Source organism: Puntigrus tetrazona, chromosome 14 (genome assembly GCF_018831695.1).
Source record: "Puntigrus tetrazona isolate hp1 chromosome 14, ASM1883169v1, whole genome shotgun sequence".
In the NCBI taxonomy this organism is placed as follows: Eukaryota; Metazoa; Chordata; class Actinopteri; order Cypriniformes; family Cyprinidae; genus Puntigrus; species Puntigrus tetrazona.
Genome location: NC_056712.1, coordinates 8,020,134 through 8,081,081, shown reverse-complemented (window position 1 = coordinate 8,081,081; position 60,948 = coordinate 8,020,134). Strand labels below are relative to the sequence as shown.

At 40.3% G+C, this 60,948-nt stretch overlaps 6 protein-coding genes, 1 long non-coding RNA gene and 3 pseudogenes across 7 annotated transcripts; all 10 read left to right on the top strand.

Annotated features, from left to right (window-relative positions):
• Positions 1–6,880: 6,880 nt before the first annotated feature.
• On the top strand, positions 6,881–7,843 carry LOC122357287. Its single transcript, XR_006252446.1, has 3 exons — positions 6,881–7,176; positions 7,260–7,345; positions 7,680–7,843. It is a non-coding gene; the product is annotated as an uncharacterized LOC122357287 (long non-coding RNA).
• A 1,519-nt stretch (positions 7,844–9,362) lies between these two features.
• Positions 9,363–11,956, top strand: LOC122357229 (protocadherin gamma-A11-like). Its single transcript, XM_043256528.1, is given in 4 exon segments — positions 9,363–9,908; positions 9,911–10,945; positions 10,948–11,237; positions 11,239–11,956. Coding segments are annotated over 4 exon segments (2,394 nt in total). The 5' UTR covers positions 9,363–9,542; the 3' UTR covers positions 11,942–11,956.
• Positions 11,957–13,592: 1,636 nt separating this feature from the next.
• LOC122358198 lies at positions 13,593–18,302 on the top strand (annotated as a pseudogene).
• LOC122358197 (protocadherin gamma-A11-like) lies at positions 18,272–19,986 on the top strand. The gene has a single exon (XM_043257988.1). The coding sequence runs from the start codon at positions 18,319–18,321 to the stop codon at positions 19,984–19,986; it is 1,668 nt and encodes a 555-aa protein (XP_043113923.1). The 5' UTR covers positions 18,272–18,318.
• Positions 19,987–22,209: 2,223 nt separating this feature from the next.
• LOC122358194 (protocadherin gamma-A11-like) lies at positions 22,210–24,789 on the top strand. Its single transcript, XM_043257986.1, is given in 4 exon segments — positions 22,210–23,428; positions 23,430–23,736; positions 23,738–24,569; positions 24,572–24,789. Coding segments are annotated over 4 exon segments (2,397 nt in total). The 5' UTR covers positions 22,210–22,388.
• A 3,275-nt stretch (positions 24,790–28,064) lies between these two features.
• Positions 28,065–32,663, top strand: LOC122357226 (annotated as a pseudogene).
• Positions 32,664–33,435: 772 nt separating this feature from the next.
• On the top strand, positions 33,436–35,308 carry LOC122357245 (protocadherin gamma-A11-like). The gene is given in 3 exon segments (XM_043256540.1): positions 33,436–33,584; positions 33,586–33,685; positions 33,688–35,308. Coding segments are annotated over 3 exon segments (1,704 nt in total). The 5' UTR covers positions 33,436–33,461; the 3' UTR covers positions 35,169–35,308.
• Positions 35,309–37,722: 2,414 nt separating this feature from the next.
• On the top strand, positions 37,723–40,271 carry LOC122357243 (annotated as a pseudogene).
• Positions 40,272–51,906: 11,635 nt separating this feature from the next.
• LOC122357244 (protocadherin gamma-A11-like) lies at positions 51,907–54,245 on the top strand. Its single transcript, XM_043256539.1, is given in 4 exon segments — positions 51,907–52,373; positions 52,376–53,557; positions 53,560–53,820; positions 53,823–54,245. Coding segments are annotated over 4 exon segments (1,968 nt in total). The 5' UTR covers positions 51,907–52,138; the 3' UTR covers positions 54,113–54,245.
• Positions 54,246–55,819: 1,574 nt separating this feature from the next.
• On the top strand, positions 55,820–58,598 carry LOC122358193 (protocadherin gamma-A11-like). Its single transcript, XM_043257985.1, is given in 4 exon segments — positions 55,820–57,658; positions 57,661–58,142; positions 58,145–58,321; positions 58,563–58,598. Coding segments are annotated over 4 exon segments (2,409 nt in total). The 5' UTR covers positions 55,820–55,944.
• Positions 58,599–60,948: the final 2,350 nt, after the last annotated feature.

The window sequence follows — 60,948 nt, the reverse complement described above, 5'->3', positions numbered from 1 at the left end:
GGAGCCTTCAGGAGCTCTGTTGTTTATAGGGATGGCTGAGAGAATGTTATGCATTATGAACAGTATTACTGTTGATTCACCAAACCTTAAACACCTTTAAACCCAAAAACTATCCTTAAATACCCTCTCTAGAAAAGGCATGGGAGTTATGCCATGATTATTTTTTTCCGTGGCATCGCCTCATACCTGTACTTTCCCTGCTGTCCTTGACCCTGTCATCCCAACCCTAATTTTGTGCCTGCTTTCTCAGCCCAGTATGTCATACACAAAACCTAATCGCCTCCCTTCTGCTTGCTGTCCGGAGGGCCAACACATCACAAGAGCAAAGAACACATCATATTAGCCGGGGGCTTTTCAAAATCGAAGGGCAGGGTTTTTTTGTGCGCCGTTTTTATAAGCTTTAAGTGAACTTTATGGCTACTGTACAGAGCTTCTTCTGTCCGTCTGTCTCTTTCTTGATCTCTCTGCTGGGTAGGCTAGCTCTAGACATTGTGGTGTACTCATGTAGTATGGAGAAATGCAGACGACGCCTGTCAAATCCCACCCCCGCAGAGGACGAAAGCCCCTCCCACGGCACCGTCATATATTAATGATCCGGCGCCGTCCAGTCGATCTCGCCTCTGTCTCTGCACGAGACTTTGTGTATTTTCTGCTGGTCTCTCGTCGGTTCGTTCTCAGGCAGAGGAGGGATTGGGAGAAGACAGATGTGCAGCTTAGGCTAGGGGTGGAGATTCGTGGAGGAGAACTTCGGGGTGAAAATGGTGGCTTGCCAGTTTGAACTGATGTCGAGGGCGAAGTGTGTAATTTCTGTGCCATCAGCAGCACCAAAAAGAATTTCGCCCCGTCTGCCTTTAATAGACCCGGCCGTTGTTTTTGAGCTGTGTCGGGCTGATTGGGTCGCTCAGACAAACAGAGCAAGGTTTTCAAAGACGCATCCAGTGTTTACACGAGTACCTAAACCTCAAAAATGACACAAATCATCTGTACAGTTACGAAAACAATCATTTAAGATAATTGCATCGATAATACGCTACAAAGATCAGACTGTTGTCTCCACCCCATGCCTTCTAGTGTCTGATTACAGCGGCGGTCTGTGTTCTGATGCTATTGGTTCCCTCACTTGCCTGCCTACCTTTTTGCCACACACCCAAAAACATCTCAAACCGGTGTCACAATTACTCAAACGTGACTGCTGCATGACCTTACCAGAAAGAAAACACTTACTATATAGAGATATATATGAATATAGATATAGATGGCTATGATTTTACTATTTTTGTTTATAGTTTTTATTCATTACTCACACAAGAGATTTGTGTACGTACCGTCTCTGAGCCTTTTGCATACTGACACCTCTGCACCGACTTACAGTGGACAGTTATGACGTTACTAAACCTTGGTATTTGTAAATGCTCTATAGTGTGATGCCCTGAAGCTCTCGTTTTTATCCCGTTCTTTTCACTTTTTGTTTATGAGAACAAAAAATAAAGACAAAAAAAAAAAAAACTTTTGTGTTTGGCTTTGACATACCGATCAAACTAGCACTGTATATTGTAGCTAAATTATGTATGATGATTCTATCCCTACTCTTTCACTTCTTTGACAAAGAAATCAAAAGAAAAACAGGAAAAAGCGTCCTGATGTAAAATACAATATATGTAGTGTATGCTTGTATCTAGTGAGCGTTCATGCTGTCATTCTTTCTTATTGTCTGGTGGTGATCAGTAGGTGGCGCTGTGCCGTCCAACTGAATGGCGCTCATCTGTTGTAAAACCCTCTTCTTTTGTACACCTGCTCATCGATATGTGATGGTGAATTAGTGACCTTCATTCCTTTCTTTTTTTTCTCTTTGTTTTCAGTTCTGTTCGTTTTTCGTTTTTTCATTATGATGGAAAAGTGGTAATGTGTTTTGTTTATAAATCACGAAATAAACTTTTCTTTCTTAAGAATGTGAAATATTGTCAGTGTTTCTGTGTCTGTGAGCCAGTTGTCGAAATTATGCTGATGATATGCTATAATAATTTTTTTTGTGATATTTTGTTTATTGTCTGTCAGCAGCCAAAAATAAATGGTTTGGTGTATGAACTAAAACCAAACTGCAAGGAAGAGGTCTGGAGAAGCGAGAGAGAGAAAGAGAAACCCTACTTGCTCTTACTTGGATCATTTTTATTTATTTTTTTTCCTCAATATTTTTTGAGTACCCCCTTATTTCGGTTAGCTTGGAAGTGCTATTATGTCCCTTAAAGATCCAGATGAAGACATTTAGTTGCCTGTCATTGAAATTTTGATGCAAAATGGTACAATTGTTGCCTGTCAGCTAACACATCTTGCCCGTAACATTGACAAACTCACTTTTGTAGTATAAAAATGCAGTTAATAATTAATATTGGCAACTAGCAGATAGATTAAGCCGATAAAATATATTAACTGTAATCCATACTGAAATTTAGTGAGAAGGCATATTGTTTTTACATTTTTTCCTGATGTTAAATATGTAAGACACCACAGACACACATTTAATATATATTCAATATATCTATGAGCAGCCGGAGCCAACAGTCTAGTCAAGTGTGAAGGCTCAGATTCACCACACATCAGCCCCTCGGTGTTCCTCTCTGACAGTAATCATGATTAGAATTCACTCAGAGGTTTCCTAATGGAGACATCGCGCTCTGTGAGGTTAACGGAAGGTCACGCTGAAGGTGCGCGTAACACACATGCATCGCTCGTCATCTTTTGCTTGATGCTACTTCCAGCCATTTAACATGTGGCATCTCAGAAAGAGTCGGGATGTCTGTTCTGTTCCTTATATTCAAAGTCTGCTTTAATCTAACATCAGAGAGAGTGAGTGAGTGAGCATGTGTCTGTGGTGATGCATGAGGGAGGTTCAAGAGTTCAGCTTGTAATTTTGTCAGAAAAAAAAAAATATATATATATATGTACCCTCTCTTTTATGTAATCTTGGAGGCTGTTTCTATGGTTACTACAATGATGGGATGAATTTCCATGGCAACAATTCAATTCAGAGTGTCTGAACAGACATAAAGGTGACAATAAGAAGCATTATTGCTGACAGTTCTAGAGACTCCACCCATTTAACCTCATAAACTCGACTTGAGTTGTTCTCATGGGAGCTACACCCAGAAGCAGTTATTTATGGGTCGTGACCAGTTTTTGTTTTAAATATCTTCTAATTTCTGCTGCTTGTGCTGAGAAACAAACAAACAACATTAGAGATGGCCAAAGGCAGTGGGACTGCATTACGGCACAGCAGGTCACAAATGCAGCAGTAATGAATAGATATTAAACTAATACTTGAACTAAACAAAATAGACGTTTAACTGAAATTCACGGAAAGAATATGTTAACATACAGATAAAAAATTACATTAAATCTGAATGAATTGCATATGTGTATAAATATGTACATAAACACACATGTATTGGTATTGGGTCACCCCCTTTCAGTGAACGGGTTCAACTACTTTAGTAATATTCATGAGTGCAAATCTTAATGTTAAAGCGTGAATGGTATCCTGGGGAATTGCACGCTTCTAATTTTACAGCAACAGTTTGGATTGGACCCTTTTCTATTCCAACATGCATAACCTCATAACCTTGCACAAGGCAAGGTTAAAAAAAAAGAAAAGACGACTGCGTCTATGGCAGCAAAAAATAATTCATGTATTTAAAAATTCATTTCCATCTCTGTTGCAACAGTTTTGGAAGTGTCTAAAATGACTGCACCCATATGTGCAAGCCGTGTGTGTTCAGTGAAGAGTTTTTGGCTCAAGAACTGCATTTAAAGTCACACCAGTCAAGTTCTTCCACACTGACCCACCTTAGACACAGAGACATTGTCATGTTAGAATAGAAAAGGGTCCTGTCCAAACTATTTCTATGAAATCAGAAGCACACAAAATCATTATAGGCTTTAACATTAAGATCTGTACCCATGGATGTTACTAAAGTAATCAAACCTGTTCAGCAGAAGGGGGTGACCCGAGTTTCCTTGATTGTACGCTTCGTGTTTTCAGCGGTACGCACATCCCGTGTGGTAACATCTAATCCTACGGGACGTCTGTCTTTAACAGATCATCTGGGGTCTTCTGTCAGAGAGTGAGGTGAGTGTTTTTGTGTTTTTCTGTTCGGCTCTTTTAAGCTTGAGTGACTCAGCATGCATATCCTGCTGAGACTACGCACTTGCAAATCAAAGACACAGTGACGGCTAAATGAAAGGTTGCCATAAATCAGAGATGAAACTCTTGCGTAAACTGCCATCCACAACAGAGAGTAGAATACAAGTGCAGGTTAGAACCTTGATGCGCGCTCAGTGACAACAGGAGGGCTGTGTCAGTGTATTATGTGTGTACAGTTGTGAGAGTTCCTCATCTGAAGAGTAAGAAATAGGGTGTAAAATTTAAGAGAGCAAATGAAAACATGAAAAAAAACATAGTGGTTCTTTTTTTTAAAACTGCATTCTTCTACTCAGATTAAAGCTAATTTCTCTAAGAACAACTAGCTTAAAGTGTCAGTGTATGAAGTCTGTAGAAAACATATGGATAAACAAATGGAGCTGAACTTTGTCAAAATGTGAAAATTAAATGTAACAAAAGCTTACAGTTATTAAGTTTTTAAGCGTAATTAAGTTTTAATGCAATGACAAGGACAATCTTGTCTTATCAGGTTTCTGGGCAAAACGTACTTTGATACTCCTATAAAATGGGAATAAAACCCAGTTTTTATTGTTTTAAAAAAATATTTTTAACTGAAGGTTGTAACAGCTTTCATGAGACGCTTTTTATTCTTGTCAACAGACGTAGATAACAAGCATTCAAACTACAGGCATCCATGGGTTGAAGTTTAAATGTCACACCGAAATTATGAAATTATTTGACAGATATAAATAATACACTTGCATTTTTTTCATTACTAAATAATGAGATTTAAAAAAAAAATACAAAATTTTTTATAAATGTAACAATAAACAATGCAATTTACATTCATAAAGGAAATTATAGCAACTACTTTTCAAAAATGTGTTGAAAATCAGTTTTAATATACAACTTCACCTGCCCAGATGGACACGGGTGTCAATAAAAAGGTGCTGTAAGATGTTCAGAAACACCACCATCAATAAATGACATAATCTCAGCCTTCAGTGATGCCTGTCTTTATCAGTGTTTTTCATAAATAATTAATATTTCGTTTCTTTTCAACCCAATATCTATCAATGAGCCTGAAACACACACACACACACACACACACACACACACACACACACACACACACACACACTGAGATGCTGCTTAAATTTAACTGAACGACTAAACAGCGCCACTTGCCTGTAAGCTTTTCACGATCTGTGTTTGAGATGGTCTCAGAATAAGGAAATAAATAGTTATTAACTTCACCCTTTCCTTTATCGACTGTTTTATATCTTTATTATTAACTGTGAAATTTAAAGACAAAAATAATTCATACATCTGTCGTATACTCAAATGGCAACGCAAAATGAAATAATTAAATGGGAAAGATTACGGCGGGTATCTGTGAACTTTAATTTATAAAAAGTTATCATGCAAATATGTGTTGATTTATGATATACATTTTTTCCAATTTTTAGCTCTTTTTTTATTTTGCAAATGATGATTTCCTCATTTCCTAACATTTTTATGATCTGGTTTTTAATGTTGTAAAAAGACAACATTAAAGTATATATTTTTTTAGTTTCAACTTTGCATTTTAATAAATAAATGTATAAACGTCTGTTCAGTAGTTACAATTTAATATGTGGTGTTGCATATTATGCAAAATAAACATGCTCATCAACCCATCCTTAGGGGTAATTGGCCTAATATTAATTATCATTAGCATAAAAATAATACTTATTGGTATTATTCGTATTAAATTGTATGGCTTTTATGCATGATAGAATTTAAAGTTATTGTTGTTGTTTGTGTAATGCAGAATTTCACAGCATGGTGTCATCTAAATGTCATCCCAAAATAGACACAGATTCTTCAGACTTTTTTTTTTTAAGAACAGGTTGTATAATACCTTTATTGCTTATGAAATATAAGAATAACACGTTAAGCTTCAGCCTTGCTCTACATCGGCTCAGGAAATGAAGGTGTAGTTCCAGCCTGACTCACCGCGCGCCGCTGCTCTTCTTCGTCTGCTCTCCCCTCCTCTATTCAAATGTGGACCAGCGAAGACGTACGGTCAGTGGGGAAATACAGCTAACTCATTTTAACAGCATACAACAAACTATGGTGACACGGCGGGCCCTTTGAGTTAAAACAGCAGTAAACCTGAAAGGATCATTTCATCCTATTCTATCGTGTCGTATCCTGTCTATTAGATGCGCTCTCTTTCCGCCTTTCCTCAGGACCTGACTCAGTAAGCAGATTTGTTTCAGGTAAACTTTTATGTGCGTTTTCCGATTTATGGTAACACTTTTGATGGTCCCTTAAGCGCACCTACATGTCAACTAACTATCATTAGAGTTTAAGTAGACTGTGTGATTATTATCTTCTAACTCTTTATTGTGAAGATCTACCAACAGACATTCCACTGACTAGTAGCTTTTGAAGACCATGTCATTCTAACCCTACCAGTCTACTAATACTCTACTAACACTATAAAGAAAGTTAGTTCGCGTGTAGGCGTAAAGTTACTTGTTGTCAACGGACTGTTCATAAGGGACCATCAAAATAAAGTGAAGCCATATTCGTTGTGCCGCGTTTCATGTAACTGTGACGGGAGTAGTGATTGACATCGGTCTCCACCTATCAGGAGCTAGTACAGTTAATTTAAGGGTGGATCGGTTGTCACTCGGTTTGCGTCACGTCCGATCCCCTTGTCTGTTCGGACTAGCTGCAGGTAAGCACGCGCTTTTTTTTAACAGGTAGATACCTTAAGACCCGTTGAGTTTTTAAAGCGTTTCTCTCGATTGTAGTGCATCATTTACATCGTTGTGCCGGTGCGTCGTTAGTGGGATGTACCTGAAGGTAATTCTTCCGAGCCGTTGTGTTCAATCCGTTAATAAACGTGTGGAGTTAATGTTGTTACGCGCCGAACAGGCCTGGTTTCCTGTGCCCCACTGCGTGGTCGGAGGGCGCGGTTGACCAACCTGTGCCCATAGGCATTTATTTTTTGCCGTGATATTCTCACGGTAAGTGCTACAAATAATATATTAGTAGAATTGAGAATTCGGGGAACCACGTGAAGAGTAACGTTTTTTGTCTTTTTGCGTAGGATCCTCCCTTTTGTCTCGTCCATATAGGAACCGCGTGCTTCGGCCATTCTCTTTATCCTGGTTACAAGGCTGGGCGGATGCTGCAGTCAGTAACTATTAAAAGCTCGTGTCTGGTTCGGATGTGGTTTTAACTCTTTATGTATTCCTTATTTCTGGGAGTAACTTTAAAGATTGCCTCCCTTACTTCTATTGGTTAAATCCGTTTCTTTTGGTTGTATTTAACTCCATGCGAGTCTAGTTGATTTTCTTTTTCCTTATTGATTGGTTTGTTTCGTAAATTGCCTTGCTGGATGTAACCTGAGATTTTTTTTTCCTATTCGTACCCCTGTTGGTGTTTGGCTGGCTTTAATGGTTTATATTCTATTTAGTTGTGGTCGATGTTTTAATTTGTATTTATTTTTTTGTTTGATTCATTGCAGGAGCTGGGGTCCCACGGGTGGCTGGATTTCTCTCCTGGTGGTGGTTCTTCTTGGTGTGCTGTGTAACACTGAGTGTTTAGTTGTGTGATCTGTGTGCGTGGAAGTGTGCCATCGTAAAACTGAACTCCTCAGCCCTGCTGGATGCATGTGATTATTGTAGGGACCCGACATTGAATTATTTATTTTTGTATTTTGTTTTGAAGCGGTGTTTGTTGTGAGCATTTTAAAATTTGTGTATTAATAAATTTGTACTTTTATACCTTACCCAAGTCTCTGCTTAACTTTTATATGAGGGATCCGAACATGTCCAATCATAAGTTTGGTCCCTGGGGATAATTCCTAGGGTGGCGTAGTCTATTTCCTTTGTGAAAGTTTAGTGTTGGTTTTAAAAACTATACCGTTCCGCCACATAACCAATATGATGTTATTATATTGGCTAACTGGCGAGCTGTCTATTAGTATTTGCTTGTTGCGTGCAGCGATTAGGGTTTTGATGGGAATGAAGGGAGGTGTGTGTTTGGGTAGTAATTTCAAATATCAAGTGGTTCTTAAAATGATCGAATAATTAGTCTTATAAAATAAATGACAATGATAAAATATAATTTTATTATTTTACTGCTCTGTAAATTGTCAGTAAACTTTGCTTTGCCAGTTTAATTGCATTTTAACTGATTTTAAAGAGAATAGGGTATCGTTGATTTTTTTTTGCACGGTTTTGTATTTTCGTCCGTGTTATTAATGTATTTAAAAAACCTCTACAGACGATAACACAATATAAAAAAATATTTTTTTAAATAGAGTAGCGCTGGCGCATGTCGCTGTCCATGGTCCTGTACGCCTGTGTCCAAAGAGTCTTTATTATAATTTATAATGCAGCTGTATGCCATCGTGGCAATTTTGAAACATTCCCAGCGTGTATCTCCCTCTGAGTTGTGAAGTTAGTCTGTTGTGGGGGACCTAAAATGTACTGATGAGAAAAGGAGTGATTTGTTCCAGTAAGGTTAATGATATTTATTTATTTATAACATTTAGTGCAATGGTCTAAATTAAAATGTGCATTTTTCTATAAGAAAATGCATTAATTGCCGTAATGTAGATATGTATGAATACTTCGGGATGTATGTTAGTTCTGTACGCTCTTAAAATAAAGGTCATTTATTGCCACCAATGCTTCTGTGCAGAACGTTAAACATACGTGGAACCTTTCAAAGGGTTCTAAATCAAGAGTACACCGTGTGCGCCTTGTTGGGTGTGTGTGTGGGGGGTGGAGTTTGCATTTATACCAGTTTTTATTTAGAAAATACATATTTTCGTTTTCCTTTTCATTTTGTTTTTAAAGTTGTTCTCAAAATCCAATTACAGGCCTAAATCCTATAGCAAAATTTATGCGCATTTAACAGTTTTGTATCCCTCTCCTTAAAGATTTCATTGAATAACTTTGGGATTTTTAATTCTCGCGTTAGTAGCTTTTACTACAGGACAGGTCTACAAAAAAAAAATGTATTTTTATGGAAATCTCTGATTAGTTGAGTTGTACATTTTTTGTTGGTTTGTATCTATATCATGTAATCCAAGTTGTGAATGTTATGCAGTTTTTCAGTTAAACTCACAGTGGCGCTGTTCACCAGTAAAACTCATTTTATTTGACGTTGTAGTTTACTCCACCCTGTTCCTGATGTCATATTTAAGGCTTGTAGCTCACATCGTAGCAAAAACGTAGATATTGAGGTCTCCAATCTTCTTTACGTTTATTTTATAAGCATTTTAAGAATATTTTATATTCTTTATATTTTTTCTCCCTGATATGGATATTAGAGGCATCAGTGTTGCTGCTGAGATGTTGGTCTTTTGTTCTTCGTGCTGATGGCGCACACTGCTTATGGAGACGTGAGCTATTCTTTTCCGGAGGAGATGAAACGAGGATCTGTGATTGGAAATATAGCAAAGGATCTCGGGCTCGATGTGAACAGACTGTCATCTCGTAAGGTTCGAATTGATACTGAAGGTAACAGAAAACGATACTGTGATATTAATCTGAATACTGGAGAACTGACCGTAGCGGAGAGAATCGACAGAGAGGGGCTTTGCAATGAAAGAATTTCCTGTGCTCTCGATTTCGAATTAGTTCTAGAGCACCCATTGGCAATGCATCGTGTGATTATACAAATAGAAGATATTAATGACAACACGCCAGCATTTCCTAAAGATACAATAAAGCTTGAGATAAGTGAGAATCAGCAGACAAAGGATCTCGATATTTATTAGATGAGGCCCATGATGCCGACATTGGTCGGAATTCAGTGCAATCATACACACTTCAAAATAATGAACATTTTATTCTTAATGTACAAAGGCGGATGGGGAAGAAAAATAATGAGTTAGTGTTAGAAAAAGAGCTGGATCGCGAGCAGCAGAAAGAGATCTCATTAATAGTGACCGCGGTAGACGGCGGGACTCCACCGAGATCAGGTACTGTAGTCATACACGTCACTGTGCTGGATGCTAATGATAATGCTCCAGTCTTTAGTCAGGACGTCTATAAAGTCAGTCTGCCTGAAAATTCTCCTCTAGATACTGTAGTGGTGACAGTGAGCGCTACTGATGCTGACGAGGGACAAAACGGAGAAGTCACGTATGCGTTTAGTCATTTATCCGAAATTGTTCGGCAGCTATTTTTTCTTGATACGATGTCTGGGGAAATTAAACTAAAGGGATTGATGGATTTTGAGGAGGAGAGTTCAATCGAACTGTTGATTCAAGCTAAAGATGGTCAAGGGCTTGCCAGTCATTGCACAGTAATAATAGATGTTATTGATATCAATGATAACGCCCCTACAATAATAATAAATTCCCTAAACACTCCAGTTCCCGAGAACGCGTTCCCCGGTACAGAGGTCGGCATCATTAATGTTCAGGACAGAGACTCGGAGAATAACGGACAGGTGCGCTGCTCCATTCAGCAAAACGTTCCGTTTAAACTCGTTCCTTCGATCAAGAATTACTATTCTCTGGTGACCACAGGTGAATTAGACCGAGAGCTGCTCTCTGATTATAATATTACAATTACTGCTACTGATGAGGGCTCTCCGCCTTTATCTTCCTCTAAGAATATTCACCTGACTGTAGCTGACGTGAATGATAATCCACCTGTATTTCAGGAGCAGAGTTACAGAGCTCACGTACAAGAAAATAATAAAGCGGGCTCCTCTATTTGTTCAGTATCAGCTACAGACCCGGACTGGAGACAGAATGGCACTGTAGTTTATTCTCTCTGTTGTCTTCTGATGTTAACGGCGCGCCGGTGTCCTCCTTTCTGTCCGTTAACGGAGACACCGGGGTCGTTCACGCCGTGAGGTCGTTTGATTACGAACAGATGAAAAGTTTGAAAGTGCTGGTGTTAGCCAGAGACAACGGCTCTCCTCCTCTGAGCAGTAACGTGACCGTGAGCGTCTTCATAACGGATGAGAACGACAACTCTCCTCAGATATTATACCCCTCTCCGGAAGGAAACTCCTTCATGACCGAGATGGTGCCCAAAGCTGCTCAGGCGCGCTCCTGGTCTCAAGGTGATCGCCGTGGACGCGGATTCCGGTCAGAACGCGTGGCTCTCGTATCACATTATTAAAGCCACAGATCCGGGACTTTTCACTATCGGTGTCCACAGCGGAGAGATCAGGACGCAGCGGGACATTTCTGAATCTGACAGCATGAAACAGAACCTGATTGTGTCCGTGAGAGATAACGGACAGCCCTCTCTCTCAGCCACGTGCTCGTTGTATTTACTGATATCAGATAACTTGGCTGAAGTCCCGGAACTGAAAGACATGTCTCGAGACGAGAGCGGCTCCAAGCTGACGTTTTATTTGATCGTCGCGCTGGTGTCCGTTTCCACTTTTTTCCTGACCTTCCTCATCATCATCCTCGCCGTGAGGTTTTGTCGCAGGAGAAAGCCCAGACTGTTGTTTGATGGAGCTGTAGCCATTCCCAGCGCGTATCTTCCTCCAAATTACGCAGAGGTGGAGGGCGCGGGAACTCTCCGCAGCGCGTACAATTATGACGCGTACCTGACCACGGGCTCGCGCACCAGTGACTTCAAGTTCATCAGATCTTATAATGAAGAAACACTGACCTCTGACCTGACTCTGAGAAAGACTCAGTCTGCTGTGGATGATCTTGAAGGACTTGATGCGGAAGTTAACGACTCGTTTCAGGTAGGAGTAAAAAAATCGCTTCTTGAAATGCTGTTTGTGTTAACAGATTAAATGTTTTCATGTACTTAATTGACTTCAATGGCAAGAGACTCTGTTCTTGTAAAACGTCATGACACATTTAAGATCTTTTATTTCAGAAAAGAAATGCTGTTTTATTAACAAGGATAATGAGTGAGATAGTGACTTCTCACTTAGTATCAATTTCTCATCCCATGCTTGGGAGCTCTTTGGGTAGGAGCTATATTCTGGTATCTTTTTTCAAGGGACAATTTGGAATATGAATGTTCTTTTATCTTATCACTTATTTCAGATGATCATCCGCTATAAGTCAAGCTATTTTTCACAAATTGTTGTTTGGTGAGCTTACATAGTGATCCAAGTCTGTCCTGTTAGGGGCATTTTATCTAACATCCGTTTTTGTGTCTCTCTAGTTTTTGTCGTTTGTAATTGAATTATGTTTTGCCTTTCTCTCATCAACGCTTCAGTTATGTGAAGTTAACTAAGTGAGTTCAATTTAGATACCAGTGGTATTTTGGCCAATGAAATCTTTTAATACTCCATTTCAGTCAGATTAGAAAAAGCAGCATATGTTTCTTCTGTTGCTGTCCATAGTGCTGAACTGGTGTCGACTGTTCTGTGGGTTGTTGCTGCTACATAAGTAATCTATATCATATTTCTTATGTACGCTATGAATATACGGTTTATGTAGTAAGAAGAAAAAGTGAAGTTAGGACCTATGTATTTTATAGTTTTTATTTTTCCTCAGTTAAGTCCTTTGTAACTGCTGTCCTTTCATTAGTCGATTGCGTTTTTGAATTGATTAAATATGTGCATTTTTCATAACTGTCTATTTTTCTTCTATGGTGTGCTTAAAGATCAGCGGAACTTGTGCTTCGTTGTTGAGCTGTGTTGGATATTTGCGGTTTAGCACAAACTACGCATTCGTGGTGTATGGCATGCATTGATTTTTGTGATCTTTTTAGTTTTGCAGTAGCTTTAAAACGTTTCAAGTGTGTGAAGTTTGTATATTTCCTCAGTCAATGATCTCTTACTAGTTACTTAAGTATACAATACATATTTGGTTAATTCTTAGTTTTGAACCATGTTTAGACCTCTAACCAGAAGCTATTTGTGTCTCTGTAGTAGCTGTGTCATGCTACACAGGCTGGGAGTAGATTTTAAAAGGATACTGAATTAAGAGAAAGGCTTGTACTCAAAAAAAAAAAAAACCCTCACATTTACTCATTGTTTATAATATTGTTCAAAAAATATAGGCGCTCTGTTTAACTGTGCAAAGGATCTCATAAGGTCTTGCAAACTGGATTTCGTAATTTTTAGATTTTAAGATATCATACCCAGACTACAACTGGTTGTGCACGAAGGTAGGATTTGTTGCATTTTAACTTACTTTCTGTGGTGTATAATAACGTTTTTCGTGCCATTGGCAAACTACGAAGTATCTTGCAGGCATGATGTTTAGCTTCTGCTCTTTTCATATCCTACAAGTACGTTTGAAACGACAAGCATGCCGTTTTATGTGCATTGCGAGTGTTATAGTCAAGATTTATGTGTGTCAGAGGGACATGAGAGGTTCTGCCGTTTCATAATTGACCTCTTAGTGTCGCTGTTCACCAGTGCAAGCTTCTAAGTTCATATTGTTTCTCTCCTTCCTGCTCATGATGTCACACATTGAGAAGTGATCTCTCAGCTCGCTGCAAATCTTCGACGCTGAGCGGTGCCTCCGTCTATTGTCCTCTTATATAGCCCATAAACTAAATTCAGTAACTTCATCTGGCTTTACATGCTCATAACGTTTAAATATTTTGTTCATTTTCTTATAGATAGATAAAAACCTTACTCGTTGCTGCTGAGATGTTGGGTCTTTTGTTCTTCGTGCTGATGGCGCACACCGCTTATGGAGACGTGAGCTATTCTTTTCCGGAGGAGATGAAACGAGGATCTGTGATTGGAAATATAGCTAAGGATCTCGGGCTCGATTTAAAGAGCCTCTCAAGTCGTGATGCACGGATTGTCAATGAAGGTAACGGAAAACGGTACTGTGACATTAATATGAATACCGGAGAACTGATTGTGGAGGATAAAATTGACAGAGAGGAGATTTGTGGAAAGAAAGCGTCATGCGTTATTAAACAGGAGCTCGTGCTGGAAAATCCATTGGAGCTTCATCGATTTATTCTTAATATTCAGGACATCAATGATAATTTACCACAGTTCAAGCAAAATATAATCAAATTCGAAATAAAGGAATCAGCAGACAAAGGATCCCGTTATTTATTAGATGAGGCTCACGACGCGGATATTGGTGTGAATTCAGTGCAATCATATACATTAGAAAACAACGAACATTTTATTCTTAATATTCTTACGGGGTTAAATGGAGGAAAATACGGAGAAATGGTTATTAATAAGGAGTTGGATCGTGAACAACAGAAAGAGATCTCATTAATAGTGACCGCGGTAGACGGCGGGACTCCACCGAGATCAGGTACTGTAGTCATACACGTCACTGTGCTGGATGCTAATGATAATGCTCCAGTCTTTAGTCAGGACGTCTATAAAGTCAGTCTGCCTGAAAATTCTCCTCTAGATACTGTAGTGGTGACAGTGAGCGCTACTGATGCTGACGAGGGACAAAACGGAGAAGTCACCTATGAGTTTGGACATCTATCGGAAAGTCTTTTGGAAATATTTGATCTCGATGTAGTGTCTGGTGAAATTAAACTAACAGGTTTCGTAGATTATGAGAAAGAAGGAATAATTGAACTGCCGATTCAGGCTAAAGATAGTCAAGGTCTAGCAGGTCGATGTACTGTGTTAATAAATGTTATTGATGTCAATGATAACGCCCCTACCATAATGACTAAATCTGTTAAAATTTCTATTCCCGAGAACGCGTTCCCCGGTACAGAGGTCGGCATCATTAATGTTCAGGACAGAGACTCGGAGAATAACGGACAGGTGCGCTGCTCCATTCAGCAAAACGTTCCGTTTAAACTCGTTCCTTCGATCAAGAATTACTATTCTCTGGTGACCACAGGTGAATTAGACCGAGAGCTGCTCTCTGATTATAATATTACAATCACTGCTACTGATGAGGGCTCTCCGCCTTTATCTTCCTCTAAGAATATTCACCTGACTGTAGCTGACGTGAATGATAATCCACCTGTATTTCAGGAGCAGAGTTACAGAGCTCACGTACAAGAAAATAATAAAGCGGGCTCCTCTATTTGTTCAGTATCAGCTACAGACCCGGACTGGAGACAGAATGGCACTGTAGTTTATTCTCTGTTGTCTTCTGATGTTAATGGCGCGCCGGTGTCCTCCTTCCTGTCCGTTAACGGAGACACCGGGGTCGTTCACGCCGTGAGGTCGTTTGATTACGAACAGATGAAAAGTTTGAAAGTGCTGGTGTTAGCCAGAGACAACGGCTCTCCTCCTCTGAGCAGTAACGTGACCGTGAGCGTCTTCATAACGGATGAGAACGACAACTCTCCTCAGATATTATACCCCTCTCCGGAAGGAAACTCCTTCATGACCGAGATGGTGCCCAAAGCTGCTCAGGCGCGCTCCTGGTCTCCAAGGTGATCGCCGTGGACGCGGATTCCGGTCAGAACGCGTGGCTCTCGTATCACATTATTAAAGCCACAGATCCGGGACTTTTCACTATCGGTGTCCACAGCGGAGAGATCAGGACGCAGCAGGACATTTCTGAATCTGACAGCATGAAACAGAACCTGATTGTGTCCGTGAGAGATAACGGACAGCTCTCTCTCAGCCACGTGCTCGTTGTATTTACTGATATCAGATAACTTGGCTGAAGTCCCGGAACTGAAAGACATGTCTCGAGACGAGAGCGGCTCCAAGCTGACGTTTTATTTGATCGTCGCGCTGGTGTCCGTTTCCACTTTTTCCTGACCTTCCTCATCATCATCCTCGCCGTGAGGTTTTGTCGCAGGAGAAAGCCCAGACTGTTGTTTGATGGAGCTGTAGCCATTCCCAGCGCGTATCTTCCTCCAAATTACGCAGAGGTGGAGGGCGCGGGAACTCTCCGCAGCGCGTACAATTATGACGCGCGTACCTGACCACGGGCTCGCGCACCAGTGACTTCAAGTTCATCAGATCTTATAATGAAGAAACACTGACCTCTGACCTGACTCTGAGAAAGACTCAGTCTGCTGTGGATGATCTTGAAGGACTTGATGCGGAAGTTAACGACTCGTTTCAGGTAGGAGTAAAAATCGCTTCTTGAAATGCTGTTTGTGTTAACAGATTAAATGTTTTCATGTACTTAATTGACTTCAATGGCAAGAGACTCTGTTCTTGTAAAACGTCATGACACATTTAAGATCTTTTATTTCAGAAAAGAAATGCTGTTTTATTAACAAGGATAATGAGTGAGATAGTGACTTCTCACTTAGTATCAATTTCTCATCCCATGCTTGGGAGCTCTTTGGGTAGGAGCTATATTCTGGTATCTTTTTTCAAGGGACAATTTGGAATATGAATGTTCTTTTATCTTATCACTTATTTCAGATGATCATCCGCTATAAGTCAAGCTATTTTTCACAAATTGTTGTTTGGTGAGCTTACATAGTGATCCAAGTCTGTCCTGTTAGGGCATTTTATCTAACATCCGTTTTTGTGTCTCTCTAGTTTTTGTCGTTTGTAATTGAATTATGTTTTGCCTTTCTCTCATCAACGCTTCAGTTATGTGAAGTCAACTAAGTGAGTTCAATTTAGATACCAGTGGTATTTTGGCCAATGAAATCTTTTAATACTCCATTTCAGTCAGATTAGAAAAAGCAGCATATGTTTCTTCTGTTGCTGTCCATAGTGCTGAACTGGTGTCGACTGTTCTGTGGGTTGTTGCTGCTACATAAGTAATCTATATCATATTTCTTATGTACGAAATGCTATAAATATACGGTTTGTTTATGTAGTAAGAAGAAAAAGTGAAGTTAGGACCTATGTATTTTATAGTTTTTATTTTTCCTCAGTTAAGTCCTTTGTAACCGCTGTCCTTTCATTAGTCGATTGCGTTTTTTGAATTGACTAAACAATATGTGCATTTTTCATAATTGTCTATTTTTCTTCTATGGTGTGCTTAAAGATCGACGGAACTTGTGCTTCGTTGTTGAGCTGTGTTGGATATTTGCGGTTTAGCACAAACTACGCATTCGTGGTGTATGGCATGCATTGATTTTTGTGATATTTTTAGTTTGCGCAGTAGCTTTAAAACGTTTCAAGTGTGTGACGTTTGTGTATTTCCTCAGACAATGATCTCTTACTACTTAAGTATACAATACATATTTGGTCAATTACTAGTTAGTTTTTGCACAATGTTAGACCTCTAACCAGAAGCTATTTGTGTCTCTGTAGTAGCTGTGTCATGCTACACAGGCTGGGAGTAGATTTTAAAAGAATACTGAATTAAGAGAAAGGCTTGTAAAAAAAACAACTCGCATTTACTCATATATTGTTTATAATATTGATAGATAGAAACACTGACCTCTGACCTGACTCTGAAAAAGACTCAGTCTGCTGTGGATGATTTTGAAGGACTTGATGCAGACATGGGTGCTTCTTTTCTACTAGAATTAACTTTTTCTTCTTTTTTTAAATGCTACAATCTTGCGATTAAATTAGCTTTTTGTTTAAATAGACTGAACCTTTAAAGACAAAGTAACTCCTATTTATAATTTTTGATTTTTCTAATCATGTTTGAGCCATTTTAAGTTGTGAATCCTGTTTCACGACTTTGATTTGATTTGATTCAAAAATGTTATCTTGGAAAATCCCAATATAACTTGTCTAGAACTGATTGGCCATTTTTCTGTTTACAGATTGTAAGTAAAGACGGTTAAGTTTGTAACTTGATAAATGCCAAATATACTACAACGTCGTCACTAGCTATTTTTAATAGATTCGAAAAGTTTAAAGAAATGTAGTGATCTTTTTAAAAAAGGAATCTATGTATCACCCTGTTGTCTAGCTGTTCTTTAAAACTCAGTATGTCCCTCTATACAGTTTACAAATGAATCTGACGCAAAACGTTTGTCTTTTTTCATCTGTGTCTTCATGTGAACTGGCTTATGAAAGCAGTTTCGAATTCCTGTTTCTGATCATGTTTCTGATCACTATTGTTATTTGTGCAATGCTATGCATGTTGTGGTCGTGTTTATGTAGCCCACACACAATCCCTTCAGAGATATGAACATTAATGCAGTTCCTTGTTTTAACTCACAGTGTCGCTGTTCACCTGAAAAACAATGTGTCTTCAGCACACGTCTCTCCACCCTGCTTGTGATGTCATACACAGGGGTTTTATCCCATCTCTTTATAGAAAATCATCGACAGCGACGGACTGCCTGATGTGATCTACGTCTGGTAGTTTGCATTAGATTATTATGTTTGTTTTCTTGTACTGGACTCTATTTCTGCCTGTATCTAAATCATCCCAAAGGTTCTGTTTTTCTGCTGAGATGTCTGGTCTTTTGTTCTTCGTGCTGATGGCGCACACCGCTTATGGAGACGTGAGCTATTCTTTTCCGGAGGAGATGAAACGAGGATCTGTGATTGGAAATATAGCAAAGGATCTCGGGCTCGATGTGAACAGACTGTCATCTCGTAAGGTTCGCATTCATACTGAAGGTAACAGAAAACGATACTGTGATATTAATCTGAATACTGGAGAACTGACCGTAGCGGAGAGAATCGACAGAGAGGGGCTTTGCGGAAAAAAAGATTCGTGCGTTATTAAACAAGAACTCGTGCTGGAAAATCCTTTACAGGTGCACCACTTTCTTCTTAATATTGAAGACATAAATGATAATTCACCGCAGTTCAAACAAAGTGTAATTAAATTTGAAATACAGGAATCAGCAGACAAAGGATCTCGTTATTTATTAGATGAGGCTCACGATGCGGATATTGGTATGAATTCAGTGCAATCATATGCACTTCAAAACAATGAGCATTTTGTTCTTAATGTACTAACTCGTGCAAATGGAAGAAAAAATGGTGAACTCCTTCTTAATAAAGAGCTAAATCGTGAACAACAAAAAGAGATCTCATTAATAGTGACCGCGGTAGACGGCGGGACTCCACCGAGATCAGGTACTGTAGTCATACACGTCACTGTGCTGGATGCTAATGATAATGCTCCAGTCTTTAGTCAGGACGTCTATAAAGTCAGTCTGCCTGAAAATTCTCCTCTAGATACTGTAGTGGTGACAGTGAGCGCTACTGATGCTGACGAGGGACAAAACGGAGAAGTCACGTTTGAGTTTGGCCATTTATCGGAAATACTTCTAGAAATATTTTCTCTAGATTCAGTATCTGGTGTGATTAAACTAACAGGAGCGATTGATTATGAAGAGGAAAGTTCAATCGAACTTCCCATTCAGGCTAAAGATGGTCAGGGGTTAGCCAGTTATTCCACAATATTAATAGACATTGTTGATGTCAATGATAACGCGCCTGTGATAGGAATTAATTCTCTAAACACTCCAGTTCCCGAGAACGCGTTCCCCGGTACAGAGGTCGGCATCATTAATGTTCAGGACAGAGACTCGGAGAATAACGGACAGGTGCGCTGCTCCATTCAGCAAAACGTTCCGTTTAAACTCGTTCCTTCGATCAAGAATTACTATTCTCTGGTGACCACAGGTGAATTAGACCGAGAGCTGCTCTCTGATTATAATATTACAATTACTGCTACTGATGAGGGCTCTCCGCCTTTATCTTCCTCTAAGAATATTCACCTGACTGTAGCTGACGTGAATGATAATCCACCTGTATTTCAGGAGCAGAGTTACAGAGCTCACGTACAAGAAAATAATAAAGCGGGCTCCTCTATTTGTTCAGTATCAGCTACAGACCCGGACTGGAGACAGAATGGCACTGTAGTTTATTCTCTCTTGTCTTCTGATGTTAACGGCGCGCCGGTGTCCTCCTTTCTGTCCGTTAACGGAGACACCGGGGTCGTTCACGCCGTGAGGTCGTTTGATTACGAGCAGATGAAAAGTTTGAAAGTGCTGGTGTTAGCCAGAGACAACGGCTCTCTCCTCCTCTGAGCAGTAACGTGACCGTGAGCGTCTTCATAACGGATGAGAACGACAACTCTCCTCAGATATTATACCCCTCTCCGGAAGAAACTCCTTCATGACCGAGATGGTGCCCAAAGCTGCTCAGGCGCGCTCCTGGTCTCCAAGGTGATCGCCGTGGACGCGGATTCGGTCAGAACGCGTGGCTCTCGTATCACATTATTAAAGCCACAGATCCGGGACTTTTCACTATCGGTGTCCACAGCGGAGAGATCAGGACGCAGCAGGACATTTCTGAATCTGACAGCATGAAACAGAACCTGATTGTGTCCGTGAGAGATAACGGACAGCCCTCTCTCTCAGCCACGTGCTCGTTGTATTTACTGATATCAGATAACTTGGCTGAAGTCCCGGAACTGAAAGACATGTCTCGAGACGAGAGCGGCTCCAAACTGACGTTTTATTTGATCGTCGCGCTGGTGTCCGTTTCCACTTTCTTCCTGACCTTCCTCATCATCATCCTCGCCGTGAGGTTTTGTCGCAGGAGAAAGCCCAGACTGTTGTTTGATGGAGCTGTAGCCATTCCCAGCGCGTATCTTCCTCCAAATTACGCAGAGGTGGAGGGCGCGGGAACTCTCCGCAGCGCGTACAATTATGACGCGTACCTGACCACGGGCTCGCGCACCAGTGACTTCAAGTTCATCAGATCTTATAATGAGGAAACACTGACCTCTGACCTGACTCTGAGAAAGACTCAGTCCGCTGTGGATGATCTTGAAGGACTTGATGCAGAGTTGAACGATTCCTTTCAGGTAGGAAGTCTTTAAAAATATTTGTAATATTTTGGTTCAGACATGTCTGTTTTTGACAACATGCTTTCTGTTCGGCTGGTGGTTCTAAGCTTCTTGGATGCCTGTTGCTGACTTTTATTTGTAATAGGTCTTTTCATATAAGTCCCAGTCAATTGCAGTTTAGAAAGATAATATTTGTTAGATTTCCGTGGTTCGTGTGTGTTGCTTTTGAAATTTTGATCACAACCTTCATAGTAAGGTTTCATTTTCAACAAAGGTAGTTATGTTCATGTTTTGACATTTAAAAAGCCCTGTTATGGATTTTTGAAAATTACCTTTTATGCAGTGTGTAACGTAGCCAGTGAATGAAGACATTCTCCAAAGTTTTAGCCGTGTATACATTTACTGTTTCAACCATTCAGTGTCTACTATTTCTTTTGAAACGAGTTTAGTTTTAAGTCTGAGTAGTTGTTGTATTTATATTTAAGCGATTCTAAGCATCTTTCTAAGGAGGATTTTAAGCAGTCGTTTATGTATTTAATTGTTTGGTAACAATTTACAATTAGGTTCATTAGTTAACTTCATTAGTTAACATAAATTAAGATTGAACAATACTTCTGTAACATTTTTACTATTGTTTACTTATGGGTTATTAAAATAGCAAGTCGTGTTTGTAAACATTCATTAATGCACTGTGAGCTAACATGAACAAACGATGGGCTGAATTTTTATGAACTTGCAAAGATTAATAAATAGTTTAATGTATGGTTGTTTCATGTTAGTCAGTGCATTAATAATAACAAATGACACCTTATTGTAATGTTACCGATTTTCTCATCACTAGCTAAATGATTATTTTATAAAAAAATATCATAAGCTTATGATAAATTTAAACAACTTTGTCGCATCTTATAATGATGGTTCAATGTCTGCATTCTGACTCTGACAAACATCCAGTCAGCAGAGAATGATCTTGAAAGGACTGATGAGGACTGGAACCATTTCTTGGACATTTTTATTTTTAAATCCTGTTGGTGGCTATTAGTCTTCATCGATTATGTGGTTGTGTGAAATTGACTTATCAAATTTGTTTTGTAAACTTTAAGCGTTCTGTTAGTTTGATCACCCGTGTCATAGAACATGTTTTCCTGCTGCTGTCTGTCTGAACTGTGAATCCACATTTAGTGCTTTTTCTGTTGTGGAACACGATCTCAAGATGTGTATAGATTTATTGATTGATTCAAATATTCTGAATATTGCGGTCCTGTGTGTCTTCCATTAATCAGGGAATGTTGCTGCCGGCTGTGGTATTGCTAAAGGATTTTAACTGTAAAACCAACACATAATCCTGTCAGAGATATGAACATTATGCAGTTCCTTGTTTTTACTCACAGTGTCGCTGTTCACCTGAAAAACAATGTGTCTTCAGCACACGTCTCTCCACCCTGCTTGTGATGTCATACACAGGGCTTTCAGTCCATCGCTTTATAAAATCATCGACAGCGACTTGATATAATCTACGTCTGTTATTCAAAACCGGGACATACGCTTGTTTTCATGTACATGGTAATTATAGTTTTGCTGGTTTCAGTTTCTGGTTAATATTTCAAGAATTCCGAAGGCTCTGTGTTTGCTGCTGAGATGTCTGGTCTTTTGTTCTTCGTGCTGATGGCGCACACCGCTTATGGAGACGTGAGCTATTCTTTTCCGGAGGAGATGAAACGAGGATCTGTGATTGGAAATATAGCAAAGGATCTCGGGCTCGATGTGAACAGACTGTCATCTCGTAAGGCTCGAATTGATGCTGAAGGTAACAGAAAACGATACTGTGATATTAATCTGAATACTGGAGAACTGACCGTAGCGGAGAGAATCGACAGAGAGGAGATCTGCGGGGACAGGCTGTCGTGTGTTTTAAAATTTGAGTTAATGCTAGAAGATCCATTAGAGCTGCATCGAGTTTCGGTTCAAATACAGGATATTAACGATAATTCACCGGGTTTCTCAAAGGACTTGATAACATTTGAAATAAGTGAGTCAGCTCTTAGAGGTACTCGTTATCGCTTGAATGCGGCTCATGATGCTGATATAGATCAGAATACAGTTCAGAGATACAGTCTACAGAAGAATGACAATTTTCAGTTAAGCGTAAGTACAAATGTAGACGGGAAAAAAAAATTGGAATTCGTCTTAGAGAAAGAATTAGATCGTGAGCAGCAGAAAGAGATATCTTTAATAGTGACCGCGGTAGACGGCGGGACTCCACCGAGATCAGGTACTGTAGTCATACACGTCACTGTGCTGGATGCTAATGATAATGCTCCAGTCTTTAGTCAGGACGTCTATAAAGTCAGTCTACCTGAAAATTCTCCTCTAGATACTGTAGTGGTGACAGTGAGCGCTACTGATGCTGACGAGGGACAAAACGGAGAAGTCACCTATGAGTTTGGTCGTATTTCTGATAGAGCTAGAAAGCTGTTCTCGTTGGATTCAAATACAGGTGCCATTCGAGTTACAGGTTCACTTGATTTTGAGGACGAAGCCATGTATGAATTACTAGTTGAAGGAAAAGATGTATTTGGTTTATCCAGTGATGCTAAAGTTGTAATAGAAATATCAGACGTTAATGACAATGCTCCTGAGATACGAGTGAAATCTTTGCGTAGCCCCGTTCCGAGAACGCGTTCCCGGTACAGAGGTCGGCATCATTAATGTTCAGGACAGAGACTCGGAGAATAACGGACAGGTGCGCTGCTCCATTCAGCAAAACGTTCCGTTTAAACTCGTTCCTTCGATCAAGAATTACTATTCTCTGGTGACCACAGGTGAATTAGACCGAGAGCTGCTCTCTGATTATAATATTACAATTACTGCTACTGATGAGGGCTCTCCGCCTTTATCTTCCTCTAAGAATATTCACCTGACTGTAGCTGACGTGAATGATAATCCACCTGTATTTCAGGAGCAGAGTTACAGAGCTCACGTACAAAGAAAATAATAAAGCGGGCTCCTCTATTTGTTCAGTATCAGCTACAGACCCGGACTGGAGACAGAATGGCACTGTAGTTTATTCTCTCTTGTCTTCTGATGTTAACGGCAAGCCGGTGTCCTCGTTTCTGTCCGTTAACGGAGACACCGGGGTCGTTCATGCCGTGAGGTCGTTTGATTACGAACAGATGAAAAGTTTGAAAGTGCTGGTGTTAGCCAGAGACAACGGCTCTCCTCCTCTGAGCAGTAACGTGACCGTGAGCGTCTTCATAACGGATGAGAACGACAACTCTCCTCAGATATTATACCCCTCTCCGGAAGGAAACTCCTTCATGACCGAGATGGTGCCCAAAGCTGCTCAGGCGCGCTCCCTGGTCTCCAAGGTGATCGCCGTGGACGCGGATTCCGGTCAGAACGCGTGGCTCTCGTATCACATTATTAAAGCCACAGATCCGGGACTTTTCACTATCGGTGTCCACAGCGGAGAGATCAGGACGCAGCGGGACATTTCTGAATCTGACAGCATGAAACAGAACCTGATTGTGTCCGTGAGAGATAACGGACAGCCCTCTCTCTCAGCCACGTGCTCGTTGTATTTACTGATATCAGATAACTTGGCTGAAGTCCCGGAACTGAAAGACATGTCTCGAGACGAGAGCGGCTCCAAACTGACGTTTTATTTGATCGTCGCGCTGGTGTCCGTTTCCACTTTCTTCCTGACCTTCCTTATCATCATCCTCGCCGTGAGGTTTTGTCGCAGGAGAAAGCCCAGACTGTTGTTTGATGGAGCTGTAGCCATTCCCAGCGCGTATCTTCCTCCAAATTACGCAGAGGTGGAGGCGCGGGAACTCTCCGCAGCGCGTACAATTATGACGCGTACCTGACCACGGGCTCGCGCACCAGTGACTTCAAGTTCATCAGATCTTATAATGAAGAAACACTGACCTCTGACCTGACTCTGAGAAAGACTCAGTCTGCTGTGGATGATCTTGAAGGACTTGATGCGGAAATGAACGATTCTTTTCAGGTAGGACTGTTTTCTAAGTATTTTTGAAGTATAATAACGTGTGTTTTTGTGTGTGTGTGCGTGTTTGCACCCGATTTTTATCACGTTATGGGGACCAAATGTCTCAAAGAGGATAGGAATACCAAGGGACTTTGGGGACATTTTTAGGTCCCCATGAAGAAACAAGTTTATAAAATACACTGGATTCAATTTTTTTACAATCTAAAAATGTCAGTAGTTTCCTGTAAGGGGTAGTTTAGGTGCAGGACAATAACATATACAGTCTGTACAATATAAAAATCATTGCACCTATGGAGAGTCCCCATCAAACATGGAAACACAACGTGTGCATGTTAACAGATCAAATGTGTAAAAATTTGTTTTTTGTCAAGATACTGTTTTGTTGCTGTTGTTTTCTTTGGTAAAAATTCTTGTGACCGCTTTATTAGACAAACATTTTTGAGAGCCAATATGTAAATTACTTTGGTCTTTGATTTAAGTTTAGATGTTTATGGTCTTGTTGGAGCAATCGTTTGTCAAACTATCAATGATCTTGTTTGGTGTTCGGTTGTTTGTTGATCTTGCATAGTTATTTTCTTTTTCTCTCATCGATACCTCAGTTATGCGAATTTAAACAATTAAGTAAATTTAGTTGGTAATGTTTTGGACCGCAGTTTAGTCAGATTGGAAATGGCAGGGTTGTCCTGTTGCTGTCCGTGGTGCTGCACTGGTATGTTCTCGTCTGTGGAGTGTTGCTCCTGCGTAAGTAATCTATTCTATATTCTCTTTCTTACATTCAAAATGTGTTGGAAATACTGTGAATATTGAGTTTATATTTGTTGAAATTGGTAGGATCGATTATTGACTTGTTTTTATGACCGTTTCTTGCCTTATGGCTTTAGATTGGAAAAATGAATTCACCGTACTGTATGTGGAAAAGGGGAAATACATTTTAAAAGTATCAGTTTAATAAACTCGTTTCAAGTATTCATGGGTGTGTAATACACTCTCTCGGCGTCATGCTGTGAAGGTGGCGGTGGCTGTAGAGGACTGTTGTCTGGCCATAGGGCAAGTGATCAAGTCTTTATATTTATTTGTGTCTATGCTCTAATCTCAGGAGTTGAACGAATGTTGTTTTTAAATCATCTTAATTCAACCCTGCAAAACTGTATTAGTGAAGAGTGGTAAATTTTAGGAGGAGGTTTTAATTACACTAAGGGGATCTTGAAAGGAACTGTATTGATCCTCAAGGAGTTTTGATTTGGTCCTGTTTTCAACAAATTGATCAAACGGATGCTCCAACAAAATTTATCTGTAATTTCAAAAAAAAGAATGGACAATGTCTAATTCATGCATTACGTTCTGAGGTTTGCACTTTATTAACTGACCCCACTGATATTAGAAAGAGGGCAGTTTGTTTTTATGATAAACTGTACAAATGTGAATTTGATTTGAGTCTGCCACTGGAAATGTGTTTCTGGAAAACCTGTCTGAAGAAGGCAACCGGAGCTCAGCAAGGCATTGTGCCTGGAGGGATTGTGTGGATCCTTGTTGGGTATGGCATCTGGAAAGGCTCCCGACATCCACCATCTCCCAGCTGACTTTATTTTACAACTCTGTCGTTCTGGATAGTGTTGCAAATTTCTTAGATGTCTCCAAGTTATTTTACTTGGATTGTGCCCTGATTTGTCTAGATCAAGAGAAGGCATTTGACCGTGTTGAACACATTTACTTGTGAACAACATTAGTTTGTTTTTTGTCCAAACTCTGTGAATATGATAAAAGTCTTATACGCTGATGTTGAGAGTCTGCTGAAGGTGATTGGTGGTTTATGCACTCCTTTCAAAGTTGAAAGAGTTGTCAGATAAGTGTGTTCTTTGTCAGGTACGCTCTATTCAATAGTCGTAGAACCTTTACCACAACAGATGAAGTGAAATTTTTGATTGGTGATGAAGGGATGAATCTTTTAATTAGCAATTTGGTTTCTTTATCCCTTGGGCATAAACTAGCCTGCATTGATCCATTTCCAAAACTATTAACATGTTCAAGCCTTATTAGTTGATTTATTTTGTGCTATGTTACACTGGATCTCTCAGAGTGTTTTATATTAGTCAAAAGAAGAACGTGGGAAGGAGTTAGTAAACTTCCAGAGCAGACAGAGCAGGACAGCAGCCTCTTTTCTACTCGCAAAGTTAATCACTTACTGACAAAGTTGTGATCTACTTTATCAGCTGAGGAGAGGGAGTCTTTAACAGACTTTTATACAGGGGGAAGAGTCCTAATGCTGAGGAGTCTTTTCCAGATATTTTTACTACCTAAACTAGTTGATTGTTGTTGTTGTTTTTTTACTCTGGTAAATCATTGTTTAAATTTTATTTCAGTTAATAGAAAAAAACTACACAAAGCTTGTGTTTTAGGTTTTAATAAGAAAGAGGTGGAAACACCCTGGCATTCTTTTTGTATTGAATTAAGGAATCTTTTTTCTTGTTTTCATGAAACCTTTTAGATAGAAACTTTTATTTTAGGGGCTAAATATCTAAAGAAGAGATTTCATGCATGTCAGTTGTTAAATTTTAAAGCCAAAGTATAGCAGCGTACATGAGAAGGAAAAAACAGGATTGAAAAATGTTGTTTCGTTTTCTGCTCTTGTAAAAGCTACATTTTTAATTTCTACAAGTCAGTGAGTGACCTTGCCTGTTTTGAATTAAAGTGGTGTGATGAAGAAGCGCTGAACTCTGTTTCTGGTGGAAAACTGCGCTTTGCACATTTCTTATAATTGTTTTAAGTTTGAATCTGGTGGTTGATTTTTTGTGAGTCTGTTTTTGGTATTTGTACTAAAGAGCAATTCAAATTAAATTCTCTTTCTCCAAGAACGAGAGAGGATTGTACTCAAACATGCCTAATATTCTTCCCTATAAAAATAAATGCTATCCGTCTATCTGTGAAAACTGCTGCATGAATCGAATACGTATTGTAAGCTGGATTTTGTGCTTTAGATTTTACGATGCTCTACCTCGACTATTGGTTGTGCTCATGAAGGTTGGCCTGGCTACATTTTAACGTATTGTCTGTGGTGTAAGATAAATTCATGTTTTTGCTGGTTTTTGTGCCATGGGCAGGTTATGCAGTATCTTATAAATGTATATTTGTAGCTTCTTCAGTTTTAACAATATTACAAGTATGACTGAAACTACAGGCATGTAATTTTAGAAGCCTATAAATGTTATCTTTGCATGTCAGAGTTGCAGTATGCAGTTTTATAATTGAACTCTTAGTGTCGCTGTTGACCAATGCCTCCACTGATCATCTACCCTCCACCCTGTTCATGATGTCATATTCAGGACTGATATCTCAGCTCGTTGTTAAAAACGTCGACAGTTAGCTTTGCCTTCCTCTGATATCCTCTTATATCGACCACGAACCAAGTCTTTTACGTGTTACTTTTCATCTAATTTTCTTTTTCGTATTAAAAGATGACAAGCTTACGAGCTCCTGCTGAGATGTCTGGTCTTTTGTTCTTCGTGCTGATGGCGCACACCGCTTATGGAGACGTGAGCTATTCTTTTCCGGAGGAGATGAAACGAGGATCTGTGATTGGAAATATAGCAAAGGATCTCGGGCTCGATGTGAACACGCTTACGTCTCGTAGGGCTCGAATTGATGCTGAAGGTAACAGAAAACGATATTGCGATATTAATTTGAGAACGAGGGAATTAGTGGTGGCTGATCGGATAGACAGAGAGGTGATTTGTAAGGAGAGGCTTTCCTGTGCGCTTAATTTCGAGTTCGTGTTAGAAAATCCTTTAGAATTGCATCGTTTTGTTTTACAAATCCAAGACATTAATGATAATACGCCATTATTTCCGAAAGATGTCGTAAAGCTGGAAATAAGTGAAAACGCAGGTAAAGGTGCTCGTTTTCGTGTCATTGAGGCTCGAGATGCTGATGTCGGTCACAATTCAGTACAAAATTATATACTGGAGAATAATTTACGCTTTGTTTTAGCCGTGAATTCAAAGGCAGATGGTAGCAAGTACGTCGAGTTAGTGCTTGATAAAGAGCTAGATCGTGAGCAGCAGAAAGAGATCTCATTAATAGTGACCGCGGTAGACGGCGGGACTCCACCGAGATCAGGTACTGTAGTCATACACGTCACTGTGCTGGATGCTAATGATAATGCTCCAGTCTTTAGTCAGGACGTCTATAAAGTCAGTCTGCCTGAAAATTCTCCTCTAGATACTGTAGTGGTGACAGTGAGCGCTACTGATGCTGACGAGGACAAAACGGAGAAGTCACTTATGAGTTTGGCCATTTATCAGAATCTGCAAAAGAAACATTTTCATTAGATCCTCGAACTGGACAAATTGTTCTGAAGGGGCCAATAGATTTTGAAGAGGAATCAGGATATGAAATTATTGTTAATGCTAAAGACGGATATGGTCTTTCCTCAGACACGAAAATTGTAATAGAAATTACAGATACAAATGACAATGCCCCTTTTATTATAATTAAATCTCTAAATAGTCCTGTTCCGAGAACGCGTTCCCGGTACAGAGGTCGGCATCATTAATGTTCAGGACAGAGACTCGGAGAATAACGGACAGGTGCGCTGCTCCATTCAGCAAAACGTTCCGTTTAAACTCGTTCCTTCGATCAAGAATTACTATTCTCTGGTGACCACAGGTGAATTAGACCGAGAGCTGCTCTCTGATTATAATATTACAATTACTGCTACTGATGAGGGCTCTCCGCCTTTATCTTCCTCTAAGAATATTCACCTGACTGTAGCTGACGTGAATGATAATCCACCTGTATTTCAGGAGCAGAGTTACAGAGCTCACGTACAAGAAAATAATAAAGCGGGCTCCTCTATTTGTTCAGTATCAGCTACAGACCCGGACTGGAGACAGAATGGCACTGTAGTTTATTCTCTCTTGTCTTCTGATGTTAACGGCGCGCCGGTGTCCTCCTTTCTGTCCGTTAACGGAGACACCGGGGTCGTTCATGCCGTGAGGTCGTTTGATTACGAACAGATGAAAAGTTTGAAAGTGCTGGTGTTAGCCAGAGACAACGGCTCTCCTCCTCTGAGCAGTAACGTGACCGTGAGCGTCTTCATAACGGATGAGAACGACAACTCTCCTCAGATATTATACCCCTCTCCGGAAGGAAACTCCTTCATGACCGAGATGGTGCCCAAAGCTGCTCAGGCGCGCTCCTGGTCTCAAGGTGATCGCCGTGGACGCGGATTCCGGTCAGAACGCGTGGCTCTCGTATCACATTATTAAAGCCACAGATCCGGGACTTTTCACTATCGGTGTCCACAGCGGAGAGATCAGGACGCAGCGGGACATTTCTGAATCTGACAGCATGAAACAGAACCTGATTGTGTCCGTGAGAGATAACGGACAGCCCCTCTCTCAGCCACGTGCTCGTTGTATTTACTGATATCAGATAACTTGGCTGAAGTCCCGGAACTGAAAGACATGTCTCGAGACGAGAGCGGCTCCAAACTGACGTTTTATTTGATCGTCGCGCTGGTGTCCGTTTCCACTTTCTTCCTGACCTTCCTTATCATCATCCTCGCCGTGAGGTTTTGTCGCAGGAGAAAGCCCAGACTGTTGTTTGATGGAGCTGTAGCCATTCCCAGCGCGTATCTTCCTCCAAATTACGCAGAGGTGGAGGGCGCGGGAACTCTCCGCAGCGCGTACAATTATGACGCGTACCTGACCACGGGCTCGCGCACCAGTGACTTCAAGTTCATCAGATCTTATAATGAAGAAACACTGACCTCTGACCTGACTCTGAAAAAGACACAGTCTGCTGTGGATGATCTTGAAGGACTAGATGCGGAGTTGAACGATTCCTTTCAGGTAGGACTGAAGAGCTATTTATTTAAAGATATTTTTAAAATATTTTGGGTTTGCAAAGTACTTTTATTGGCAACATACTTTCTACTGGTTTTAAAGACGCTAAGTTCCTTGCACCCATCTTGCTGTCTGTTCTTTAAAACCATTTTATAAACTAATTTCATTTTGTATTTCTTTTTAAATCCCAGTTCACTATAGTTTAACAGAAAGGGTATATTTCTGATTGCTGTCCGTGGTGCTGTACAGGCCGTGTTTGTTGCTGCTGAGGCTTTGCTCATATAATATGTAGAAATGTATAAAGTCCTGCTTCCTGAGGAAATGTTATACTGAAAATATATATATTTTTTTATATTTGGAAGTCATTTCATTTTTTAACAAAATGGTTATTCAGGTTGTAACATTTAATGTCAGACCTATAAGAGTTAATGGACGAGCTGTATTTAGAAAATTAAGTGGTTTTTACACCTATTCTTCATGATAGGGTTACGTTTGTGCATCTTGTGGTTTTTGAAGGACTTCATGCTGACATGGTGTCTCTAAGTTTAACGTTTCTTTCCTATTCTGTTTTACATTTTCTAACCTTGCAGATTAAATCAGTGTGTTATTATTATTTTTATTTGAGTGTTATTATTTTGAATGGTCTGCCTTCAGGTTTCTAAAGACTTGTAGCTCATTTTGATGGATTAGTAGTTTGTTCCATTTATTTTTCTCTTTAGATTTGTTTTCATGTGCTTATATTTGAGCAATTTCAAGTCACAGTCTGTTCCAAGAGTTTAATAATTTTTATCATTCATTTCTCGGTAAATACTTCATATAAATCATGCTGAAGTGCCTGCCCCTCTTCTTCTGTTTAGAAATGGTCAACGAGACAGTTTTATCTGCCTTGATAAAGGACCAATACCATATCGTCGTGAGCTATTAGATTCTAATCGTTTAAAGCTGTTTTGTGATCTTTTAAAGAAAGGAATCTGATAAGTCTTGTTTTGTTGTCTATCGGTTTTCGTTTTATTTCTTGTGACAGCATGTAACGGAATCGGAGACAAAAAGCTGCTGTTAAAGTATTTTTTACGTCCTTCTCATCTGTGTCTTGTTTGTCAAACTTTTTAAACGCACGTTTATTCTGGTTGGAAATTTACTAGAGCAAGTTATTTTTGTCCATTTGCTGCACTTTTTTTTTTTATGGAGTCTTTGAGTCTTTGATGCAATAAATGTTGTGGTCGTGTTTATCTCCCGCTCATCAGAAAATTAGATTGTTAAACTAAACTATTAAACACAAGAGTGGCAGGAGGAGCTAAGATTCTTTTTATAGGGAGAGCATACTGTTTGTTCCTTTTGTAGTTTATTGTTTAGTTAAGGGAGATATACTTTACATGTTTTAGAGACGTGATTCAAGTACTGGTCTTGAACCAATGCTCCGTGCTGCCGGGCCACCTGCGGGTGTTCGTAGAAGCTCTTAAACGCTGGAGAAGGCACGGTTACCGAATAGTTTTGTTGCCTGCATTCACTTTGAAGACTACTCGTATCAGTGGTTGAAACCCAAATTCCTTCAGTCTGTAAGTAGTTTTTTACATAGAGTGGGGTGGGGGGAGTGTGTTTAACAGTGTAGCGCTCTCATTCTTGCTCTTAGGTTAAGTGACGGTCCATAAACTGCACTGCAGTCGCCTTCAGCTTCATCAACGGTTGCAGTGCTGTCCTGTTTCCAGATTTTTTTGGTTTTAATATTCTTTTTTTTTTTTGGTTTTCCGTGTATCCTCATCTTTTGAAGTTGAATTGATTTTCCTTATTTGTTTTCAGTTTTGATCTGTTTATTTGAACTGACTTCCTTTAGTCCTTGGTGGAGCTGATTATGTGACTTATATGGCCAAGTTGTGTTTTGTTCGTTTGTTTTGATTTCTTTTTGTACTCAATTCTCTTGATTGGTTGTGTTGTTGGTAATTCTACTTTTACTTTCAAGTGACAAGTTACTGACCTGCACTCTCTTTGTCGTGACAGGGCCTGAGCACCGGGGCAGAGAATTACTTTTAGGTGGTGGTATCTTCCTCACAGTGTGCAGTGATCACCTCCCGTGTGTGTGTGTGTGTGTGTGTGTCTACACAATGAAGTGCAGTGAGTCTCCAGCAAGTGGTGTGGTCTGTCCTCCGTATTTTTGGTAAGCTCCAGCCCGAAGGCCCTTGATTTACACCTTGACTCTTAGAAGTGTCTTGTGTAGGCCCAAACAACCTTCAAGACCATTTTAAATCCTGTTTTAGCCAAGATTTGTCAATAAAGTGTTTTATGACCCAATTCTCTGACTCTTAATTGGTGGTAAGAATCTGTGTTTGCCTGTTTTAGGTGGTTTATTTCAATTCTTTGGGTGAAATTAGCATAGTGGCGTAGTTGGGGTGAGATTTGAGTGTTAGTCCCCTTTCATACTGGGAAGTTTGATCTCCTGCCACCTGATTCCATCCACACCGCCACACAAGGATAACCAACGCTATCAAAAGAACAATTTGCACGTATTTTACAAGGAGGCTAATTCTGTCAGGAATATATGAACATTGTGCAGTTTCCTCTTTTGACTCACAGTGTCGCTGTTCACCTGAAAAACAATGTGTGTCTTCAGTACACATCTCTCCACCCTGCTTGTGATGTCATACACAGGGCTTTCAGCTACTCTTTTTATTGAAAAACGTTGACGGCGACTCATGGACGCCTGCCATAATCTACGTCTGTTATTCTAGGTTTTTGGATTTATGATTGTTTTTTTTTATAACGGAGCCATTCTGGTTTTGCTATTCAATTTCTGCCTAACGTTTGAAGAATTGGAAGCTCTGTTTTTCTGCTGAGATGTTTGGTCTTTTGTTCTTCGTGCTGATGGCGCACACCGCTTATGGAGACGTGAGCTATTCTTTTCCGGAGGAGATGAAACGAGGATCTGTGATTGGAAATATAGCAAAGGATCTCGGGCTCGATGTGAACAGACTGTCATCTCGTAGGGGCTCGTATTGATGCTGAAGGTAACAGAAAACGATATTGCGATATTAATCTGAATACTGGAGAATTAGTGGTGGCTGATAGGATAGACAGAGAGGAGATTTGTAAGGAGAGGCTTTCTGTGCGCTTAATTTCGAATTTGTTTTAGAAAGCCCTTTAGAATTGCATCGTGTTGTTTTACAAATTCAAGACATTAATGACAATACTCCAATATTTCCCAAAGATGTAATCAAGTTCGAAATAAGTGAAAGTGCCGATAAAGGTGCTCGTTTTCGTGTCATTGAGGCGCGAGATGCTGATGTAGGTCAGAATTCAGTACAAAAATATATATTACAAAAAGATTTACATTTTGTTTTAGCCGTGAATTCAAAAACGGATGGAAGCAAGAATGTCGAGTTGGTGCTTGATAAAGAGCTAGATCGCGAGCAACAGAAAGAGATCTCTTTAATAGTGACCGCGGTAGACGGCGGGACTCCACCGAGATCAGGTACTGTAGTCATACACGTCACTGTGCTGGATGCTAATGATAATGCTCCAGTCTTTAGTCAGGACGTCTATAAAGTCAGTCTGCCTGAAAATTCTCCTCTAGATACTGTAGTGGTGACAGTGAGCGCTACTGATGCTGACGAGGGACAAAACGGAGAAGTCACGTATGAATTCGGATATTTATCAGAATCTGCAAAAGAAACATTTTCATTAGATCATCAAACTGGACGAATTGCAGTGAAGGGTGGAATAGATTTTGAAGATGAGGCAAGGTATGAAATTATTGTTGAGGCTAAGGACGGATATGGTCTTTCGTCAGACTCAAAAGTCATAATAGAAATTACTGACATAAATGACAATGCCCCGATTGTTATGATTAAGTCACTGAACAGCCCCGTTCCCGAGAACGCGTTCCCCGGTACAGAGGTCGGCATCATTAATGTTCAGGACAGAGACTCGGAGAATAACGGACAGGTGCGCTGCTCCATTCAGCAAAACGTTCCGTTTAAACTCGTTCCTTCGATCAAGAATTACTATTCTCTGGTGACCACAGGTGAATTAGACCGAGAGCTGCTCTCTGATTATAATATTACAATTACTGCTACTGATGAGGGCTCTCCGCCTTTATCTTCCTCTAAGAATATTCACCTGACTGTAGCTGACGTGAATGATAATCCACCTGTATTTCAGGAGCAGAGTTACAGAGCTCACGTACAAGAAAATAATAAAGCGGGCTCCTCTATTTGTTCAGTATCAGCTACAGACCCGGACTGGAGACAGAATGGCACTGTAGTTTATTCTCTCTTGTCTTCTGATGTTAACGGCGCGCCGGTGTCCTCCTTTCTGTCCGTTAACGGAGACACCGGGGTCGTTCATGCCGTGAGGTCGTTTGATTACGAACAGATGAAAAGTTTGAAAGTGCTGGTGTTAGCCAGAGACAACGGCTCTCCTCCTCTGAGCAGTAACGTGACCGTGAGCGTCTTCATAACGGATGAGAACGACAACTCTCCTCAGATATTATACCCCTCTCCGGAAGGAAACTCCTTCATGACCGAGATGGTGCCCAAAGCTGCTCAGGCGCGCTCCTGGTCTCCAAGGTGATCGCCGTGGACGCGGATTCCGGTCAGAACGCGTGGCTCTCGTATCACATCATTAAAGCCACAGATCCGGGACTTTTCACTATCGGTGTCCACAGCGGAGAGATCAGGACGCAGCGGGACATTTCTGAATCTGACAGCATGAAACAGAACCTGATTGTGTCCGTGAGAGATAACGGACAGCCCTCTCTCTCAGCCACGTGCTCGTTGTATTTACTGATATCAGATAACTTGGCTGAAGTTCCGGAACTGAAAGACATGTCTCGAGACGAGAGCGGCTCCAAACTGACGTTTTATTTGATCGTCGCGCTGGTGTCCGTTTCCACTTTCTTCCTGACCTTCCTCATCATCATCCTCGCCGTGAGGTTTTGTCGCAGGAGAAAGCCCAGACTGTTGTTTGATGGAGCTGTAGCCATTCCCAGCGCGTATCTTCCTCCAAATTACGCAGAGGTGGAGGGCGCGGGAACTCTCCGCAGCGCGTACAATTATGACGCGTACCTGACCACGGGCTCGCGCACCAGTGACTTCAAGTTCATCAGATCTTATAATGAAGAAACACTGACCTCTGACCTGACTCTGAAAAAGACTCAGTCTGCTGTGGATGATCTTGAAGGACTTGATGCTGAAATTAACGATTCCTTCCAGGTAGGACTAAATTCATTTAAAACACATATGTATATATGTAATATGTATGCTAAATAAAAAGTTAATGTACCAAATAGACCAGTAGACAGTTAACATTTTAGGGCCATTTTTTAATCTATAAGTAGGTCTACTTACTTTGGTCTTTTCGTATTTTATTTTTAGATGTGTACGGTGCCGTTGGAGCAACTGTAAAAATCTTTCACGAATTATGGTTTGGTTCTTGGCTGTTTAGTGAGCTTGCATAGTTATCTAAATCTGCCTTAAGTTGACTTAATAGCTACTCTTTACTGGGTCTTCCTTTCAATTTGCCTAACGTCCATTTCTGTGTCTAAATAGTATGTCGTTTGTAATTGAATGTGGTGTGTTTAGGTAGTACTGAGTTTCTCTAATCGATCGGTCAGTTATATGAAGTTAACTAATTAAGTGAATTAAATTCTGATTCTAGTAATATTGTCGCCAGCAAAATCTTTTTAAACTGTTTTAGTCAGATTATAAATGGCAGAGTAGGTTTCTCGTGTTGCTGTCCATGGTGCTGAATATATATACATTGCTCTTTGGATTGTTTCGCTTATATAAGTAACGCAATCTCTCTCTTTTAAATGCTAATATTGAGATCATGTTTATGACCCTCTGCAGGAAAATTGATTAATTGAAATTGGTAGCATCATAAATTCCCAGTTTTTATAATTGTTTTATTGCTTTGTGGTTTTTGTTTAATTTCGCCCTATTTTAAATAGAATGTTGAATATACTTATACTTATCATTCTCTTGATTAATGTAATTAGATATAAATGCGTATTTTATGCTCTGACTAGTTGGATAGGGAAATTCACCTTTTTTTAATTACAGGAAATGATCTATACTTAGAATGAAACAATCTGGCATCTATTTGTCGTTTTTTTATTTTTTTTTTTTTTTTTGCTTGTTTTTTTATTTGTTTGTTTTGAGATGTATCAGTAAAATAAAAATGTGATTTTTTGCCGTTGAGATCGTCTCTTCCATGGCACGCTTAAAGATTGAAGAGGCTTGCTGTGCATTGTTGTTGAACTGTGTTGGATGTTTGTGGTTTAGCACTAACTACTTTTATGTAAAACTGCGTGTTGCAAGGCGTGCATCAACATGCTAATTATGTTGTATTAATGTCAAATTTGAAATTGAGATTTTTTTTACATTCTGTCTGACATTTCAGTTCTCGAACTGAAATCCTGAACTCAGTTGTTGAACTCTTGTATACCAGTCAGTATTGTTTTCATATTATAAGCTCTTACTAATTACTACTTAAGCATAAACATAAATGTTTGGATAGTTTTTAGTCTGGTTGGAGGCTAAAACACTGTGCGATCGCTAACTGTAGTGTCCTGTGTCATGCAACAGAGGCTGGAGCAGATTTGAACCAGAGATCGAAGGAATAAAGAAGATTGTGCTCAAACAACACGTGCTTAATTATATATTCTTCCCTATAAAAAAATATTCCATCTGTTTATCTGTGAAAACTGCAACAGGGTGGCACATGTCTTGTAAGCTAAATTTCGTGATTTAGCTTTTAAGATGTCCTACCATACATTGGTTGTACTCAAGATAAACTTTGATGCCGTTTAACTTAATGTCTGTCTTGGCAAGATTGTTTTTTATGCCATGGGAAGACCACAAAGTATACTGTAAATGTATTTTTTCTAGATTTTTTCCGGTTTTAACATACAAGCGTGTTTGACACTACAGGTATAGCCTGTGTTATTTTATAAGCATAAACAGAGTCATTTAAGCCGTGTATCCAAGTTTTTGCATGTCAGAGGCATGAGTGCATGCATTTTCTTGATCGAACTCTTAGTGTCGCTGTTCACCAATGCAACAGTGGATCATCACGTTACTGTTTCTCCCCGCCCTGTTAATATTGTCCTATTCAGGGCTGACAACCTCAGCTCCCTGTGAAAATCGTCGAGCTGTACCCTACTCTGTTTTCTTCCTATACCGACCATGAACTAGATTTAGTACTTTTATAGATTTGGTCTTTTACACGTGGTTGACCTTTCAATACATTTTTGTTAACTTCCATTTACAAGGATCGAAAGCGCACGCGTTGCGGCTGAGATGTCTGGTCTTTTGTTCTTCGTGCTGATGGCGCACACCGCTTATGGAGACGTGAGCTATTCTTTTCCGGAGGAGATGAAACGAGGATCTGTGATTGGAAATATAGCAAAGGATCTCGGGCTCGATGTGAACAGACTGTCATCTGGTAATGCTCGCATTGATACTGAAGGTAACAGAAAACGATACTGTGATATTAATCTGAATACTGGAGAACTGACCGTAGCGGAGAGAATCGACAGAGAGGGGCTTTGCGGAAAAAAAGCTTCGTGCGTTATTAAACAGGAGCTCGTGCTGGAGAATCCTTTAGAGCTGCATCGCTTTATTCTTAATGTTCAAGACATAAATGATAATTCACCTTTGTTCAAACAACCTTTAATAAATTTCGAAATACATGAATTAGCAGACAAAGGATCTCGATATTTATTAGATGAAGCCCATGATGCCGACATTGGTCAGAATTCAGTGCAATCATACACACTTCAAAATAATGTCCACTTTCTTTTAAACGTAGTTACTCGGGAAAATGGAAGAAAATATGGCGAGCTCGTATTAAATAAAGAGCTAGATCGCGAGCAGCAGAAAGAGATCTCATTAATAGTGACCGCGGTAGACGGCGGGACTCCACCGAGATCAGGTACTGTAGTCATACACGTCACTGTGCTGGATGCTAATGATAATGCTCCAGTCTTTAGTCAGGACGTCTATAAAGTCAGTCTGCCTGAAAATTCTCCTCTAGATACTGTAGTGGTGACAGTTATTGCAACCGATAGTGACGAAGGACATAACGGAGAGGTGACGTATGAATTTGGACATCTATCTGAAACCTACCTGAAAACATTTTCGCTGAATTCATTATCTGGTGAAATTAAACTAACGGGGCTTTTTGATTATGAGGAGGAAAGCTCAATTGAACTACCAATTCAAGCTAAAGATGGCCAAGGGTTAGCCAGTTATTCTACTGTGTTGATTGATGTTGTTGATATCAACGATAATGCCCCTATAATTATGATTAAATCGCTTAAAATCCCCGTTCCCGAGAACGCGTTCCCCGGTACAGAGGTCGGCATCATTAATGTTCAGGACAGAGACTCGGAGAATAACGGACAGGTGCGCTGCTCCATTCAACAAAACGTTCCGTTTAAACTCGTTCCTTCGATCAAGAATTACTATTCTCTGGTGACCACAGGTGAATTAGACCGAGAGCTGCTCTCTGATTATAATATTACAATTACTGCTACTGATGAGGGCTCTCCGCCTTTATCTTCCTCTAAGAATATTCACCTGACTGTAGCTGACGTGAATGATAATCCACCTGTATTTCAGGAGCAGAGTTACAGAGCTCACGTACAAGAAAATAATAAAGCGGGCTCCTCTATTTGTTCAGTATCAGCTACAGACCCGGACTGGAGACAGAATGGCACTGTAGTTTATTCTCTCTTGTCTTCTGATGTTAACGGCGCGCCGGTGTCCTCCTTTCTGTCCGTTAACGGAGACACCGGGGTCGTTCACGCCGTGAGGTCGTTTGATTACGAACAGATGAAAAGTTTGAAAGTGCTGGTGTTAGCCAGAGACAACGGCTCTCCTCCTCTGAGCAGTAACGTGACCGTGAGCGTCTTCATAACGGATGAGAACGACAACTCTCCTCAGATATTATACCCCTCTCCGGAAGGAAACTCCTTCATGACCGAGATGGTGCCCAAAGCTGCTCAGGCGCGCTCCCTGGTCTCCAAGGTGATCGCCGTGGACGCGGATTCCGGTCAGAACGCGTGGCTCTCGTATCACATTATCAAAGCCACAGATCCGGGACTTTTCACTATCGGTGTCCACAGCGGAGAGATCAGGACGCAGCGGGACATTTCTGAATCTGACAGCATGAAACAGAACCTTTTGTGTCCGTGAGAGATAACGGACAGCCCTCTCTCTCAGCCACGTGCTCGTTGTATTTACTGATATCAGATAACTTGGCTGAAGTCCCGGAACTGAAAGACATGTCTCGAGACGAGAGCGGCTCCAAACTGACGTTTTATTTGATCGTCGCGCTGGTGTCCGTTTCCACTTTCTTCCTGACCTTCATCATCATCATCCTCGCCGTGAGGTTTTGTCGCAGGAGAAAGCCCAGACTGTTGTTTGATGGAGCTGTAGCCATTCCCAGCGCGTATCTTCCTCCAAATTACGCAGAGGTGGAGGCGCGGGAACTCTCCGCAGCGCGTACAATTATGACGCGTACCTGACCACGGGCTCGCGCACCAGTGACTTCAAGTTCATCAGATCTTATAATGAAGAAACACTGACCTCTGACCTGACTCTGAGAAAGACTCAGTCTGCTGTGGATGATCTTGAAGGACTAGATGCGGAAGTGAACGACTCGTTTCAGGTAGGAGTAAAAAAATCGCTTCTTGAAATGATGTTTGTGTTAACAGATTAAATGTTTTCATGTACTTAATTGACTTCAATGGCAAGAGAATGTTCTTGTAAAACGTCATGACACATTTAAGATCTTTTATTTCAGAAAAGAAATGCTGTTTTATTAACAAGGATAATGAGTGAGATAGTGACTTCTCACTTAGTATCAATTTCTCATCCCATGCTTGGGAGCTCTTTGGGTAGGATCTATATTCTGGTATCTTTTTTCAAGGGACAATTTGGAATATGAATGTTCTTTTATCTTATCACTTATTTCAGATGATCATCCGCTATAAGTCAAGCTATTTTTCACAAATTGTTGTTTGGTGAGCTTACATAGTGATCCAAGTCTGTCCTGTTAGGCATTTTATCTAACATCCGTTTTTGTGTCTCTCTAGTTTTTGTCGTTTGTAATTGAATTATGTTTTGCCTTTCTCTCATCAACGCTTCCAGTTATGTGAAGTTAACTAAGTGAGTTCAATTTAGATACCAGTGGTATTTTGGCCAATGAAATCTTTTAATACTCCATTTCAGTCAGATTAGAAAAAGCAGCATATGTTTCTTCTGTTGCTGTCCATAGTGCTGAACTGGTGTCGACTGTTCTGTGGCTTGTTGCTGCTACATAAGTAATCTATATCATATTTCTTATGTACGCTATGAATATACGTTTATGTAGTAAGAAGAAAAAGTGAAGTTAGGACCTATGTATTTTATAGTTTTTATTTTTCCTCAGTTAAGTCCTTTGTAACTGCTGTCCTTTCATTAGTCGATTGCGTTTTTGAATTGATTAAATATGTGCATTTTTCATAACTGTCTATTTTTCTTCTATGGTGTGCTTAAAGATCGACGGAACTTGTGCTTCGTTGTTGAGCTGTGTTGGATATTTGCGGTTTAGCACAAACTACGCATTCGTGGTGTATGGCATGCATTGATTTTTGTGATCTTTTTAGTTTTGCAGTAGCTTTAAAACGTTTCAAGTGTGTGAAGTTTGTATATTTCCTCAGTCAATGATCTCTTACTAGTTACTTAAGTATACAATACATATTTGGTTAATTCTTAGTTTTTGAACCATGTTTAGACCTCTAACCAGAAGCTATTTGTGTCTCTGTAGTAGCTGTGTCATGCTACACAGGCTGGGAGTAGATTTTAAAAGGATACTGAATTAAGAGAAAGGCTTGTACTCAAAAAAAAAAAACCCTCACATTTACTCATTGTTTATAATATTGTTCAAAAATATAGGCGCTCTGTTTAACTGTGCAAAGGATCTCATAAGGTCTTGCAAACTGGATTTCGTAATTTTTAGATTTTAAGATATCATACCCAGACTACAACTGGTTGTGCACGAAGGTAGGATTTGTTGCATTTTAACTTACTTTCTGTGGTGTATAATAACGTTTTTCGTGCCATTGGCAAACTACGAAGTATCTTGCAGGCATGATGTTTAGCTTCTGCTCTTTTCATATCCTACAAGTACGTTTGAAACGACAAGCATGCCGTTTTATGTGCATTGCGAGTGTTATAGTCAAGATTTATGTGTGTCAGAGGGACATGAGAGGTTCTGCCGTTTCATAATTGACCTCTTAGTGTCGCTGTTCACCAGTGCAAGCTTCTAAGTTCATATTGTTTCTCTCCTTCCTGCTCATGATGTCACACATTGAGAAGTGATCTCTCAGCTCGCTGCAAATCTTCGACGCTGAGCGGTGCCTCCGTCTATTGTCCTCTTATATAGCCCATAAACTAAATTCAGTAACTTCATCTGGCTTTACATGCTCATAACGTTTAAATATTTTGTTCATTTTCTTATAGATAGATAAAACCTTACTCGTTGCTGCTGAGATGTTGGGTCTTTTGTTCTTCGTGCTGATGGCGCACACCGCTTATGGAGACGTGAGCTATTCTTTTCCGGAGGAGATGAAACGAGGATCTGTGATTGGAAATATAGCTAAGGATCTCGGGCTCGATTTAAAGAGCCTCTCAAGTCGTGATGCACGGATTGTCAATGAAGGTAACGGAAAACGGTACTGTGACATTAATATGAATACCGGAGAACTGATTGTGGAGGATAAAATTGACAGAGAGGAGATTTGTGGAAAGAAAGCGTCATGCGTTATTAAACAGGAGCTCGTGCTGGAAAATCCATTGGAGCTTCATCGATTTATTCTTAATATTCAGGACATCAATGATAATTTACCACAGTTCAAGCAAAATATAATCAAATTCGAAATAAGGGAATCAGCAGACAAAGGATCCCGTTATTTATTAGATGAGGCTCACGACGCGGATATTGGTGTGAATTCAGTGCAATCATATACATTAGAAAACAACGAACATTTTATTCTTAATATTCTTACGGGGTTAAATGGAGGAAAATACGGAGAAATGGTTATTAATAAAGAGTTAGATCGCGAGCAGCAGAAAGAGATCTCATTAATAGTGACCGCGGTAGACGGCGGGACTCCACCGAGATCAGGTACTGTAGTCATACACGTCACTGTGCTGGATGCTAATGATAATGCTCCAGTCTTTAGTCAGGACGTCTATAAAGTCAGTCTGCCTGAAAATTCTCCTCTAGATACTGTAGTGGTGACAGTGAGCGCTACTGATGCTGACGAGGGACAAAACGGAGAGGTCACATATGAGTTTAGTCGAATTTCCGGAACTGCAAAAGAATTATTTAATCTTAATGAGAACAGCGGAGAGATTAAAGTTAAAGGCCCCATTGATTATGAGATGTCGTTAAGGTATGAAATGCTTATTGAGGGAAAGGATGGCTCTGGTCTTTCTTCAGTCACTAAAGTAATTATAGAAATTACAGATGTTAATGACAATGCCCCCATTATAGTGATTAAGTCTTTAAATATTCCCGTTCCCGAGAACGCGTTCCCCGGTACAGAGGTCGGCATCATTAATGTTCAGGACAGAGACTCGGAGAATAACGGACAGGTGCGCTGCTCCATTCAGCAAAACGTTCCGTTTAAACTCGTTCCTTCGATCAAGAATTACTATTCTCTGGTGACCACAGGTGAATTAGACCGAGAGCTGCTCTCTGATTATAATATTACAATTACTGCTACTGATGAGGGCTCTCCGCCTTTATCTTCCTCTAAGAATATTCACCTGACTGTAGCTGACGTGAATGATAATCCACCTGTATTTCAGGAGCAGAGTTACAGAGCTCACGTACAAGAAAATAATAAAGCGGGCTCCTCTATTTGTTCAGTATCAGCTACAGACCCGGACTGGAGACAGAATGGCACTGTAGTTTATTCTCTGTTGTCTTCTGATGTTAATGGCGCGCCGGTGTCCTCCTTCCTGTCCGTTAACGGAGACACCGGGGTCGTTCACGCCGTGAGGTCGTTTGATTACGAACAGATGAAAAGTTTGAAAGTGCTGGTGTTAGCCAGAGACAACGGCTCTCCTCCTCTGAGCAGTAACGTGACCGTGAGCGTCTTCATAACGGATGAGAACGACAACTCTCCTCAGATATTATACCCCTCTCCGGAAGGAAACTCCTTCATGACCGAGATGGTGCCCAAAGCTGCTCAGGCGCGCTCCCTGGTCTCCAAGGTGATCGCCGTGGACGCGGATTCCGGTCAGAACGCGTGGCTCTCGTATCACATTATTAAAGCCACAGATCCGGGACTTTTCACTATCGGTGTCCACAGCGGAGAGATCAGGACGCAGCGGGACATTTCTGAATCTGACAGCATGAAACAGAACCTGATTGTGTCCGTGAGAGATAACGGACAGCCCTCTCTCTCAGCCACGTGCTCGTTGTATTTACTGATATCAGATAACTTGGCTGAAGTTCCGGAACTGAAAGACATGTCTCGAGACGAGCGGCTCCAAACTGACGTTTTATTTGATCGTCGCGCTGGTGTCCGTTTCCACTTTTTTCCTGACCTTTATCATCATCATCCTCGCCGTGAGGTTTTGTCGCAGGAGAAAGCCCAGACTGTTGTTTGATGGAGCTGTAGCCATTCCCAGCGCGTATCTTCCTCCAAATTACGCAGAGGTGGAGGGCGCGGGAACTCTCCGCAGCGCGTACAATTATGACGCGTACCTGACCACGGGCTCGCGCACCAGTGACTTCAAGTTCATCAGATCTTATAATGAAGAAACACTGACCTCTGACCTGACTCTGAGAAAGACTCAGTCTGCTGTGGATGATCTTGAAGGACTTGATGCGGAAGTTAACGACTCGTTTCAGGTAGGAGTAAAAAAATCGCTTCTTGAAATGCTGTTTGTGTTAACAGATTAAATGTTTTCATGTACTTAATTGACTTCAATGGCAAGAGACTCTGTTCTTGTAAAACGTCATGACACATTTAAGATCTTTTATTTCAGAAAAGAAATGCTGTTTTATTAACAAGGATAATGAGTGAGATAGTGACTTCTCACTTAGTATCAATTTCTCATCCCATGCTTGGGAGCTCTTTGGGTAGGAGCTATATTCTGGTATCTTTTTTCAAGGGACAATTTGGAATATGAATGTTCTTTTATCTTATCACTTATTTCAGATGATCATCCGCTATAAGTCAAGCTATTTTTCACAAATTGTTGTTTGGTGAGCTTACATAGTGATCCAAGTCTGTCCTGTTAGGGGCATTTTATCTAACATCCGCTTTTGTGTCTCTCTAGTTTTTGTCGTTTGTAATTGAATTATGTTTTGCCTTTCTCATCAACGCTTCAGTTATGTGAAGTCAACTAAGTGAGTTCAATTTAGATACCAGTGGTATTTTGGCCAATGAAATCTTTTAATACTCCATTTCAGTCAGATTAGAAAAAGCAGCATATGTTTCTTCTGTTGCTGTCCATAGTGCTGAACTGGTGTCGACTGTTCTGTGGGTTGTTGTTGCTACATAAGTAATCTATATCATATTTCTTATGTACGAAATGCTATAAATATACGGTTTGTTTATGTAGTAAGAAGAAAAAGTGAAGTTAGGACCTATGTATTTTATAGTTTTTATTTTTCCTCAGTTAAGTCCTTTGTAACCGCTGTCCTTTCATTAGTCGATTATTTTTTTTGAATTGACTAAACAATATGTGCATTTTTCATAATTGTCTATTTTTCTTCTATGGTGTGCTTAAAGATCGACGGAACTTGTGCTTCGTTGTTGAGCTGTGTTGGATATTTGCGGTTTAGCACAAACTACGCATTCGTGGTGTATGGCATGCATTGATTTTTGTGATATTTTTAGTTTGCGCAGTAGCTTTAAAACGCTTCAAGTGTGTGACGTTTGTGTATTTCCTCAGACAATGATCTCTTACTACTTAAGTATACAATACATATTTGGTCAATTACTAGTTAGTTTTTGCACAATGTTAGACCTCTAACCAGAAGCTATTTGTGTCTCTGTAGTAGCTGTGTCATGCTACACAGGCTGGGAGTAGATTTTAAAAGAATACTGAATTAAGAGAAAGGCTTGTAATAAAAACAACTCGCATTTACTCATATATTGTTTATAATATTGATAGATAGAAACACTGACCTCTGACCTGACTCTGAAAAAGACTCAGTCTGCTGTGGATGATTTTGAAGGACTTGATGCAGACATGGGTGCTTCTTTTCTACTAGAATTAACTTTTTCTTCTTTTTTTAAATGCTACAACCTTGCGATTTAAATTAGCTTTTTTGTTTAAATAGACTTAACCTTTAAAGACAAAGTAACTCCTATTTATAATTTTAGATTTTTCTAATCATGTTTGAGCCATTTTAAGTTGTGAATCCTGTTTCACGACTTTGATTTGATTTGATTCAAAAATGTTATCTTGGAAAATCCCAATATAACTTGTCTAGAACTGATTGGCCATTTTTCTGTTTACAGATTGTAAGTAAAGACGGTTAAGTTTGTAACGATAAATGCCAAATATACTACAACGTCGTCACTAGCTATTTTTAATAGATTCGAAAAGTTTAAAGAAATGTAGTGATCTTTTTAAAAAAGGAATCTATGTATCACCCTGTTGTCTAGCTGTTCTTTAAAACTCAGTATGTCCCTCTATACAGTTTACAAATGAATCTGACGCAAAACGCTTGTCTTTCTCATCTGTGTCTTCATGTGAACTGGCTTATGAAAGCAGTTTCGAATTCCTGTTTCTGATCATGTTTCTGATCACTATTGTTATTTGTGCAATGCTATGCATGTTGTGGTCGTGTTTATGTAGCCCACACACAATCCCTTCAGAGATATGAACATTAATGCAGTTCCTTGTTTTAACTCACAGTGTCGCTGTTCACCTGAAAAACAATGTGTCTTCAGCACACGTCTCTCCACCCTGCTTGTGATGTCATACACAGGGTTTTATCCCATCTCTTTATAGAAAATCATCGACAGCGACGGACTGCCTGATGTGATCTACGTCTGGTAGTTTGCATTAGATTATTATGTTTGTTTTCTTGTACTGGACTCTATTTCTGCCTGTATCTAAATCATCCCAAAGGTTCTGTTTTGCGGCTGAGATGTCTGGTCTTTTGTTCTTCAAAAGGAGATCTGCGGGGACAGAGGAGATCTGCGGGGACAGGCTTTCGTGTGTTTTAAAATTTGAGTTAATGCTAGAAGATCCATTAGAGCTGCATCGAGTTTCGGTTCAAATACAGGATATTAACGATAATTCACCGGGTTTCTCAAAGGATTTAATTGCATTTGACATTAGTGAGTCTGCTGATAGAGGTACTCGTTATCGCTTGAATGCGGCTCATGATGCTGATATAGATCAGAATACAGTTCAGAGATACAGTCTACAGAAGAATGACAATTTTCAGTTAAGCGTAAATACAAATGTAGACGGGAAAAAAAAATTGGAATTCGTCTTAGAGAAAGAATTAGATCGCGAGCAGCAGAAAGAGATCTCATTAATAGTGACCGCGGTAGACGGCGGGACTCCACCGAGATCAGGTACTGTAGTCATACACGTCACTGTGCTGGATGCTAATGATAATGCTCCAGTCTTTAGTCAGGACGTCTATAAAGTCAGTCTGCCTGAAAATTCTCCTCTAGATACTGTAGTGGTGACAGTGAGCGCTACTGATGCTGACGAGGGACAAAACGGAGAAGTCACCTATGAGTTTGGTCGTATTTCTGATAGAGCTAGAAAGCTGTTCTCGTTGGATTCAAATACAGGTGCCATTCGAGTTACAGGTTCACTTGATTTTGAGGATGAAGCCATGTATGAATTACTAGTTGAAGGAAAAGATGTATTTGGTTTATCCAGTGATGCTAAAGTTGTAATAGAAATATCAGACGTTAATGACAATGCTCCTGAGATACGAGTGAAATCTTTGCGTAGCCCCGTTCCCGAGAACGCGTTCCCCGGTACAGAGGTCGGCATCATTAATGTTCAGGACAGAGACTCGGAGAATAACGGACAGGTGCGCTGCTCCATTCAACAAAACGTTCCGTTTAAACTCGTTCCTTCGATCAAGAATTACTATTCTCTGGTGACCACAGGTGAATTAGACCGAGAGCTGCTCTCTGATTATAATATTACAATTACTGCTACTGATGAGGGCTCTCCGCCTTTATCTTCCTCTAAGAATATTCACCTGACTGTAGCTGACGTGAATGATAATCCACCTGTATTTCAGGAGCAGAGTTACAGAGCTCACGTACAAGAAAATAATAAAGCGGGCTCCTCTATTTGTTCAGTATCAGCTACAGACCCGGACTGGAGACAGAATGGCACTGTAGTTTATTCTCTGTTGTCTTCTGATGTTAACGGCGCGCCGGTGTCCTCCTTTCTGTCCGTTAACGGAGACACCGGGGTCGTTCACGCCGTGAGGTCGTTTGATTACGAACAGATGAAAAGTTTGAAAGTGCTGGTGTTAGCCAGAGACAACGGCTCTCCTCCTCTGAGCAGTAACGTGACCGTGAGCGTCTTCATAACGGATGAGAACGACAACTCTCCTCAGATATTATACCCCTCTCCGGAAGGAAACTCCTTCATGACCGAGATGGTGCCCAAAGCTGCTCAGGCGCGCTCCCTGGTCTCCAAGGTGATCGCCGTGGACGCGGATTCCGGTCAGAACGCGTGGCTCTCGTATCACATTATTAAAGCCACAGATCCGGGACTTTTCACTATCGGTGTCCACAGCGGAGAGATCAGGACGCAGCGGGACATTTCTGAATCTGACAGCATGAAACAGAACCTGATTGTGTCCGTGAGAGATAACGGACAGCCCTCTCTCTCAGCCACGTGCTCGTTGTATTTACTGATATCAGATAACTTGGCTGAAGTTCCGGAACTGAAAGACATGTCTCGAGACGAGAGCGGCTCCAAACTGACGTTTTATTTGATCGTCGCGCTGGTGTCCGTTTCCACTTTCTTCCTGACCTTCATCATCATCATCCTCGCCGTGAGGTTTTGTCGCAGGAGAAAGCCCAGACTGTTGTTTGATGGAGCTGTAGCCATTCCCAGCGCGTATCTTCCTCCAAATTACGCAGAGGTGGAGGGCGCGGGAACTCTCCGCAGCGCGTACAATTATGACGCGTACCTGACCACGGGCTCGCGCACCAGTGACTTCAAGTTCATCAGATCTTATAATGAAGAAACACTGACCTCTGACCTGACTCTGAGAAAGACTCAGTCTGCTGTGGATGATCTTGAAGGACTTGATGCGGAAATGAACGATTCTTTTCAGGTAGGACTGTTTTCTAAGTATTTTTGAAGTATAATAACGTGTGTGTGTGTGTGTGTGCGTGTTTGCACCCGATTTTTATCACGTTATGGGGACCAAATGTCTCAAAGAGGATAGGAATACCAAGGGACTTTGCAGACTTTTTTAGGTCCCCATGAAGAAACAAGCTTATAAAACACACTGGATTAAATTTTTTTTACAATCTAAAAATGTCAGTAGTTTCCTGTAAGGGGTAGTTTAGGTGCAGGACAATAACATATACAGTCTGTACAATATAAAAATCATTGCACCTATGGAGAGTCCCCATCAAACATGGAAACACAATGTGTGCGTGTTAACAGATCAAATGTGTAAAAATGTGTTTTTTGTCAAGATACTGTTTTGTTGCTGTTGTTTTCTTTGGTAAAAATTCTTGTGACCGCTTTATTAGACAAACATTTTTGAGAGCCAATATGTAAATTACTTTGGTCTTTGATTTAAATTTAGATGTTTATGGTCTTGTTGGAGCAATCGTTTGTCAAACTATCAATGATCTTGTTTGGTGTTCGGTTGTTTGTTGATCTTGCATAGTTATTTTCTTTTTCTCTCATCGATACCTCAGTTATGCGAATTTAAACAATTAAGTAAATTTAGTTGGTAATGTTTTGGACCGCAGTTTAGTCAGATTGGAAATGGCAGGGTTGTCCTGTTGCTGTCCGTGGTGCTGCACTGGTATGTTCTCGTCTGTGGAGTGTTGCTCCTGAATAAGTAATCTATTCTATATTCTCTTTCTTACATTCAAAATGTGTTGGAAATACTGTGAATATTGAGTTTATATTTGTTGAAATTGGTAGGATTGGAAAAATGAATTCACCGTATTGTATGTGGAAAAGGGGAAATACATTTTAAAAGTATCAGTTTAATAAACTCGTTTCAAGTATTCATGGGTGTGTAATACACTCTCTCAAGCGCCATGCTGTGAAGGTGGCGGTGGCTGTAGAGGACTGTTGTCTGGCCATAGGGCAAGTGATCAAGTCTTTATATTTATTTGTGTCTATGCTCTAATCTCAGGAGTTGAACGAATGTTGTTTTTAAATCATCTTAATTCAACCCTGCAAAACTGTATTAGTGAAGAGTGGTAAATTTTAGGAGGAGGTTTTAATTACACTAAGGGGATCTTGAAAGGAACTGTATTGATCCTCAAGGAGTTTTGATTTGGTCCTGTTTTCAACAAATTGATCAAACGGATGCTCCAACAAAATTTATCTGTAATTTCAAAAAAAAGAATGGACAATGTCTAATTCATGCATTACGTTTTGAGGTTTGCACTTTATTAACTGACCCCACTGATATTAGAAAGAGGGCAGTTTGTTTTTATGATAAACTGTACAAATGTGAATTTGATTTGAGTCTGCCACTGGAAATGTGTTTCTGGAAAACCTGTCTGAAGAAGGCAACCGGAAGCTCAGCAAGGCATTGTGCCTGGAGGGATTGTGTGGATCCTTGTTGGGTATGGCATCTGGAAAGGCTCCCGACATCCACCATCTCCCAGCTGACTTTATTTTACAACTCCGTCGTTCTGGATAGTGTTGCAAATTTCTTAGATGTCTCCAAGTTATTTTACTTGGATTGTGCCCTGATTTGTCTAGATCAAGAGAAGGCATTTGACCGTGTTGAACACATTTACTTGTGAACAACATTAGTTTGTTTTTTGTCCAAACTCTGTGAATATGATAAAAGTCTTATACGCTGATGTTGAGAGTCTGCTGAAGGTGATTGGTGGTTTATGCACTCCTTTCAAAGTTGAAAGAGTTGTCAGATAAGTGTGTTCTTTGTCAGGTACGCTCTATTCAATAGTCATAGAACCTTTACCACTACAGATGAAGTGAAATTTTTGATTGGTGATGAAGGGATGAATCTTTTAATTAGCAATTTGGTTTCTTTATCCCTTGGGCATAAACTAGCCTGCATTGATCCATTTCCAAAACTATTAACATGTTCAAGCCTTATTAGTTGATTTATTTTGTGCTATGTTACACTGGATCTCTCAGAGTGTTTTATATTAGTCAAAAGAAGAACGTGGGAAGGAGTTAGTAAACTTCCAGAGCAGACAGAGCAGGACAGCAGCCTCTTTTCTACTCGCAAAGTTAATCACTTACTGACAAAGTTGTGGTCTACTTTATCAGCTGAGGAGAGGGAGTCTTTAACAGACTTTTATACAGGGGGAAGAGTCCTAATGCTGAGGAGTCTTTTCCAGATATTTTTACTGCCTAAACTAGTTGATTGTTGTTGTTTTTCTAAAGAAGAGATTTCATGCATGTCAATTATTAAATTTTAAAGCCAAAGTAGCAGCGTACATGAGAAGGAAAAACGGGATTGAAAAAATGTTGTTTTGTTTTCTGCTCTTGTAAAAGCTACATTTTTAATTTCTACAAGTCAGTGAGTGACCTTGCCTGTTTTGAATTAAAGTGGTGTGACGAAGAAGCGCTGAACTCTGTTTCTGGTGGAAAACTGCGCTTTGCACATTTCTTATAATTGTTTTAAGTTTGAATCTGGTGGTTGATTTATTCTGAATCTGTTTTTGGTATTTGTACTAAAGAGCAATTCAAATTAAATTCTCTTTCTCCAAGAATGAGAGAGGATTGTACTCAAACATGCCTAATATTCTTCCCTATAAAAATAAATGCTATCCGTCTATCTGTGAAAACTGCTGCATGAATCGAATACGTATTGTAAGCTGGATTTTGTGCTTTAGATTTTACGATGCTCTACCTCGACTATTGGTTGTGCTCATGAAGGTTGGCCTGGCTACATTTTAACGTATTGTCTGTGGTGTAAGATAAATTCATGTTTTTGCTGGTTTTTGTGCCATGGGCAGGTTATGCAGTATCTTATAAATGTATATTTGTAGCTTCTTCAGTTTTAACAATATTACAAGTATGACTGAAACTACAGGCATGTCATTTTGAAGCCTATAAATGTTATCGTTGCAGTACGCAGTTTTATAATTGAACTCTTAGTGTCGCTGTTGACCAATGCCTCCACTGATCATCTACCCTCCACCCTGTTCATGATGTCATATTCAGGACTGATATCTCAGCTCGTTGTTAAAAACGTCGACAGTTAGCTTTGCCTTCCTCTGATATCCTCTTATATCGACCACGAACCAAGTCTTTTACGTATTACTTTTCATCTCATTTTCTTTTTCGTATTAAAAGATGACAAGCTTACGAGCTCCTGCTGAGATGTCTGGTCTTTTGTTCTTCGTGCTGATGGCGCACACCGCTTATGGAGACGTGAGCTATTCTTTTCCGGAGGAGATGAAACGAGGATCTGTGATTGGAAATATAGCAAAGGATCTCGGGCTCGATGTGAACACACTTACGTCTCGTAGGGCTCGAATTGATGCTGAAGGTAACAAAAAACGATATTGCGATATTAATTTGAGAACGGGGAATTAGTGGTGGCTGATCGGATAGACAGAGAGGTGATTTGTAAGGAGAGGCTTTCCTGTGCGCTTAATTTCGAATTTGTTTTAGAAAGCCCTTTGGAATTGCATCGTGTTGTTTTACAAATTCAAGACATTAATGACAATACTCCAATATTTCCGAAAGATGTCGTAAAGCTGGAAATAAGTGAAAACGCAGGTAAAGGTGCTCGTTTTCGTGTCATTGAGGCTCGAGATGCTGATGTCGGTCACAATTCAGTACAAAATTATATACTGGAGAATAATTTACGCTTTGTTTTAGCCGTGAATTCAAAGGCAGATGGTAGCAAGTACGTCGAGTTAGTGCTTGATAAAGAGCTAGATCGTGAGCAGCAGAAAGAGATCTCATTAATAGTGACCGCGGTAGACGGCGGGACTCCACCGAGATCAGGTACTGTAGTCATACACGTCACTGTGCTGGATGCTAATGATAATGCTCCAGTCTTTAGTCAGGACGTCTATAAAGTCAGTCTGCCTGAAAATTCTCCTCTAGATACTGTAGTGGTGACAGTGAGCGCTACTGATGCTGACGAGGGACAAAACGGAGAAGTCACTTATGAGTTTGGCCATTTATCAGAATCTGCAAAAGAAACATTTTCATTAGATCCTCGAACTGGACAAATTGTTCTGAAGGGGCCAATAGATTTTGAAGAGGAATCAGGATATGAAATTATTGTTAATGCTAAAGACGGATATGGTCTTTCCTCAGACACGAAAATTGTAATAGAAATTACAGATACAAATGACAATGCCCCTTTTATTATAATTAAATCTCTAAATAGTCCTGTTCCCGAGAACGCGTTCCCCGGTACAGAGGTCGGCATCATTAATGTTCAGGACAGAGACTCGGAGAATAACGGACAGGTGCGCTGCTCCATTCAGCAAAACGTTCCGTTTAAACTCGTTCCTTCGATCAAGAATTACTATTCTCTGGTGACCACAGGTGAATTAGACCGAGAGCTGCTCTCTGATTATAATATTACAATTACTGCTACTGATGAGGGCTCTCCGCCTTTATCTTCCTCTAAGAATATTCACCTGACTGTAGCTGACGTGAATGATAATCCACCTGTATTTCAGGAGCAGAGTTACAGAGCTCACGTACAAGAAAATAATAAAGCGGGCTCCTCTATTTGTTCAGTATCAGCTACAGACCGGACTGGAGACAGAATGGCACTGTAGTTTATTCTCTCTTGTCTTCTGATGTTAACGGCGCGCCGGTGTCCTCCTTTCTGTCCGTTAACGGAGACACCGGGGTCGTTCACGCCGTGAGGTCGTTTGATTACGAACAGATGAAAAGTTTGAAAGTGCTGGTGTTAGCCAGAGACAACGGCTCTCCTCCTCTGAGCAGTAACGTGACCGTGAGCGTCTTCATAACGGATGAGAACGACAACTCTCCTCAGATATTATACCCTCTCCGGAAGGAAACTCCTTCATGACCGAGATGGTGCCCAAAGCTGCTCAGGCGCGCTCCCTGGTCTCCAAGGTGATCGCCGTGGACGCGGATTCCGGTCAGAACGCGTGGCTCTCGTATCACATTATTAAAGCCACAGATCCGGGACTTTTCACTATCGGTGTCCACAGCGGAGAGATCAGGACGCAGCGGGACATTTCTGAATCTGACAGCATGAAACAGAACCTGATTGTGTCCGTGAGAGATAACGGACAGCCTCTCTCTCAGCCACGTGCTCGTTGTATTTACTGATATCAGATAACTTGGCTGAAGTCCCGGAACTGAAAGACATGTCTCGAGACGAGAGCGGCTCCAAACTGACGTTTTATTTGATCGTCGCGCTGGTGTCCGTTTCCACTTTCTTCCTGACCTTCATCATCATCATCCTCGCCGTGAGGTTTTGTCGCAGGAGAAAGCCCAGACTGTTGTTTGATGGAGCTGTAGCCATTCCCAGCGCGTATCTTCCTCCAAATTACGCAGAGGTGGAGGGCGCGGGAACTCTCCGCAGCGCGTACAATTATGACGCGTACCTGACCACGGGCTCGCGCACCAGTGACTTCAAGTTCATCAGATCTTATAATGAAGAAACACTGACCTCTGACCTGACTCTGACAAAGACTCAGTCTGCTGTGGATGATCTTGAAGGTCTTGACGCGGAAATGAATAATTCAATTCAGGTATTTATCATTTTAAATTATTTATTAGTTAATGGCTTTTTTATTTATGCATTTATTTTTTTAAGGAAGCTTTTTCGTGTCACGTGGATCAATTTAATGTCTGAGAGCCAATTCAATTAAAGTTCTCTCTCTCTCTCACCTCACTCCCTCACACGTCTGGTCAGCTATCCTAATGGGGATTCTCCATATGCGTAATGTAGTTTTTAGTTTAGTTTATTTGTTTACAGGGGCAATGCACATTAATAAACATTCATTTTAAAATGTGCTAGATTTAGCCAAAAAAGCTATTTTTCATCTGTAGACCCATGACAGAATGTTAAAAAGTCCCTCTTAAACAGAGACAAAGCATCATGAACAAATATATATTATATTATACAAAATAATAAACTAAAATACCAAAACAAAAAGTAAACCATCTCTGTGATGTAAACATATTTAATGTTTATGCTGTACAACCCATATATTTTGTTACCCTACACCAACCCTACCGCTTAATGCATTTAGAGTTTCAAAAAACTTCATTCTGTTTGTGTATATTCAGGTTTAAGTCCCCACCAGAATAAAACACAGGTACACACATTGATTTCTGTTTACAGAAGTGTTGCAAATCACCCACATTTGCAAGCTTGGCATAAAAAAAGGCACATGTCTCCTAATCTAGTTTTTGTTGCCATGGAGCTGTGCAGGCAGTTCTTCGTGCTTCTTCCCGCCCAATCAGACTCATCCTGCTGACTAAACGTTTTGTCAAATGCATTTTTTTATTTGTGATCTAACTTTAAAAATGTGGTGTTTTTTTGTCTTATAAGGTTAGTTAAATTCCATATCAGTTCAGCAATTTTAAATGTGTTTTTTAGCAGTAATGGAAATGGCACAAAACTTATTTTACAGTTGCTGTTCATGGTGCTGCCTAGACATTCAATTTTGCTGTTTGGGTTCTCACTGCTATTCGATGCTCTAATGTAAACCCCTATTCCAATGTTTTTCTTTATATTATATGCTATATATATTCATATATAAGTATCATAAATGTTGTGGTTATTTTAGCAGTGGATATCAGTTATTTTGTTGCTTTACAAACTTATTGTATACATAAGTATCGTTGCATTTCTTTCAGTGCTTTATCCTCTGATATAAATATCATGCAATTTCTAATTGTAGCTCATGGTGTCGCTGTTCACCTGTAAAACCTTGTGTGCATCTCGTACACATATCCCCACCCTGAGTGTGATGTCATGCGTAGGGCTTCAGCTCGTCTCGTTAGAGAAGATCATCGACGTTGACTGCCTCGTATGCTGTACTTCTGTTTGGTTCTCTAAAATTTGACATAACTCCTTTTTAGTGTTTATTGCTCTGTTGTTGGATTTATTTTCTGAAGCATTTGAAAGGCTCCGTTTTGCTGCTTGCGAAATGTTTGGTCTTTTGTTCTTCGTGCTGATGGCGCACACCGCTTATGGAGACGTGAGCTATTCTTTTCCGGAGGAGATGAAACGCGGATCTGTGATTGGAAATATAGCAAAGGATCTCGGGCTCGATGTGAACAGACTGTCATCTCGTAAGGCTCGAATTGATGCTGAAGGTAACAGAAAACGATACTGTGATATTAATCTGAATACTGGAGAACTGACCGTAGCGGAGAGAATCGACAGAGAGGAGATCTGCGGGGACAGGCTGTCGTGTGTTTTAAAATTTGAGTTAATGCTAGAAGATCCATTAGAGCTGCATCGAGTTTCGGTTCAAATACAGGATATTAACGATAATTCACCGGGTTTCTCAAAGGACTTGATCACATTTGAAATTAATGAGTCTGCTGAAAGAGGCTCTCGTTATCGTTTAAATGCGGCTCATGATGCTGATATAGATCAGAATACAGTTCAGAGATACAGTCTACAGAAGAATGACAATTTTCAGTTAAGCGTAAATTCAAATGAAGACGGAGAAAAAACCTTGGAATTAATACTAGAAAAAAAACTGGATCGCGAGCAGCAGAAAGAGATCTCATTAATAGTGACCGCGGTAGACGGCGGGACTCCACCGAGATCAGGTACTGTAGTCATACACGTCACTGTGCTGGATGCTAATGATAATGCTCCAGTCTTTAGTCAGGACGTCTATAAAGTCAGTCTGCCTGAAAATTCTCCTCTAGATACTGTAGTGGTGACAGTGAGCGCTACTGATGCTGACGAGGGACAAAACGGAGAAGTCACCTATGAGTTTGGTCGTATTTCTGATAGAGCTAGAAAGCTGTTCTCGTTGGATTCAAATACAGGTGCCATTCGAGTTACAGGTTCACTTGATTTCGAGGACGAAAATGTGTATGAATTACGTGTTGAAGGAAAAGATGTATTTGGTTTATCCAGTGATGCTAAAGTTGTAATAGAAATATCAGATGTTAATGACAATGCTCCTGAGATACGAGTGAAATCTTTGCGTAGCCCCGTTCCCGAGAACGCGTTCCCCGGTACAGAGGTCGGCATCATTAATGTTCAGGACAGAGACTCGGAGAATAACGGACAGGTGCGCTGCTCCATTCAGCAAAACGTTCCGTTTAAACTCGTTCCTTCGATCAAGAATTACTATTCTCTGGTGACCACAGGTGAATTAGACCGAGAGCTGCTCTCTGATTATAATATTACAATTACTGCTACTGATGAGGGCTCTCCGCCTTTATCTTCCTCTAAGAATATTCACCTGACTGTAGCTGACGTGAATGATAATCCACCTGTATTTCAGGAGCAGAGTTACAGAGCTCACGTACAAGAAAATAATAAAGCGGGCTCCTCTATTTGTTCAGTATCAGCTACAGACCCGGACTGGAGACAGAATGGCACTGTAGTTTATTCTCTCTTGTCTTCTGATGTTAACGGCGCGCCGGTGTCCTCCTTTCTGTCCGTTAACGGAGACACCGGGGTCGTTCACGCCGTGAGGTCGTTTGATTACGAACAGATGAAAAGTTTGAAAGTGCTGGTGTTAGCCAGAGACAACGGCTCTCCTCCTCTGAGCAGTAACGTGACCGTGAGCGTCTTCATAACGGATGAGAACGACAACTCTCCTCAGATATTATACCCCTCTCCGGAAGGAAACTCCTTCATGACCGAGATGGTGCCCAAAGCTGCTCAGGCGCGCTCCTGGTCTCCAAGGTGATCGCCGTGGACGCGGATTCCGGTCAGAACGCGTGGCTCTCGTATCACATTATTAAAGCCACAGATCCGGGACTTTTCACTATCGGTGTCCACAGCGGAGAGATCAGGACGCAGCGGGACATTTCTGAATCTGACAGCATGAAACAGAACCTGATTGTGTCCGTGAGAGATAACGGACAGCCCTCTCTCTCAGCCACGTGCTCGTTGTATTTACTGATATCAGATAACTTGGCTGAAGTCCCGGAACTGAAAGACATGTCTCGAGACGAGAGCGGCTCCAAGCTGACGTTTTATTTGATTGTCGCGCTGGTGTCCGTTTCCACTTTCTTCCTGACCTTCCTCATCATCATCCTCGCCGTGAGGTTTTGTCGCAGGAGAAAGCCCAGACTGTTGTTTGATGGAGCTGTAGCCATTCCCAGCGCGTATCTTCCTCCAAATTACGCAGAGGTGGAGGGCGCGGGAACTCTCTCCGCAGCGCGTACAATTATGACGCGTACCTGACCACGGGCTCGCGCACCAGTGACTTCAAGTTCATCAGATCTTATAATGAAGAAACACTGACCTCTGACCTGACTCTGAGAAAGACACAGTCTGCTGTGGATGATCTTGAAGGACTAGATGCGGAGTTGAACAATTCCTTTCAGGTAGGACTGAAGAGCTATTTATTTAAAGATATTTTTAAAATATTTTGGGTTTGCAAAGTACTTTTATTGGCAACATACTTTCTACTGGTTTTAAAGACGCTAAGTTCCTTGCACCCATCTTGCTGTCTGTTCTTTAAAACCATTTTATAAACTAATTTCATTGTGTATTTTTTTAAATCCCAGTTCACTATAGTTTAACAGAAAGGGTATATTTCTGATTGCTGTCCGTGGTGCTGTACAGGCCGTGTTTGTTGCTGCTGAGGCTTTGCTCATATAATATGTAGAAATGTATAAAGTCCTGCTTCCTGAGGAAATGTTATACTAAAAATATATATATTTTTTATATTTGGAAGTCATTTCATTTTTTAACAAAATGGTTATTCAGGTTGTAACATTTAATGTCAGACCTATAAGAGTTAATGGACGAGCTGTATTTAGAAAATTAAGTGGTTTTTTTTACACCTATTCTTCATGATAGGGTTACGTTTGTGCATCTTGTGGTTTTTGAAGGACTTCATGCTGACATGGTGTCTCTAAGTTTAACGTTTCTTTCCTATTCTGTTTTTACATTTTCTAACCTTGCAGATTAAATCAGTGTGTTATTATTATTTTTATTTGAGTGTTATTATTTTGAATGGTCTGCCTTCAGGTTTCTAAAGACTTGTAGCTCATTTTGATGGCTTAGTAGTTTGTTCCATTTATTTTTCTCTTTAGATTTGTTTTCATGTGCTTATATTTGAGCAATTTCAAGTCACAAAGTCTGTTCCAAGAGTTTAATAATTTTTTATCATTCATTTCTCGGTAAATACTTCATATAAATCATGCTGAAGTGCCTGCCCCTCTTCTTCTGTTTAGAAATGGTCAACGAGACAGTTTTATCTGCCTTGAAAAAGGACCGATACCATATAGTCGTGAGCTATTAGATTCTAATCGTTTAAAGCTGTTTTGTGATCTTTTAAAGAAAGGAATCTGATAAGTCTTGTTTTGTTGTCTATCGGTACTCGTTTTATTTCTTGTGACAGCATGTAACGGAATCGGAGACAAAAAGCTGCTGTTAAAGTATTTTTTACGTCCTTCTCATCTGTGTCTTGTTTGTCAAACTTTTTAAACGCACGTTTATTCTGGTTGGAAATTTACTAGAGCAAGTTATTTTTGTCCATTTGCTGCATTTTTTTTTTTTTTTTTTTTTTTTTGAGTCTTTTCTTTGATGCAATAAATGTTGTGGTCGTGTTTATCTCTCGCTCATCAGAAAATTAGATTGTTAAACTAAACTATTAAACACAAGGATAACCAACGCTATCCAAAGAACAATTTACTCGTATTTTACAAGGAGGCTAATTCTGTCAGGAATATATGAACATTGTGCAGTTTCCTCTTTTGACTCACAGTGTCGCTGTTCACCTGAAAAACAATGTGTGTCTTCAGTACACATCTCTCCACCCTGCTTGTGATGTCATACACAGGGCTTTCAGCTACTCTTTTTATTGAAAAACGTTGACGGCGACTCATTGCCTGCCACATAATCTACGTCTGTTATTCTACATTGGGTTACATGATTGTTTTCTTGTACAGAGCGATTATTACGGTGCGCTATTCAATTTCTGCCTAACGTTTGAAGAATTCCAAAGGTTCTGTTTTTCTGCTGAGATGTTTGGTCTTTTGTTCTTCGTGCTGATGGCGCACACCGCTTATGGAGACGTGAGCTATTCTTTTCCGGAGGAGATGAAACGAGGATCTGTGATTGGAAATATAGCAAAGGATCTCGGGCTCGATGTGAACAGACTGTCATCTCGTAAGGCTCGTATTGATGCTGAAGGTAACAGAAAACGATACTGTGATATTAATCTGAATACTGGAGAACTGACCGTAGCGGAGAGAATCGACAGAGAGGAGATCTGTAGTGAGGAGTTTTCGTGTGTTCTTCATTTCGAATTAGTTCTTGAACACCCGTTAGAGATACACCGTTTAACAATACAAATTCAGGATATCAACGATAACGCACCGATCTTTCCTAAAGATACAATTAAGCTTGAGATAAGTGAGAGTGCTGTGAAAGGCGCTCGTTTCCGCGTGAAAGAGGCTCATGATGCAGACATAGGACAGAATGGAGTACAAAGCTATTCGACTGAAAAGAATGATCATTTTATTTTATCTGTAAGCACAAAGTCAGACGGTGGCAAAAATATCGAGTTATTGTTAGAAAAAGAGCTAGATCGCGAGCAGCAGAAAGAGATCTCATTAATAGTGACCGCGGTAGACGGCGGGACTCCACCGAGATCAGGTACTGTAGTCATACACGTCACTGTGCTGGATGCTAATGATAATGCTCCAGTCTTTAGTCAGGACGTCTATAAAGTCAGTCTGCCTGAAAATTCTCCTCTAGATACTGTAGTGGTGACAGTGAGCGCTACTGATGCTGACGAGGGACAAAACGGAGAAGTCACCTATGAGTTTAGTCGAATTTCGAAAAAAGCCAACGAACTATTTTCTGTAGATCCGAACAATGGGGAGATTACAGTTAAGGGCCCCATTGATTATGAGATGTCGTTAAGGTATGAAATGCTTATTGAGGGAAAGGATGGCTCTGGTCTTTCTTCAGACATTAAAGTAATTATAGAAATTACAGA

Coding starts and splice junctions, on each gene's coding strand:
- LOC122358197 (XM_043257988.1), top strand. CDS start 18,319: ATGTTTGTTTTCTTGTACTGGACTCTATTTCTGCCTGTATCTAAATCA.